The 72089-nt window shown below is 33.0% G+C and overlaps 2 pseudogenes; one reads left to right on the top strand and one right to left on the bottom strand.

Annotated features, from left to right (window-relative positions):
- Positions 1-32291: 32291 nt before the first annotated feature.
- LOC149561896 (2-succinylbenzoate--CoA ligase, chloroplastic/peroxisomal-like) lies at positions 32292-35907 on the bottom strand (annotated as a pseudogene).
- An 8898-nt stretch (positions 35908-44805) lies between these two features.
- On the top strand, positions 44806-50794 carry LOC149561895 (calcium-transporting ATPase 1, endoplasmic reticulum-type pseudogene; annotated as a pseudogene).
- Positions 50795-72089: the final 21295 nt, after the last annotated feature.

Raw genomic sequence — 72089 nt, 5'->3', positions numbered from 1 at the left:
TGACTCATATAAATGATTATAATATGTCCCTAGGGGTCCTAAGACTCCTAAAGACATATGTTGTAATGAAATGTGTTGAAAGGAATCATAGGTTATAATATTATCCCTTTCAACCAAAGAAATGACTATAATATGTCGCTCGGGGTCCTATGTTTCTTAGAGACATATGTTGTAATAAAATATGTTGAATGGGGTCATACATTATCCTATGACCCCTTTTGACCTATATAAATGATTCTAATATTTCTCAAGGGGTGCTAGGAACCAAAGAGACATATGTTGTCATGATTATAATATAAATGATTATAATGTCCCTAGGGGTCCTAGGCCTTTAGAGACATATTTTATAATGAAATGTGTCGAAAGAGGTCATAAGTCCCTAGGGGTCCTAGGAATCATAAGAAAATGTGCTGAAATGGTTGATATGTTATCCTCTTACTCTTTTTAAGCCATATAAATGATTATAATATGTCCCTGTGGGTCTTAAGACCCTAGATACATATGTTGTAATGAAATGTGTCAGTAAGGGTCATAGGTTATACTATGACCCCTTTCAAAGAATAGAAATGATTATAATATGTCCCTAGGGGTCCTATGACCTCTAGAGACATATGCTATCATGAAATGTGTCGAAAGTCTATGACCCCTTTTGACCCATATAAATGATTATAATATGTCCTTAGCGGTCATGAGATCTTTATAGACATATTTTGTAATAAAATATGTTGAAAGGGGTCATAGCTTTTTTAATGACACCTTTTGACCCATATAAATAATTATAATATGTTACTAAGGGTCGTGGGATCCCTAGAGACATATGTTGTAATGAAATATTTCAAAAGGTGTCATAGGTTATACTATGACCCCTCTTGATCCATATAAATGATTATAATATGTCCCTAGAAGTTCTAGGTCCCCTAGAGACATACAATATCATAAGATGTGTCGAAAGGGGTCATAGGTTATCATATGACTCCTTTCAACCCATACAAATGATTATAATAAGTTCCTAATGTGCCGAGACCCCTAGAGACATATGTTGTCATGAAATGTGTTGAAAGGGTTCATAGGTTATCATATGACCCCTTTTCACCCATATAAATAATTATAATATGTCCATAGAGGTTCTAGAACCCCTAGACACATATGTTGTTATGAAATGTGTTGAAAAATTATGACCCCTTTCTACCGATATAAATGATTATAATATATCCCTAAGGGTCTTGGGACCCCTAGAAATATATGTTGTAATAAAATGTGTCAAAAGGGGTCATAGGTTATCCCATGACCCCTTTCGACCAATATAAATGATTATAATATATTCCTACGAGTCCTAAGACCTCGAGGGACATATGTTGTCATTAAACATGTCGAAAGGAGTCATAAGGTTATTCTATGACTCTTTTCAACTCATATAAATGATTATAATATGTCACCAGGGGTCCGAAGACCCCTAGAGACATATGTTCTAATGAAATGTGTTGATAGGGGTAATAGGTTATACTATTACCCTTTTCAAACAATATAAATGATTATAATATGTCGAAAGGGGTCATAGGTTATCCTGTGACTCTTTTGATACATGTAAATGATTAGAATATGTCCTTAGGCATTCTAGGACCCTTAGAGATATATGTTATAATGAAATGTGTTGGAAGGGTGATAGGTTACCCTATGACCCATTTTGACCCATATAAGTGATTATAATATGTCCCTAGGGGTCCTTGCACCCCTAGAGACATGTTATAATGAAATGTGTCAAAAGAGATTATAGGTTATCATATGAACCCTTTCGACCCATGTAAATGATTATAACGTCCCTAGCATTCTTAAGACCACTAGAGACATATGTTTTCATGAGATGTGTCCAATGGGGTAATAATTTATCTTATGACCTATTTCAACCCTTATAAATGATTATAATATGTGCATAGTATCCTTGGACCAATAGGGATAGATGTTGTCATGAAATGTGTTGAAAGAGGTCAAGTTATTCTATGACCCCTTTTGACCCATGTAAATGATTATAGTATGTTCCAAAGGTCTTAGGACCCCTAGAGACATATGTTATCATGAAATGTGTCGAAAGGGGTTATGAGTTATTCTATAACACCTTTTGACCCATATAAATGATTAAAATATGTCCCTAGGGGTCCTAGGACCCCTAGAGACATATGTTGCAATGAAATATGGGGAAAGGGTATTGAATTTTTTCATGACCCTTTTCAACCCATATAAATGATTATAATATGTACCTATTAGTACTAGGACTCTTAAAGACATGTCGTAATGAAACATGTCGAAAGGGGTCATAAGGTTATTGTATGACTCCATTCAACACATATAAATGATTATAATATGCCCCTAGGGGTCCTAGGATCCCTAAAGAGATATGTTGTAATGAAATGTGTTAAAAGGGCTCATATGTTATCCTATGACTCTTTTTAACTCATATAAATGATTATAATATGTCCCTATGGGTCCTAAGACCCTAGATACATATGTTGTAATAAAATGAGTCGATAGGGGTCATAGGTTATACTATGACCCCTTTCCAACCATATAAATGATTATAATATGTCCCTAGGGGTCCTATGACCTCCAAAGACATATGCTATCACGAAATGTGTCGAAAGGAGTCATAAGGTTATCCTATGACTCCTTTCGCCCAATATAAACATTTATAATATGTCCCTAGGTGCCTTAGGACCATTAAAGACATATGTTATAATGAAATGTGTTAAAAGGGATCATAAGTTATTCTATGACCCCTTTCGACCCATACAAATAATTATAATATGTCCCTAGGGTTCTTTGGACCCCTATAGACATATGTAGTAATGAAATGTGTGAAAATGGGTCATAGGGCATCCTATGGCCGACTACGACCTATATAAATGATTATAATATGTTCCTAGGGGTATTATGACCCCTAGAGACATATATTATAATAAAATGTGTTAAAAGAGGTCATAGGTTATCCTATGACCCCTTTCAACTCATATAAATGATTATAATATGTCCTTAATTGTCTTGGGATCCCTAGAGACATATGTTGTAATGAAATGTGTCGAAAAGGGCCATAGGTTATCCTATGACCCCTTTTGACCCATATAAATGAATGTTATATGTTCCTAGGGGTCTTGATACACCTGGAGACATATGTTATCATGAGAATCCTATGGCTCCTTTCGAGCCATATAAATGAATATAATATTTTCTTAGGGTCCTCGAATCTATAGAGACATATGTTGTCATGAAATGTGTCGAAAAGGGTCATAGGTTATCCTATGAGCACTTTTGACCCATATAAATGATTATAATATGTACCTAAGGGTCCTAAGTCCTCTAGAGACATATGTTGTAATGAAATGTGTCGAAAGGGGTCATAGGTTTTCCTATGACCACTTTCAACCTATATAAATGATTATAATGTCTCTGGGTGTGTTGAGACCCCTAGAAACATATGTTGTAATGAAATGTGTTGAAAGGGGTCATCAGTTATCCCATGACCCCTTTTGACCCATATAAATGATCATAATATGTTCTTAGGAGTGCTAGGACCCCTAGGGACATATGTTGTCATGAAACATGTCGAAAGAGGTCATAAGGTTATCCTATGACTCATTTTAACCAATATAAATGATTATAATATGTTACTAGGGGTCTTAAGACCCCTAGAGACATATGTTGTAATGAAATGTGTCAAAAGGGGTCATAGGTTATACTCTGACCCCTTTCAAACCATAAAAATGATTATAATGTGTCCATGGGGTCATATGACCCTTAGAGGCATATGTTGTAATGAAATATGTCAAACAACATTATACGTTATCCTATGACCCCTTTCAACCCATATAAATGATTCTAATATTTACCTAGGGGTCCTGGGACACAAAGAGACATATGTTGTCATGAAATATGTCAAAAGGGGTCATAAGTTATCCTATGACCCCTTTCAAACCATATAAACAATTGTAATATGTCCTTAAGAGTCCTAAGACCTCTAGCGACATATGTTGTAATAAAATGTATTGAAAGAGGTCATATGTTATCCTATAACTCCTTTTGACACATAAACAATTGTAATATGTCCCTATGGGTCCTAGTACACCTAAAGACATAATTTTTAATAAATTATGTTGAAAGAGGTCATAGGACATCCTATGGCCCATTTTGACCCATATAAATGATTATAATATGTCTCTAAGAGTCCTACAGCCCTTGGAGACATTTGTTTTAATAAAATGTGTCGAAAGGGGTCATAGCTTATCCTATGACTCCTTTTAACCTATATAAACAATATGTTGTAATGAAATGTGTCAAAATAGGTCATAGGTTATCCTATGACTCCTCTCGACTCATATAAATGATTTTAATATGTCCCTAGGGGTCCTAGGATCCCTAGAGAAATAGTTTATCACGAAATGTGTAGAAATAGGTCATAAGTTATCCTATGACCCATTTCTACCCATATTAAAATTATAAAATGTTTATAGGAGTCTTAAGACCCCTAGAGACATACGTTGTGATGAAACATGTTGAAAGGGGTCATAAGGTTATCCTATGACTCCTTTCAACCCATATAAACGATTATGAAATGTGTCAAAAAGAGTCATATGTTATCCTATGACCTCTTTCGACCCATATAAATGATTCTAATATGTCCCTATGGGTTCTAGGACTCCTATAGACATATTTTGTCATGAAATGTGTCAAAAGGGGTCATAGGTTATCCTATGTCTTATTTTGAGCCATATAAAATATTATAATATGTTCTTAAGAGTCCTAATACCCGTAGAGATATATGTTGTCATGAGACATGTCGAAAGTTGTCATAAGGTTATCTTATGACTCCTTTCAACCTATATAAACAATTATAATATGTCCCTAGGGTTCCTAAGACTCCTATAGACATATGTTGTAATGAAATGTTTCGAAAGGGGTCATAGGTTATACTAACCCTTTTCAAACTATAAAAATGAATATAGTATGTCCCTAGGGGTCCTATGACCACTAAAGACATATGTTCTAATAAAATATGTCAAAATTGGTCATTGTTTATCTTATAACCCCTCTTAACCCATATAAATAGTTATAATATGTCCCTAGGGGTCCTATGAACCTTAGAGACATATGCTGCAATAAAATGTGTTGAAAGGGGTCATGGCTTTTCCTATGACCTCTTTTGACCCATATAAATGATTATAATATGTCCCTATGGTTTTTGGGACCCCTAGCGACATATGTTGTCACAAAATGTATTGAAAGGGATCATCGGTTATCTTGTGTCCCTTTTTGATCCATATAAATGACTATAATATGTCCTTAGGGGTCCTAGGACTCCTAGAGACATATGTTGTAATGAAATGTGTCGAAAGAGGTCATAAGTTATTGTATGACCCCTTTCAACCCACATAAATAATTATAATATGTCCCTAGGGGTCTTAGGACACCTAGAGACATATGTTATCATAAGATGTGTCAAAAGGGGTCATTGATTATCCTATGACCCCTTTCAACCCATTTAATTAATTATAATATGTTTGTAAGGTCCTAGGACCCCTAGAGACATGTTGTGATGAAATGTGTCGAAAGGGGTCATAGGTTATTCTATGAGCCCTTTTGACTCATATAAATGATTATAATATGTCCTTAGGGGTCCTAGGACCCCTAGAGACATATGTTATAATAAAATGTATCAAAAAGGGTCATAGGTTTTCTTATAACCCCTTTCAACCCATATAAATAATTATAATATGTTCTTAGGATCCCTAGGACCCTTAGGGACATATGTTGTAATTAAAGATGTTGAAAGGGGTCATAAGGTTGTTGTATGACTCTTTTCGACCCATATAAATGATTATAATATGTCCCTATAGGACCTTGAATCCCTAGAGAGATATGTTCTAATGAAATATGTCAAAAGGGCTCATATGTTATCCTATGACTCCTTTCAACCCATATAAACAATTATAATATGTCCCTATGGGTCCTAAGATCTTAGAGACATGTTTTAATGAAATGTGTTGATAGGGGTCATAGCTTATACTATGACCCATTTTGAACCATATAAATGATTATTGTTAACATCATAATGTTTTTGACACTTGAGTGCCAACACACTTAATCATATTCCACATTGGATGTCGAGTGAAGTTCAGATGCTGAGTGAAGTTCAGATGCCAAGTGAAGTTCAGGTGCCGAGCACCAGTAACTCAATAATGTCGAGTTGCTGCATTATTTAGGAAATCAAAGATTCGCCAGATCTAAGCCAACAAAGTTGTTATCTAGAAATCTGTGAATTAAAAGGAAGATAAGAATGATGAGTTGGTGGCACAGAACACCATGTAGAATGTTTTTAATATACAACTAGCGAAGTTTCAAGAAGAAAACAAGATATGGGGTAGATACATTGTATCTTACCTAATCAATTTTGAAACCCTAAAATTGAAGAGGGAGAATTGAGTGGTAAAGGAAAATCAGACTTCTATATAGGAAGACAAAACTTCATTGTAAAATGTAAGAGAGATAAGAGGTATGAGAAGATATACAAGGGTTCGCAAGGAATTCTATTTTTAGAAGTAAGGATTATCAGATCACAAAAGGATCCAGATCAGAGAAAGTAGAACAAGTGCCTGCAATCAGCAATCAAGGATTGTAATCAGTTATGTTTATTGTACCTAATACTTTCTAACAATTGTATTAGAATAAAAATCCTATGGTGATAGGTTACCTTTACAGCTATTTTGTAAGAACCTTTTGATTAGGTGATTAAAATCCTTTAACAGGGTAACACTTCATGTTAAGTGTTTAAAAGCCTCTAACCAGGTCACTATTGACACAGTGTAAAGCCTTTAACAGGGTAGGCCTTCAACAGGGCAAACCATCAAAAGTGGTTGAACAATATTGCTACAGTAATTTTTTTAGGTATCATCCCCACCCTAGTTTTACCTTCTTATTCTTGGAGGGTTTCTGGGTTACCAAATTCCAGTGTTAAGTGTTATTGATGCATGTGTCTGGTTTCATGATTATTTGATATACTTACATGCATGCAATTTACTTTCAGTTAAAAGTTTTATTGACTAAAGTATGGTACTTATGATTCACCCCCCCTCTCATAAGTACTCTTTCCATATTTGAATATTCCAACAGATTATAATATGTCCTTAGGGGTCCTATGACCCCTAGAGACATATGCTATCATGAAATGTGTCAAAAGTGGTCATAAGTTTTCCTATAATCCCTTTTGACTCATATAAACGATTATAATATGTCACTAGGGGTCTTGGAACACCTAGAGACATATGTTGTAATAAAATGTGTCAAATGGGGTCATAACTTTTTCGATGACCTCTTTTGACCCATATAAATGATTATAATTTGTCACTGGGGGTTTTTGGACACCTAGAGACATATTTTGTTATGAAATGTGTCAAAAAGCTATCATAGGTTATCCTATGATCCCTCTTGACCCATATAAATAATTATAATCTGTCCCTAGGGGTCCTAGATACCTTAGAGATATATGTTGTCATGAGATGTGTCGAAAGGTGTCATAGGTTATCCTATGACTTCTTGCAATCCATATAAATTATTATAATATGTTCCTAGTGTCTTGGGACCCTTAGAGACATATTTTGTCATGAAATGTGTTGAAAGGGTTCATAGGTTATCATATGACCCCTTTTGACTGATATAAATGATTATGTCCCTAGGGGTCCTAGGACTCCTATAGACATATGTTTTTATGAAATGTGTTGAAAACTTATGACCCCTTTCTACCCATATAAATGATTATAAAATGTCCCTAGGGGTCTTCGGACCCCTAGAAACATATGTTGTAATGAAATGTGTCAAAAAGGGTCATAGGTTATCCCATGACCCCTATCGACCCATATAAATGATTATAATATTTTCGTAGGAGTCCTAACACCCCTAGGGACATATGTTTTTATGAAACATATCAAAAGTGGTCATAAGGTTATCCTATGACTTCTTTCAACCCATATAAATGATTATAATATGTAACTAGGGGTCCTAAGATCCCTACAGACATATGTTGTAATGAAATGTGTTGATAGGGGTCATAGGTTATACTATGATCTCTTTCAAACCATATAAATCATTGTAATATGTCCTTATGGGTCCTATGACCCCTAGAGACATATGTTGAAAAGGATCATAAGTTATCTTATGACCCCTCTCAACCCATATAAATTATTTTAATATGTCCTTAGGGGTCATGGGACCCCTAAAGACATATGTTGTCATGAAATATGTCGAAAGGACCTTTAAACCCATATAAATGATTGTAATATGACCCTAGGGTCTTATGAACCCTAGTGACATATGTTGTAATGAAATGTGTAAAAAGGAGTCATAAGTCATCTTATGGCCCCTTTCGACTCATATAAATGATTATAATATGTTCCTAGGGTCCTAGGAGCCTTAAAGACATATGTTGTCATGAAATGTGTTGAAAGGGGTCATATGTTATTCTATGACCCCTTTTGACCCATATAAATGATTATAATATGTCCCTAGGGGTCTTGGCACCTCTAAAGACATATGTTGCAATGAAATATGTCAAAAGGGGTCATAGGTTTTTTGATGACCCCTTTTGACCCATATAAATGATTATAATATGTCCCTAGCAGTCCTAGAACCCCTATAGACATATCTTTTCATGAAATGTGTTGAAACAAGTTATAAGTTATCCTATGTTCCTTTATGACCCATATAAATGATTATAATATGTCCTTAGGGGTCTTGGGAACCCTAAAGACATATGTTATAATGGAATGTGTCGAAACGGGTTATAGATTATTCCATGACCCCTTTCAACCCATATAAATGATTATAATATCTCCATAGGGGTCCTAAGACCCCTAGAGACATATGTTGTCATGAGATGTGTTGAAAGGTCTCATAGGTTATCTTATGATTACTTTTGACCCATAAAAAAATTATAATATGTTTGTATGGTCCTAGGACCCCTGGAAACAAATGTTGTCATGAAATGTGTCAAAAGGGGTCATAAGTTATCCTATGACCCCTTTTGACCTATATAATTATTATAGTATGTCCTTAGGGTTCCTAGGACCCCTAGAGACATATGTTGTAATGAACATGTCAAAAGGGGTCACATGTTATCCTATGACCCCTTTCGACTGATATAAACGATTATAATATGTCCCTAGGGGTCTTGAGACCCTTAAAGACATATATTGTAATGAAATGTGTTGACAGGGGTCATAGGTTATATAATGACCCCCTTCAAACCATAGAAATGATTTTAATATGTCCCTAGGGGTTGTATGACCCCTAATGACATATGTTGTAATAAAATATTTTCAAGGGGTCATAGGTTATCTTATGACTCCTTTTGACCCATATAAATGATTATAATATGCCCCTAGGAGTCTTAGGACCCCTAGAGACATATGTTGTAATGAAATGTGTCGAAAGGGGTTATAGGTTATCCTATGACCCATTTCGACCCATTTAAATGATTATAATATGTCCCTAAGGGTTCTAGTACCCCTAGAGACATATGTTGTCATTTAATAGGTCAAAATAGGTCATAGGTTGCCCTATGATCCCTTTCAACCCATTTAAACAGATTATTTATGTCCCTAGGGGTTCTAGGACCTCTAAGAACATATATTGTCATTTAATGTATTGGAAGGGGTCGTGGGGCACTCAATGACCACTTTTGACTCATTTGAACACATGATATATTTTCCTGGGAGTTATAGGACCTCTATCAACATATGTTATCATTTAATGGGTCAAAAGGGGTCATAAGAAGCCCTATGACCCCTTTCAGCCCATTCAAATACATGATGTATGTTCCTAGGGGATCTAGTACCCCTAAGGACATACATGATGTGTTATAATGGGTAAAAAGGGGTCATAGGGCATGCCATAACATGTTTTGACCTATTACATGACAAATATGTTCATAGGGTTTGTAGGAGCCCTAGGGACATTTATGTTGTGTTCTAATAAGTTGAATTGGGTTAAATGATATCCTATGACCCATTTCAACCCTTTACATGAAAAAATATGTTCTTGTGAGTCCTAAGACCTCTAGGGACAAGCATGTTGTATTGAAATGGGTTGAAAGGGGTCATAGGATAACCTATGACCCATTTCAACCAAATACATGACAACTTATGTTCCTAAAGATCCTAGGGCACCTAGGGACATATATTTTGTTCCAGTTTATAGAAAAGTGTAATAGGGTATCCTATGACCCCTAGGGACATACCTCTTATATTCCAATGGGTAGAAAGGTGTTATAGGGTATTCTATGACCTTTTTTGACACAAAATACGAGAACACCTATGACCCATTTCAACCAAATACATGACAACTTATGTTTGTAGGGATCTTAGGGCCCCTAGGACATATATATTTTGTTTCAATTTATAGAAAGGGGTAATAGGGTATCCTATGACCCCTAGGGGCATACCTCTTATATTCCAATGGGTAGAAAGGTGTTATAGGGTATTCTATGACCTTTTTTGACACATTACACAAGAACATATGTTGCTAGGGTTCCTAGGACCCTTATCATCATGTGTATTGAGCTCCAATGGGTCAAATTTTGACCCATTACATGATAACATATGTTCCTAGGGGTCCTAATACCCTAGGGCCATACATGTTGTGTTCTAATGGGTCAAAAGGGGTCATCATATACCCTCTGACCCCTTTTGGCCCATTACATAACAACATATGTTCCTAGGGGTTATAGAGCCCCTAGGAATGTATGTTGTCATGTAATGGCTTGAAAGGGTCAGAGAATACTCTATAAATCTTTTCGACTCATTGGAACACAACATATGACCCATAGGAACATATTTTGTTATGTAATGGCTTAAAAGGATCATATGATACGCTATAAACTCTTTTGACACTTTGGAACACAACATATATATCTATAAGGGTCCTAGGACCCTTAGAAACATATGTTATCATGTATTAGGTCGAAAGGGGTCATAAGATACTCCGTAGCCCCTTTCTACCCATTAAAACACAAAATATATGTCCCTAGGCATCCTTTGACCCTTAGGAAGATATGTTGTCATATAATGGGTCAAAATGGGTCATAGGGTATCTCGTGACCCATTTGGATTCAGTGGAACACATGCATGTCCCTAGTGAGACCTGCAGGAACACATATCATCATATAGTTTATTAACTTAGGTTATATATATATATATATATATAGGGTATCCTGTAACCCATTTGGACTCATTGGAACACATGTATGTCCCTAGGGGGATCCCTAGGAACATACATCATCATGTAGTTTATTAACTTAGGTTAGTAATATATAATATATAATAATAACATATATGATATATAATTATATAATAATATATAATAAGTAATAGCTATATATAAAATAATAATTATTATTTAATACTATATAATAAATTTTAGTAACTATATATAATAATTGGTCCCCACTCCCTTTACATTTGAATTTGGCACCATAATTTGGGAACATAAATCAAATACTTGTTCACAAATCATATACCCATTTAGATACCCGTACTCAAATTGGATACCCAATCAGGCAAGGTATTATATTTTTGATTTGGTACTAGGATGGGTGGGAAAAAAGTCAAAGTGCATTTTGAAATACTTCTAGGCATTTCAAAACCACATTTTTTTCACATTGCCACTTTTTGGTACACCATGATCCTGCACATATCAATATACATATACATATACATATACATATGCATACATACATATATGTGTGTTTGTGTGTTTGAAGTGTTAGATAATGAAGAACATGTTGGTAATTTGGCTAGGTTAGAATATTTGATGTTTTCATTTATGGAAACATATCATCTATGTGAAGAGAGAAGATCATGGAAAGTAAAGTTGTGGCAGTTATACTTAGAAAATTGGCTAATATCAATTAGTTTATCTAGAAGAATAGATAGGGTTTTGATTAGTGTGATTTATACAGGAAACATTGACATGTGAAAAGTTAGGTATGAATACTTGACATAGTCATAATGGCATGTTCAAGTTCATAGGTTAGTACAGATTATACAGAAAGAGTTAAGGACAAATTACTAGTTATAGCAGTACACAAACATAGCATAACAAGACCAAGAAATGGGTATTTTGGGTTAAGGATTTTTTTATTTTTTTTTACAAAATAATTACTTAACTAATTAGGGATGACATCCTAGATGTTAACCCTAAGTCATTAAAAATTTAATTTTATATTTTGTAAAATGTATAAAGACATGAAGGCCAAATGGGTAGTTAACTTGTAATTAGCAAGGTATAAAGGAAAGATTGTAAATGTGAAGTTAGGTGCAAGTGATTATGAAATAATGTGATATTGATGTAATGATATATGATGAAAATTATAATGTATGATAAGAGGAATGCAAATTATGTGAGAAACAAAGACAATATTAGATATTTGAAGATATTAGCAAGAAGTGTAAAGAGGTTTTCTTTTCACCCATCTCTTTGTATTAAAGGAACTATATTGTATATTGCATGTTTAGGCAATGGGACCATATTGCATACATTTTATACTTGTAAATAAAAACTCATAATAGAGTTGAGGCTTCTAACAAGGCCTAGTCCTCTAACAAGGATTGAGGCACAATACAAATGTAATGGACTCTTAAACAAGTACATGTCTTTCACAAGATACTTTTCATTAGTGGATCATTTTGTGGGTACCATCCGCATTGGAGTTTTCCTTTGGCTAGGGTTTCCATAATTAAAAAAATATGGTGTTACGAGTTTCTCTATTTCATGGTTGTGTTTACTATTTAACATAGTTAGTTTTCTTTCATATACAAATTATAAGATTGTTAACAATATCCAATTTTGGGCTAAAGTTTGTGAAATACTAATTCAACCCCCCCACACGCCTCTCCCCCCCCCATCCCCACTCAAATTGTTTCCTATTTATAATAATTAGTATATTAGAGAAAAGTTACTCAAAAGTAGCTTAACAACTTGAGTAATATCCCTATGGATATGGAACACTTATAGAAGAACCTAGAAGAAGCTCTTGAGAAGATTGATATTCTTACTAAAGAAAGAGATGCTTTGAAAGAAATATATAAAGATGCTAAAGACTACATTGGAAATTTGAAAGATAAGATAGATTATCTCAAATCCAAGGAAGAGCCTAAAGATAAAAACAAGGACAATGGTGAAGTTTTAAGATTGAAGAAAGAAGACGAGATCCTTAATCATGAACTCAATGTTATTAATCCAAAATTGAGCCTAAAGAAAAATGATAGCAAAATTGAGTCAGATTTGAAATATGAGAATGCAATTCTAAGATCTGATCTCACAAAAGTTACATAAGATCTTGAATCTCCTAAGTTGTAATATGCAAAACTTGAGAAGTACAATATCGTTGTGCAAGAAGAGATAAGCTAGACTAAGAAACTTCTTGAGAAGCTATATTCTAGCAATGAGAAGATTAATGGAAAAAAAATATTTTTAAAGACCTTCTTATGATAATATTGGTCTTGAATATTTCATTGGAGAAAAATAAACTAAGAAATCTAAATCTAGAAAAGAGCCTAATCATGAAACTCATTAGCCTATACAAGATAAATAAGGTCTAAATCAGATCTAGTCCAATCAATATGTTAATGCAGCTAAAGAGAATGATCAAGTCAAGCAACCTAAACAAGTTAATGAACCTATGCAACATGAGAAAGTTGAATCACCTCAAGGAGTGAGATATGAATTCAAAGGTAGATGTTATGTATGTAATGAGGTTTTTCTTATGAAAAAGCACTACACAAGTAAATAATTTAAACCTATTACTGATTTTTATTATTATAATTGTCATGGTTTTGGTCATAGAGCAACTAATTGTAAGAAACCTAAGCTTGATAATAGTTCTAGAAACAATAGAATTTTTAGAAGTACTAACTATGTAAGAAGAAGATATAATGAAGGAAATAATACAACAAGGAACAACATTATTTGTTACAAGTGTAACAACTTTGGGCATTTAGCCAAAAATTGTAGAGCACCTAATAATTAACCTAAACCTAGATTCAGAAACAATGCACTGATGTGCTAGAAACAATGCACTAATGTGCTAGAACAATGCACTAGTGTGCTAGTTGTGTAAAAAATTTTGTCATATAGAAAAGTTTTATAGAATGGATTAGAGGAACAACACAAGGAATCCAAATTTTAGAAGTAATATGTAATGCCCCACCTAGAGATTCTTGGAACAAGGATAAAATACAAGTCAAGATTTAAAAATAAAATTGAAACAAATATGAGTGCACATGACAACATCATACACAGATCACATAGATCACAATGGAAGTCTTAAGCACCATCCCAACAAAAAACAAATCTCCAAATGCCACTACCCAAACTAACACACACACAACAAGAAATGGAAAACCAAAATGATAACCACACAAACAATATAAGACCTATCAAGGCATGGGAAATTATGTAAACCCAAAGGGTACTAGAATCACCAAAAATTGATCATTGAAAACTAGTGAAGATGCCCCCTATTTTTTGTGTAAGGACCAAAGACTAACAGATTCTTGCATGAGGATGTGTAGTATGCCACACAAGGAAATACCTTCTATATGAGGATGTGCACCAAATGACATGAGAAGGTGCTTGGCCAAATAGTGGACACACCCAAAATTGGTGTTGGGTTTCACGTGAGAAAGTGCCAAAGCCCACAAGAGGAAACACAACACACCATGTGAGATCTTGCATTCTCATGTAAGAAAGTATGATTTCATGCAAGATCCCAAGACAACAAGCCAAACAATAAAAAGGTAAAAAGTTAAGGAATAAATTTCCTCCACACTAGGGAGTAATAGATCCATATCTCAAGGCAAGGACATTTGAACAATAACTAAAAGATAGAAGGTCAGAATCTAAATCTAGTGACTAAACATAGTAGTGAAGGGAAGTAAAGAAGGTAATATCACAGTGTACTAAAACAACACCAAAATAAACAAAAATAACATCATAAAGAATAGTACTATAAAACCAAGTACATGGTTCCTCCCAAACATAATAGTATCATAAGACCATTGTGGGCCCTAGCCATCCCCTGCATGTAACATCCCAAGCTACCAATTAGATCATTAGTACTATCATATAAGGACATCACTACTAAAATGTGCTACAGCATAATCATAAGGAAATCTAACATGCTAGAAGTAAAGCATAAGATACTCCTATAAAATATAATATGCTAATCATCATAATAAGGAAATGTGTCAATTACTAACATCATCTAAACATGATATAAAAGCATTCCAATGAAAGCATAAATCATAAGATAGCATACTCCAGAGAAGTGCCAAGTGAAAACATGTAGCAATGATCACACTAAGATAGTAGACCATCTCTTTACACCGGTCCCCAAGAGTAGTATAGGTAGCTATGCCTTCCAACCACATGGAACTCATAGGCCCACTCCCACCGTGCTAATGGAGATAATGATCTAGCAAAAAAAACACATAAAGGACAATGTCCACAACTAACACTCATGCTAAACAATATGATGACTGAAACTAGAACATAGAAAATGTCTTCATTAGACATTCAATGGGCTACTAGGTAGGGGTTGACATCATGGAGAGTAACTTGACATCAACAAGCCCAAGCCAGTTTGGAAGTTGCACTCCCCAATAGAAGGTGCACAATCTAGGTGGTAATTGTTCCCAATGGAAGGTACACTTTCCAAAATTTTAATTATCTTATATTTTTTACCACCTAGTATGTTAATTTAGTTATCGCTAATATAAAACTTCTTTTTCCATCCAATAGGAAACAACCACTAGGTTGTAGGATAGAAGCCCCTCCATGTGCTACCCTAACCTACCCATGCTTATCCAATGATAAGTGCTCATAGGAATGCATATTCCCAACCCAACCCTAATGATCATAACTTATAAAAGTACCATGGAAGTTTGGGACTTGCAAGTCACCCAAAAAATGTATGTGCACGTGCTCATGTATGGTACACCACCATCACGAAGATCATAACACAAAGATTGGATGAGAACACAATGCAGAAATACACTCAACTAAAAATAAAACTTGGGAGAATGGATGTAGCATGCATCCCAATGCAACATAAAAGTGAAACAGTGGTTTGATTGATGTCAAAATAGATCATCTAGGTCCACAATCAACATCACATCAAGAAAACACAAGAAAATAGAGTGACATGAAAAATAAGGTAAAAATTCCCAAAATTGGAAAACTTTAAAATTAAAGCCCATTTGGTCATTAGGTACAAAAAAAATTGTTTCCTATTTCTAACAAATGGTATAAGAGAAAAGTTACTCAAAAGTAGCTTAACAAATTGAGTAATATCCCTATGGATATAGAACACATATAGAAAAACCTAGAAGAAGCTCTTGAGAAGATTGATATTCTTACTAAAGAAAGAGATGCTCTAAAAGAAAGATATAAAGATGCTAAAGACTACATTGGAAATTTGAAAGATAAGATTGATTATCTCAAATCAAAGGAAGAGCCTAAAGATCAAAACAATGTAGAGATTGAAGAAAGAAAATGAGATCCTTAAGCATGAACTAAAGGTTATTAATCTAAAATTGAGCCTAAAGAAAGATGATAGCAAAATTGAGTTAGATTTGAAATATGAGAATGTAGTTCTAAGATCCAACCTCACAAATGTTACATCAGATCTTCAATCTCCTAAGATACAATATGAAAAACTTGAGAAGTACAATATCATTGTGCAAGGAGAGTTAACCTAGACTAACAAACATCTTGAGAAGCTATATTCTAGCAATAAGAAGATTAATCAACAAATATATTTTTAAAGACCTTCTTCTAATAAGATTGGTCTTGAATATTTCATTGGAAAAAAATAAACTAAGAAATCTAAATCTAGAAAAGAGCCTAATTATGAAATTCATTAGCCTATACAAGATAAATAAGATTTCAATAAGATCTAGTCAAATCAATATGATAATGTAGCTAAAGAGGTTGATCGAGTCAAGCAACCTAAACATGTTAATAAACCTATGCAACATGAGCATGTTGAATCACCTAAAGGAGTGATATATGAATTCAAAGGTAGATGTTATGCATGTAATGAAGTTGTTCTTATGAAAAAAGACTACACAAGTAAATCATTTAAACCTATTACTAATTTTTAGTGTTATAATTTTCATGGTTTTGGTCATAGAGCAACTAACTGTAAGAAACCCAAGTTTGATAATAGTGGTAGAAACAATAAAATGTTTAGAGGTTCTAATCCTATAGGAAGAAGATCTAATGAAGGAAATAATACAACAAGGAACAACATTATTTGTTACAAGTGTAACAACTTTGGGCATATAGCCAAAATTTGTAGAGCACCTATTATTCCCAACCCGACCCCAATGATCATAACTTCTAAAAGTACCATGAAAGATCGGGACTCAAAAGTCACCCAATAAATGTATGTGCACATGTTTATGTGTGGTGCACCACCATCACAAAGATCATAACACAAAGACTAGATGAGAACACAATGCAGAAATACACTCAACTAAAAAAAAGCCTCAGGAGAACGGATGTAGCATGCATCCCAATGCAACATAAAATGCAATAGTGGTTTGACTGGCATCCAAATAGATCTTTCAGGTCCACAAGCAACATCACATCAAGAAAACACAAGAAAATAGAGTGACATAAAAAATAAGGTAAAAATTCCCAAAATTGGAAAACTTTAAAATTAAAGCCCATTTGGTCATTAGGTACAAAAAAAAATTGTTTCCTATTTCTAACAAATGGTATAAGAGAAAAGTTACTCAAAAGTAGCTTAACAACTTGAGTAATATCCCTATGGATATAGAACACATATAGAAAAACCTAGAAGAAGCTCTTGAGAAGATTGATATTCTTACTAAAGAAAGAGATGCTCTAAAAGAAAGATATAAAGATGCTAAAGATTACATTAGAAATTTGAAAGATAAGATTGATTATCTAAAATCCAAGGAAGAGCCTAAAGATCAAAACAAGGAAAATGGTGAAGTTTTAAGATTGAAGAAAGAGAATGAGATCCTTAAGCATGAACTAAAGGTTATTAATCTAAAATTGAGCCTAAAGAAAGATGATAGAAAAATTGAGTCAGATTAAAATATGAGAATGTAGTTTTAAGATCCAACCTCACAAAAGTTACATCAAATCTTGAATCTCCTAAGTTTGCAATATGCTGAACTTGAGAAGTACAATATCATTGCACAAGGAGAGTTAATCTAGACTAAGAAACATCTTAAGAAGCTATATTGTTGCAATTAGAATATTAATGAACAAATATCTTTTTAAAGACCTTCTTATGATAAGATTGGTCTTGATATTTCAATGGAGGAAAATAAGCTAAGAAATCTAAATATAGAAAAGAGCCTAATCATGAAACTCATTAGCGTATACAAGATAAATAAGGTCTGAATAAGATCTAGTCCAATCAATATGTTAATGCAGCTAAAGAGAATGATCAAGTCAAGCAACCTAAACAAGTTAATGAACCTATGCAACATTAGAAAGTTGAATCACCTAAAGGAGTGAGATATGAATTCAAAGGTAGATGTTATACATGTAATGAAGTTGTTCTTATTAAAAAGGACTACACAAGTAAATCATTTAAACCTATTACTGATTTTTATTGCTATGATTGTCATGGTTTTTGTCATAGAGCAACTAATTGTAAGAAACCTAAGTTTGATAATAGTGGTAGAAACAATAGAACTTTTAGAGGTACTAACCTTGTAGGAAGAAGATCTAATGAAGGAAATAATACAACAATGAACAACATTATTTGTTAAAAGTGTAACAACTTTGGTCATATATCCAAAAATTGTAGAGCACCTACTAATCATCCTAAACCTAGATTTAGAAACAATGCACTAGTGTGCCAGTTGTGTAAAAAATTTGGTCATATAGTAAGATTTTATAGAATGGATATGAGGAACAACACAAGGAATCCAAAATTTTTAGAAGCAATATGTAATGCCCCACCCAGAGATCCTTGGAACATGGATGAAAAACAAACCAAGATAAACAATTATTTTGAAACAAGTATGAGTGTACATGACAACATCATACACAGATCACATAGATCAAAATGAAAGTCTTAAGAACCATCCCAACAACCAATGAATCTCAAAACACCGCTACCCAAACTGATGCACACACAACACAAAATGGAAAACCAAAATGATAGTTGCACAAAGAATATAAATCTGTCAAGGCATGGAAAATTAAGTAAACTAAAAAGCTACTATAATCACCAAAAATTGATCCCCACAAACTAGTGGAGATGCCCCCTATTTTTCACGTAACAACCACAAACTGACAGATTCTCACATGAGGATGTGTAGTATGCCACACAAGGAAATACCTTATGCATGAGGATGTGCACCAAATGATTTGAGAAGGTACTTGGCCAAATAGCCAAGACACCCAAAACAAGTGTTGGGTTTCATGTGAGAAGTGCCAAAGCCCACTGGAAGAAACCCAACACACCACGTGAGATCTTGCATTCTCATGAAAGAAAGTATGGTTTCATGCAAGATACCAAGACAACAAGCCTAAAAATAGAAAGGTAAAAAGCTAAGGAATAAATTTCCTCCACACTAGGGAGTACTTGATCCATATCTCAAGGCAAGGACACTTGAACAATAACTAAAAGAAAGAAAGTCAGAATCTAAATCTAGTGAGTAAACATATTAGTGAAGAGAAGTAAAGAAAGTAATATCATAGTGTAGTAAAACAACATCATAATAAACAAAAATAGCATCATAATGAATAATACAACCAAACAAAGTACATGGTTCCTCCCAAAAATAATAGTATCATAAGATTGTCGTGGGCCCTAGCCATCCCCCACACGTAACATCCCAAGCTACAAATCAGATTCAGTACTATCATATAAGGACATCACTACTAAAATGTGCTACAAAATAATCATAACAAAATCTAACAAGCTAGAAGTAAAGCATAAGATACTCCTAAAAAATATCATATGCTAATCATCATAATAAGGAAATGTGTCAATTACTAACATCATCTAAACATGATATAAAAGCATTCAAATAAAAGCATAAATCACAAGAAAGAATACTCCAGAGAAGTGCCAAGTGAAAACATCTAGTAGCGATCACACTAGGATAGTAGACCATCTTTGTACACTAGTCCCCAATAGTAGTATAGGTAGCTACGCCTCCCAACCACATGGAACTCGTAGGCCCACTCCCACCATGCTAGTGGAGATAATGATTCAACCACAAAAATACATAAAGCACAACATCCATGGCTAACACTCATGCTAAATAGTATGCTGACTAAAACTAGAACATAGACAATGTCCTAGTCAAACACTCAATGGGTAGCTAAGTAGGGGTTGACATCATGGAGAGTCACTTGGCATCAACAAGCCCAAGCTAGTTTGGCAATTGCACTTCCCAATATAAGGTACACAATTTGGGTTGTAACTCTTCACAATGGAAGGTACACTTTCCAACATTTTAATAATATTATATTTGTTACCACCTAGTATGTTAATTTAGTTATTAGTTATATAAAAATTCTTTTTCCAACTAATAGGAAATAGTCACCAGGTTGTAGGATAGAAGCCCCTCCATGTACTACCCTACCCTACCCATGCTCATCCATTGATAAGTGCCTGTAGGAATGTATATTCTGAACCCAACCCAAATGATCATAACTTCTAAAAGTACAATGGAAGATCAAGACTCGCAAGTCACCCAAAAAATGTATGGGAACTTTCTCATGTGTGGTGCACCACCATCACGAGGATCATAACACAAAGACTGGATGAGAACACAATGCAGACATCCACTCAATTAAAAAAAAAAACTTAGGAGAACGGATGTAGCATGCATCCCAATGCAACATAAAATTGTAATAGTGGTTTGACTAGCATCCAAATAGATCATCTAGGTCTATGACCAACATCATGTCAAGAAAACACAGGAAAGTAGGGTGACATGAAAAACAAGGTAAAGATCCCCAAAATTGGAAAAATTCAAAATTAAAACCCATTTGGTCATTAGTTACAAAAACAATTATTTCCTATCTCTAATTGTTTCCTTTTTCTAACAATTGGCATCAAAGAAAAGTTACTCAAAAGTAGCTTAACAACTTGACTAATATCCCTATGGATATAGAACACTTATAGAAGAATCTAGAAGAAGCTCTTCAGAAGATAGATATTCTAATTGAAGAAAGATGCTTTGAAAGAAAGATATAAAGATGCTAAAGACTAAATTGGAAATTTGAAAGATAAGATTGATTATATCAAATCCAAGGAAGAGCCTAAAGATCAAAACAAGGGAAATGGTAAAGTTTTAAGATTGAAGAAAGAAAATGAATTTCTTAAGCATGAACTAAAGGTTATTAATCTAAAATTGAGCCTAAAGAAAGATGATAGCAAAATTGAGTTGGATTGAAATATGAGAATACAGTTCTAAGATCCAACCTCACAAAAGTTACATCAGATCTTGAATCTCCTAAGTTGCAATATGCAGAACTTGAGAAGTACAATATCATTGTGCAAGGAGAGTTAACCCAGACTAACAAACATCTTGAGAAGATATATTCTAGCAATGAGAAGATTAATGAACAAATATATTTTTAAAGACCTTCTTATGATAAGGTTGGTCTTGTATATTTCATTGGAGAAAAATAAACTAAGAACTCTAAATCTAGAAAAGAGCCTAATCGTGAAATTCATTAGCCTATAAAAGATAATTAATATCTAGTCAAATCAATATGATAATGCTACTAAAGAGGTTAATCAAGTCAAGGAAACTAAACAAGTTGATGAACCTATCCAACATGAGCAAGTTGAATCACCTAAAGGAGTGAGATATGAATTCAAAGGTAGATGTTATGCATGTATTAAAGTTGTTCTTATGCCAAAGTACTACACAAGTAAATCATTTAAACCTATTACTATTTTTTATTGTTATAAAATTCATGGTTTTGGTCATAGAGCAACTAATGGTAAGAAACCCAAGTTTGATAATAGTGGTAGAAACAATAGAATGTTTAGAGGTACTAACCCTATAGGAAGAGTATCTAATGAAGGAAATAATACAACAAGGAAAAAAAATATTTGTTACAAGTGTAACAACTTTGGTCATATATCCAAAAATTGTAGCACACCTATTAATAAGCTTGAACCTAGATTCAAAAACAATGCACTAGTGTGCCAGTTGTGTAAAAACTTTGGTCATATAGCAAGATTTTATAAAATGGATATGAGGAAAAATACAAGGAATCCAAATTTTAGAAACAATATGTAATGCCCAGCCCAAAGATCCTTGGAACAAGGATGGAATACAAGCCAAGATAAAAGAAAATTTTGAAACAAGTATGAGTGCACATGACAACGTCATAGACTGATCACATAGATCACAATGGAAGTCTTAAGTACTATCCCAACAACCAATGAATCTTCAAACTCCACTACCCAAATTGACACACACACAATAGGAAATAGAAAACCAAAATGACAATCGCACAAAGAATATAAGATCTGTCAAGGCATAGAAAATTAGGTAAACCCAAAGGGTACTAGAATCACCAAAAATTGATCCCCAAAAACCAATGGAGATGCCCCCTATTTTTTGTGTAAGGACCACAGACGGATAGATTCTCACACGAGGATGTGTAGTACACCACATGAGTAAATGACTTCTACATGAGGATGTGCACCAAATGATGTGAGAAGGTACTTGGCCAAATAGCCAAGACACCCAAAACTAGTGTTGGGCTTCACATGAGAAAGTGCCAAAGCCCATGGGAGGAAACCCAACACACCACACGAGATCTTACATTCTCATGCAAGAAAGTATGATTTCATGCAAGATCCCAAGACAACAAGCCAAAAAATAGAAAGGTAAAAAGCTAAGGAATAAATTGCCTCCACACTAGGGAGTACATGATCCATATCTCAAGGTCAGAATTTGAATCTGGTGAGTAAACATAGTAGTGAAGGGAAGTAAAGAAGGTAATATCATAATGTACTAAAATAACATCACAATAAACAAAAATAACATCATAATTAACAGTAAAACCAAACCAAGTACATGGTTCCTCCCGAACATAATAGTATCATAAGACCATTATGGGCCCTAGCCATTCCCCACATGTAACATCCCAAGCTACCAATTAGATCATCAGTGCTATCGTATAAGGATGTCACTACCAAAATGTGCTACAACATAATCATAAGGAAATCTAGCATGCTAGAAGTAAAGCATAAGATACTCCTATAAAATATCATATGCTAATCATCATAATAAGGAAATGCATCAATTACTAACATCATCTAAACATGGTTTAAAAGCATTCCAATGAAAGCATACATCAAAGGAAAGCATATTCCAGAGAAGTGCCAAGTGAAAACATCTAGCAACAATCACACTAGGATAGTAGACCATCTTTGTAGACCAGTCCCCAATAGTAGTATAGGTAGCTATGCCTCCCAACCACATGGAACTTGTAGGACCACTCCTACAGTGCTAGTGGAGATAATGATCCAACCACAAACACACATAAAGCACAAATTCCATGGCTAACACTCATGCTAAAAAATATGATGACTAAAACTAGAACATAGACAATATCCTGGTCAGACACTCAATATGCTACTAAGTAGGGGCTAACATCATGGATAGTCACTTGGTATCGACAAGCCCAAGCTAGTTCAGTAGTTGCACACCCTAACAGAAGGTGCAAAATCTGGGTGGTAACTCGTCCCAATGGAAGGTACACTTTCCAACATTTTAATTTTCTTATATTTGTTACCACCCAATATGTTAATTTAGTTATCACTTATATAAAACTTCTTTTTCCAACTAATAGGAAATAGTCACTAGGTTGTAAGATAGAAGCCCCTCCATGTGATACCCTACCCTACCCATGCTCATCCAATGATAAGTGCTCGTAGGAATGCATATTCCCAACACAACCCCAATGATCATAACTTCTAAAAGTACCATGGAAGATCAAAAATCACAAGTCACCCAAGAAATGTATGTGCACATGCTTATGTGTGGTGCACCACTATCACAAAGATCATAACACAAAGACTAGATGAGAACACAATGCAGACATACACTCAACTAAAAAAAAGCCTCAGGAGAATGGATGTAGCATTCATCCCAATGAAACATAAAATGCAATAGTGGTTTGACTAGCATCCAAATAGATCTTTCAGGTCCATGACCAACATCACATCAAGAAAACACAACAAAAATAGAGTGACATGCAAAACAAGGTAAAAATTACCAAAATTGGAAAACTTTAAAATTAAAACCCATTTGGTCATTAGGTACAAAAAAAATTGTTTCCTATTTCTAATTGTTTCCTATTTCCAACAATTGGTATCAGAGAAAAGTTACTCAAAAGTAGCTTAACAACTTGAGTAATATCCCTATGGATATAAAACACATATAGAAGAACCTAGAAGAAGCTCTTGAGAAGATTGGTATTCGTACTAAAGAAAGAGATGCTTTGAAAGAAATATATAAAGATGCTAAAGACTACATTAGAAATTTGAAAGATAAGATTGATTATCTAAAACCAATGGAAGAGCCTAAAGATCAAAATAAGGACAATGGTGAAGTTTTAAGGTTGAAGAAAGAAAATGAGATCGTTAAGCATGAACTAAAGGTTATTAATCTAAAATTGAGCCTAAAGAAAGATGATAGTAAAATTGAGTCAGATTAAAATACGAGAATATAGTTTTAAGATCCAACCTCACAAAAGTTACATCAAATCTTGAATCTCCTAAGTTTGCAATATGTAGAACTTGAGAAGTACAATATCATTGTGCAAGGAGAGTTAATCCAGACTAAGAAACATCTTAAGAAGCTATATTCTTGCAATGAGAAGATTAATGAACAAATATCTTTTTAAAGACCTTCTTATGATAAGATTGGTCTTGTATATTTCAATGGAGGAAAATAAGCTAAGAAATCTAAATATAGAAAAGAGCCTAATCATGAAATTCATTGGCCTATACAAGATAAATACGATCTGAATAAGATCTAGTCAAATCAATATGATAATGCAGCTAAAGAGGTTGATCAATTCAAGCAACCTAAACAAGTTAATGAACCTATGCAACATGAGAAATTTTAATCACCTAAAGGAGTGAGATATGAATTCAAAGGTAGATGTTATACATGTAATAAAGTTGTTCTTATTAAAAAGGACTACACAAGTAAATCATTTAAACCTATTACTAATTTTTATTGCTATGATTGTCATGGTTTTTGTCATAGAGCAACTAATTGTAAGAAACCTAAGTTTGATAATAGTGGTAGAAACAATAGAATGTTTAGAGGTACTAACCTTGTAGGAAGAAGATCTAATGAAGGAAATAATACAACAATGAACAACATTATTTGTTACAAGTGTAAAAACTTTGGTCATATATCCAAAAATTGTAGAGAACTTATTAATCAACTTGAACCTAGATTCAAAAACAATGCACTAGTGTGCCAGTTGTGTAAAAACTTTGGTCATATAAAAAGATTTTATAGAATGGATATGAGGAACAACACAGGGAATCCAAATTTTAGAAGCAATAAGTAATGCCCCGCCCAGAGATCCTTGGATCAAGGATGAAATACAAGCCAAGATGAAAAAAAAATTTGAAACAAGTATGAGTGCACATGACAACATCATACATGGATCATATAGATCACAACAGAAGTTTAAGCACCATCACAACAACCAACAAATCTCAAAATGCCACTACCCAAACACACACAAACACAAAAAGAAATGGAAAACCAAAATGACAATCGCACAAAGAATATAAGATTTGTTAAGGCATGGAAAATTAAGTAAACCCAAAGGTACTATAATCACCAGAAATCGATCCCCAAAAACTAATGGAGATGCCCCCTATTTTTCATGTAACAACCATAGACTAATAGATTCTCACACGAGGAAGTATAGTACGCCACACAAGGAAATACCTTCTGCATCAGGATATGTACCAAACAATGTGTGCAGGTACTTGGCCAAATAGCCAAGACACCCAAAGCTGGTGTTGGGTTTCACATGAGAAAGTGTGAAAGCTCACAGGAGGAAACCCAACACACCATGTGAGATCTTGCATTCTCATGTAAGAAAGTATGATTTCACACAAGATCCCAAGACAACAAGCAAGAAAATAGAAAGGTAAAATGCTAAGGAATAAATTTCCTCCAAACCAAGGAGTACTGGATTGATATCTCAAGGCAAGGACACTTGAACAATAACTAAAAGATAGAAAGTCAGAATCTGAATCTAATGAGTAAACATAGTAGTGAAGGGAAGTAAAGAAGTTAATATCCCAGTGTACTAAAACAACATCAGAATAAACAAAAATAACATCATAATGAATAGTACAACCAAACCAAGTATATGGTACCTCCTAAACATAATCATATCATAAGACCATCATGGGGCCTAGCCATCCCCTGCATGTAACATCCCAAGCTACCAATCATATCATCAATACTATCATATAAGGACATCACTACTAAAATGTGCTACAACATAATCGTAAGGAAATCTAACATGCTAGAAGTAAAGCATAAGATACTACTACAAAATATCATATGCTAATCATCGTAATAAGGAAATGCATCAATTACTAACATCATATAAACATGATATAAAAGCATTCCAATGAAAGCATAAATCACAAGGAAACATACTCCAAAGAAGTTGCAAGTGAAAACATCTAACAACGATCACACTAAGATAGTAGACCATCTCTATACACTAGTCCCCAATAGTAGTATAGGTAGCTACACTTCCCAACGACATGGAACTCATAGGCCAACTCCTGCTATGCTAATGGAGATAATGATCCAACCAAAAAAACACTTAAAGCACAACATCCATGGCTAACACTCACACTAAACAATATGATGACTAAACTAGAACATAGATAATGTCCTAGTTAGACACTCAATGGGCTACTAAGTAGGGGCTAACATCATGGAGAGTCACTTTCCATCGACAAGCCCAAGCTTGTTTAGCTGTTGCACTCCACATTAAAAGGTGCACAATCCAAGTGGTAACTCTTCCCTACAAAAGGTACACTTTTCAACATTTTAATTATCTTATATTTATTACCACCTAGTATGTTAATTTAGTTATCAATTATATAAAACTTATTTTGGCAACCAATAGGAAATAGTCACCAGGTTGTAGGACAGAAGCCCCTCCATGTGCTACCCTACCCTACCCATGCTCATCCAATGATAAGTGCTTGTAGGAATGTATATTCTGAACCCAACCCCAATGATCATAACTTCTAAAAGTACCATGGAAGATCAGGACTTGCAAGTCACCCAAAAAATGTATGTGCACTCTCTCATGTGTGGTGCACCACCATCATGAGGATCATAACACAAAGACTAGATGAGAACACAATGGAAAAATACACTCAACTGAAAACAAAACTTAGGAGAATGGATGTAGCATGCATCCCAATGTAACATAAAAGTGCAACAATGGTTTGATTGACATCCAAATAGATCATCCAGGTCCATGACCAACATCATGTCAAGAAAACACAATAAAATAGGATGACATGTAAAACAAGGTGAAAATCCCCAAAATTGGAAAACTTGAAAATTAAAACCCTTTTGGTCATCAAGTACAAAAACCCTAAAAATCCAATAATATTTGAGTTCAAATACCATATGCAAGTATGGCTATCATAATGGTGTGAAACTCCAAAGCCCCATCCCAAAAATGGGAAAAATGTTCATACCCGACCTACCTAGCAACACTAGCAAATTAAAATTGAAGGGAACACTAGTTCTTAGCCTCTAGACAAACAACTACCAAAAATAGAACCTAAGATGGAACTAAAAAAAGAAAATAGGAAATCGCTACCTAACAACAAAAGGGGTTGAAACTAAAAACAACAAAATAAAATAAATCACCCACTGAAACTGCCAAAAATCATGGCAAAGCAAGGTCTACCCAAGTCGGATCCAATGAGACTAACCTCACAAAGATCCCGCACTCACAACTCCTACAACGAACAAAAATGTGATCCTCCAAAAGAGGATTCTTTAAAAAGCTCTCAAATTTATATTTTCAAAAACTAAGAAGTGAGAAAACAAATCTTTTTTCAATACTTATTCACTTTTTGAATTAATAGTTGATTAGGTGAAATAGCAAGTTAGACTAGCACTAGCACATTTGACCCCATTTGTAGACCAAAATTTTCCACCATCTATTAAAATGGGGTCAAATTAATCAAAACATGCAAGGAAGAACATCTTTTTTATTAAATCCATGCCTGTGTTGGTCAAAATTTTGACCAACATGAGCTTAACATGTTAATGAATAAGGGTTTTGGCCTATTTCATTGTTATTTTAAACACATAGCATGCATAGGAGCTGCACAAGCACAATAATTGGTGAATGGTCAAAACATAGAGTGCACGTAGGATGCAAAGGGCATCTAGGTTCTCATCAACATAGAGCATCTAACTATAGATTAGGCAATTTTCAAGAGCTTTAGTGCCTTTTGAATTTTCTTTTTCCTAAAGTGTTTGATAATCTAAAAGCTTTTCATGACTAGTTTTCTAAACCCTTTCTAAAGGATACGCCATCTTAGTCTTCTGAAGATGATTGGCTTGAAACTGAGAAAAAGGTTATTATAATACATAGGTTGCATCAAATACTAGAGCCTTTCATGCTTCAGTGTCGGGTCGAAGATGTAGAAGGGTCTCTTCCACCTAAGGTAATGTTGTTTAATCTTGTTTTTGTTACTCACTGTGACTTTTTAATGCTATAAATAGGTGGTCCCTTGTTCAAATTTGGGTGTGGTTTTGGTGCCTCCAGTGAATCTAATATTGACAATAAGCTCAAGGGATGAGTTTGCCAAGATGCTAATACTGGTCCCTGAGTAAGTGGAGTTTGTCGAACTTATATGTGTTATACTTTACTAGAGTTGGGTATATGGTAGTTACATCTCTTATGACTTGATCCCAGAGATAGATTTATGCTATGTGGCATGGTAGACGACTTCAATTTTGTGGTTGAGTGAAACAAGAGAATAATGTCTGTATGGCTAAAATGTGGGCACACTTCTATGAGTCATTATATTCAAGATTTCTCAAAAATGAGGTCTCGAATGGTGACTCATAGCTCCCTATTCATGGGGTGCAGGGGTTTGTAATGGAGGCCCTCAGTTTGACCTAGTTTGTGCCCATGCAAGTACACCACGAAACAAGAGATTCAATGATTTAATATGCATGCAAATGGAAATGAAAAACTAATTTAAATGATAACAATGCAAAATAATGCAAGAAATGAAATCTAATCTATGAAAAGAAATAATAATGCAGATCTAATCTATGAAAGCAAGATCTAATCTATCAATGCAAGATCTAAGCTAACATGAAAATCAAAGTATGGATCATGATGATGGAAGCCATGCATGCAAGAGAGAATGAGACAAGAAGATAGAAGTTCTCCACAAAAGCTTTAATATTCAAAAATCTTTCTTCAAAAATCACTCTCCAAACCTACAACATAACAATAGCATAATAATGGGTGTCTCCAAAGTGAGGAGAGGGCTCTCCCTTATAAAGAAAATTGGACGATCTAGATTGAGAGGAAACAGATTTAATCAAGGGTGGAGAAATAATGATCCATGTGAACTAAAGATCCACCAATGAGAAAAGTGGAGTGGTTGAGAAGAAAGTGGAGAAAGGATGAAGATAAGTCCCATATTAAGTGTAGATAAAAGATTTATTTAATTTTTTATTTGTTTTAACTCTTTTTTCATCAAAAAGAGTTTTAAGTGGGATATTTTATTTAATTAAAAGGGAGCAAGTTCTTTTAATTAAATAGGAAATATTTAATCAAATTAAAAGAGGGGTTTTTCTCCTAATTAATTAAATGTAGATGAATTATATAATTAAAAGAAAGGTTTTCTTTTAATTAAATGAAGACTTATTTTATTTAATTAAAAAAGAGCAAGTTCTTATAATTAAATAGGAAATATTTAATTAAATTAAAAGAGAGGTTTTCTTTTAATTAAATAGGGACTTATTTTATTTAATTAAAAGAGAGCAAGTTCTTTTTAATTAAATAAGAAATATTTAATTAAATTAAAAGAGAGGTTTTTCTCTTAATTAATTAAATGTGGATGAACTATTTAATTAAAAGAGAGGTTTTCTTTTAATTAAACGGGGACTTATTTTATTTAATTAAAAGAGAGCAAGTTGTTTTAATTAAATAGGAAATATTTAATTAAATTAAAAGAGAAGTTTTTCTCTTAATTAATTAAATGTGAATGAACTATTTAATTAAAAGAGAGGTTTTTTAAAATTATACGGGGACTTATTTAATTTAATTAAAAGAGAGCAAGTTCTTTTAATTAAATAAGCCTTAGGATAAAATGATCAACCTTAGAAATAAAACAAATTGAATTTGATCAAGGAAATTGATTTGAATTGATTTAATAAAATATTACACACCATTGATTCAGGAAATTTGATAAATTGATAAATTGAATAATGGGGGCCCATAGTCTATGCGACCATTTTAGGGTGCATACATTTGCCCCTCTTTGGCTAATGTGTGATCGATTTGGGAACACATGTAGTCAAAGAAAGAAATTAAAGTGTGAGGTCAATTTGGGATCACAAAACAACCCAGATGTGTGGTTGAATCGAGAACACAACAGGACAAAGAATACAAATAAATTTTGACTTGAAAAAGTCAAGGATAAAATTGATAAAATTGAATCAAAGATTGAATTTGATGATTCAAAGATTGAATTTGATAATTACAGAAATAATGATCCATGTGAACTAAAGATCCACCAATGAGAAAAGTGGAATGGTTGAGAAGAAAGTGGAGAAAGGATGAAGATAAGTCTCATATTAAGTGTAGATAAAAGATTTATTTAATTTTTTATTTGTTTTAACTCCTTTTTCATCAAAAAGAGATTTAAGTGGGATATTTTATTTAATTAAAAGGGAGCAAGTTCTTTTAATTAAATAGGAAATATTTAATCAAATTAAAAGAGGGGTTTTTCTCTTAATTAATTAAATGTAGATGAATTATTTAATTAAAAGAGAGGTTTTCTTTTAATTAAATGGAGACTTATTTTATTTAATTAAAAGAGAGCAAGTTCTTTTAATCAAATATGAAATATTTAATTAAATTAAAAGAGAGGTTTTTCTCTTAATTAATTAAATGTGGATGAACTATTTAATTAAAAGAGAGGTTTTATTTTAATTAAACGGGGACTTATTTTATTTAATAAAAAAAGAGCAAGTTCTTTTAATTAAATAGGAAATATTTAATTAAATTAAAAGAGAGGTTTTTTTCTTAATTAATTAAATGTGGACGAACTATTCAATTAAAAGAGAGGTTTTCTTTTAATTAAACGAGAACTTATTTTATTTAATTAAAAGAGAGCAAGTTATTTTAATTAAATAGGAAATATTTAATTAAATTAAAAGAGAGGTTTTTCTCTTAATTAATTAAATGTGAATGAACTATTTAATTAAAAGAGAGGTTTTCTTTTAATTATATGGGGACTTATTTTATTTAATTAAAAGAGAGCAAGTTCTTTTAATTAAATAAGACTTAGGATAAAATGATCAACCTTAGAAATAAAACAAATTGAATTTGATCAAGGAAATTGATTATATTACACACCATTGATTTAGAAAATTTGATAAATTGATAAAAATTGAATAATGGGTGACCATAGTCTAGGCGACCATTTTAGGGTGCATACAATGTCTATGATCATTGGATGATGTGGGCAAGCTTCAGGGAGATGTAACCCATGCCATGAGTTTCATGATGAATATATGCTTTGTTCCAGTGATCCTGTGACTGACTTCAACAAAAAATGATAATACTTATTCTGTGTGCTTTTGCAGCCTATATCGTATTATTCTCTTGCTCAAGCATACTAAGCTTTTAACCCAAAAAAATTGACCTACTATTCCCTATTCTCTGTATTTAGTCAAATCAACCATATCCAACTTGAAACACTCCAATTAGGATGATTTTCTAAAAACATATATTATACAAGCTTCCCTGGTTCAAATCCATGTGGCCCCTAAATCATCTCACACTTAGCTATTCAATTGGCAAAGTTGACAATCTAATTTATTTGGGAATTTTGTCTTCTATTTTATTCATAACACACAAAAATGAATAGAAGAGAGTTCGTCAAAAATTCAGAGCAATATTCTATTGTACGAGATGCTTCTAGCTGCTATCAATTCTGAACAGGGTTGAACTCTCAAAATAATTTCTCTCTTCAGTGCATCTCTCTTCACTTTTCCTGTTGTGGTTCTTGGAAATGGCTCTTTCTATGGGAAGAACATCCTTGGTGACTTAAACCTATTTATACAAAGCACAAACCATTTCTTTCCATTTTAAGGTGTGGGAAGAAAATCAAATAATTAATTACAAAACATACACAGTTGATTCTAGATACAATCTTGTCCATTGTGTCTCCATTGAAAATTTCCCAACATATAAGGCTATGTTATAAAGAATATAGCCACATAATCTACAATTTTTAAATAGTCTAATAGGAGAGGCGTACCTAGAAAGTCCTTGCTATTTACAAAACAATTGTAGTAGCATTGGGGACAATTTTTTTGCTCATTCATAGGTACATTGTTCAACATTACAAAATTTTGATGTTCCCAATGCAAACTGTCCCTTAGTTGGATGCATGCAGTAACAATTTCAATAAACCTTGGATCTGGGATTTCGATAATGATAGCTGCCAAAATCCTTAGATCCTATAATAGGATCTTCTCCACCTATTATGGTAGAAAATTATTTACTGCCATATATGAAATAGATGAGTATCATCTTGACCATCAATGAAAATTATGCTCAACAACTAAAGTTAAAGTGCTTTTGTTTGAAACAACTTAAGTTTTTGTAGATGGGAGACTTTAAAAAGAACCAAAAAGTGCCAAAAGTAATTGAGAAAAGGTGAACATATCTAGATCAATAACAAAACAAACTGCCACAATATAACAAGATGATTTTATGGGTGCAATTTTACAATAGATGATGTTATTATAAGTTGGCATTGAGCTAGAAGAGAAACACTCACGTCAAAAGGATAAAAATTTTCTCCACCACTTTTAATCAGGTCTTTAGATCGGCCAAGAAGCCATAATTTTCCCTCTTCATCAATCCATCTGAGATCCCTTGTATTTAGCCATCCATTTTCACTCAATGCTGCTACGATTGAATCATTTTAGCCCCAATACTTCAGTCTCACATGTGAGTCTCTTGTCATTATAGTCCCCACATCGTATAATTTATTAGTTTCAAGAGATTCATCACTATGTTCTATCTATATTTCCACATCAGGAGCAGGGTTTCCCACAAAAACTCCTATTCGATGATCTTGAAAATTGTTCTAATTAGCTAGATCCATGGAATAATCTTGTATTTTGGTAAAACTAACTTTTTGAATGATTGGATCATGGGAAAGAGTGAAATTCATTGAAGAATAGGCCTCTATCATACCTTTTTTAAAATAATAACAAACAAGAGTTTAGAAAAAGAAGTAGAATTAGTCTCCTTAGGAAGTAATATGAAATAGGTAAACGAATGCAACTACATGAAAGAAAATAACATGACATAAAGGTTAATATAAATCATTAAATGGGAGAGTTTTCAATGATTCTATCATCTCCCTTTCCTATTATTATAGTAGACTATAAACTATCCATAAGCCAAAAAGATCTGAGCTCTTAGAAAAAATTTAGTGACTTTCTTGATAAGTTGTGGTGATAGGCTTCTAGCTCCATTAAGTATCTTCTCAAGACTTGAAAAGCATAGTGTTGATTCTCCTTTCTTTCTTCTATTGCAAAAGCATGATGGATAGACAATTAGCAGTGTCCAAATTAGATTTATTCCCACAAGTTCATTTTTAGCCTTTACAAACATTATAGTTTTACAAAAGCAACAAACATACAAAGAAATTTTTCAAGTACAAACATTATAGTGATATATGTGGTTAGTATTTGATCTTACTGTTGACAATATAGCTGAGATTTTTGTTCCATGGAAAATATTTTCTCGACAAATGTTCCTTTTGCTCAACACTTGGATTTGGTTCTAACTTGTGTGCAACCACATTTTCCAAAAGATTAACGTGACTATATCTCTTCTTACTATGACTTTACTACATATTGATAAAACCTCTTATTTCTACTAGGTTTTGACAAACAAAAGAAACCATGTTTTTCCAAGAGAGTTTGAACTTTGGAATGGTCTAAATAAAACATTTTAATTTTTATGTTTTTAGTAAGAGAATTTAGTTACGCAAGTAAAAGTAATTATTAGTGTACCTTGAATTGATGCAATATGTAACTATATCAGCAAGCATAGTTGGTACAATGATCATTGCTGATATAGAGTATCTTTGTATTGCAAATAGAGAAAAAGCTACTTCAAACTTGGGTATAGAGATATGGCATCCTCCTGCTAGTACAATGGCCGATGCCAAAGAGATTCCACCAATGTGACATAGTGGAGAAGTGTGAAGATAAACCTATCAAACATGATATGAGGATGAACAAATGAGAATTTTCTAGATTCTATAATTTGGAGCCATCTTGAAAATAATTCTTACATTATTTTTTGTAGTTGACGGCTTAAACATCACACATTAAGGCTTGATTCCTAGGCTAAAGTGTTAAATAGTCAAAGTTGACTTACTTTTTCCAAGCCTAATGCTTCTTTAGTATCTGAAGTTTAAGGGTGCTTGTACTCTTCATACTATTTTTAAATTGATTTTTTTTGATTTGCTAAACAAGGACATGTGTTGTGAGAAGCATAATAATTGCAAAGTGCAAAGCTCTAACATAGAATTCATAAGTTAACCATACAATAATCAAAAACTACACAATTAAATCCTGATAGCAATATCACAACACAAATTATAAGTTAATTATAAATATTTGAGAGATTGATTACTTCATTATGATTGTAGCCTATAATGGCAATCTTTTCTTTTGACTGAACAATGAGTGCATCATGGCTGATTGCTACTCCCTTTGGGTTGGCTGTTGTACCTACAAAATAAAAATTATAGAGCATTAACATTCTAAGAACATGGAGGAAAGCATCTTTGAAAGAGTGTAGAACACCTGATGTAAGGAAGATGGGAGCTACTGAATCTGGTACCCAGCAAAAGTTGAGGTCGTAGAACCCTCCTACATATACTCCAATAGACTGTACTAATCACTATCAAAACTCTAGTTGAGTTCAGTATTTCTATTTAAACAAAATCAATCAAAAGTTAGAAGAATTCAGCATGCATAGACTAGTAGCACTAACAAGTAGGGTCTATTTAGTCATCTACTAAAGAAATTGATTAAAAAACTATTAGCACTAACAAGATGTCTGAATTGAACATTGTCTTTGTGTTGCTAAGATTTAGAGTTCAAACACATTCCTCTGCATTTAATGCTCTCTTTTTTGTGCTCTTTGATTGTTATCTCTTTTGAGTTTGAATAAGCTTTATCCCTCTTTTAATAAAAAATAAATGTTCAAGTTGTTTTGCATGGAAAGCTACATACTATAGCTCGAATTGGTAGAAGTTCTTGCAACACTATTTTGATGGACAATCAAAGCCTACCAATGCTCAAATGGTACACAACTAAGTCACTCATATTGATATTGCATTTGCGTTTAACATGAGTAAGACAATCATTATGTTATTCTGCTCAACAATTGTATGGCTACCGAAGTAACAACATCATGAATGCAAAAGTAGGTCTCAACACCTCCATTTATTGGCTGCCTCTTGTTCATAGAGATCACATCCTAGATTTGTATTAATCTAGCTTTAATTTGGAGTAAATGCACTAGTTTTCTAAAATTTTGGTGGTAAGAAATTTTGATTCCACTTGAATTGGTGATGTTATGTATGGGGGATCTCACCCTAACTTGAATACTTAGTAATAGCATTCTAATATGAATTTGAATGACAATTCTACAATTTAATCATCAAATTATTGCCAAATATGTGCAGAAAAAATGCTAGATAGAAAAAAGTTCAAAGCAGTAGATTTCATTATGTGTTACAATTCTATGAGAACATATTTATAGGTTCTTGTGCATTGGATTCCCTTTTCTTATTAGCAAGATATGGGAGGGAAAAAAATAGCAGAGTGGTAGTATACAAGAACTAAAGCCTTTCTCTTGCTATACCCAATTACAGTAGTTTTATTTGCATTAATTCCATTATGAAATCTCTTCAACTGATTTGCATTAATTTCATTATGAATTGCATTAATTCCATAAAATTACTATTTTTCTTGAGTTATGATTGCCCTGAAATCTCTTCAATTGGAAGCATGCTCGAACCATTTCTCGGATAGCTTTCCTCGATCACATAAACTTCTAGATAGTTGTCTTCCCTCTCTAGGAAGTTGAGGTCCCTGATTAGATGTTGGGCCCCCTAATATTCTATGGCTCAATATCTAATGCCATAGAATTTTAGGGCCACCAGATGGCATCCCCACATTCCATATGAGATCATTTGAACATAGGGAGATCTCCAAAAAATAAATGATTTTAGAGATAACTAAAATAATTGTGAGTACTTCAAACTTATCATAAGAAGGAAATCACTTATTATTTTCTTTTTTATGTTATAGATAATTTCAACTTTCAACTTCACCAAAAGACCAAGGATCCATTGAAACATTTCACTATTTTGAATGCAACTGGAGTTAGTATATTCTAGGTTTAAATGTGTTAGATTATAGCAATAAGATTTTTGTAGATACACTGCTAGATATTTTTGGTGTAGATATTTTTTATTCAATAGTTTGATTTTGTTGATAAGTTATCCTTCTCTAATTTATTTGGGCAGAATTATGTGTTTTTCATTCAATTTGCATTTGCATTGAAGGTATATTAGAATTATAGAGCACAGTCTAAATATCTAATCTACTATTCTGTAGGCTTCAAACCCCTATATTTTATAGTTGTACATCCCTAAACTTTTGAAGCACATTGTATTCTATCTCAAAACTTCAATATTGCTACATCTATAGTAAATAGTGAATTCCAATCTTGAAAATAAAACTTCAATTGAAGTCCAAAATATAAAGCTAATGCCAAATTTGGCTATGCAACTAGTTATTAGAATAATCATTATTTACCATAGATTTTTTATCTAGATATTTTTATTTTAGCGTGTCTCTGTATATCAGGTAATATTAGTGGCAGAGGAATCATAACAAATCAAGTGCTTAGTAATTAACATACATCTTTATATGAAAGTTGAGAAGGATTTATGCTTAGGTCAAAAAAATTTTAGTAAGCTAAATTTCATCCATTATATAGATTTCTTATCAAATATTTGGAAATCATAGAGCACATCTTGTTAAAATCGCATTTGATGAATCCAAACAAAAAATTCCCTTTAGAATCTACGTTCTCTATTTTATTTTGAGATGAGGAATGTTGATCATTGCCTTAACATGAGGAGCCTGACTATGAATAATTTTACATACCAACGGCTTATTTTCTTTGGGGCTCCTTTTATCTCTATCATAGGTTTACACCTTTGATCCCTGCTTCACTAGATTGAAATTGCAAGCAACACATTCTAGGGTCACTGTATGGAAGCTAATATAATGCAATAAACTCAATTTCCAAGACTGCTAGCCATTAATGGGGAGCCTAATTTCTCCTCACTTCTAAGATCAGAATAACAACAAATTTAGTATTGAGCATAGCACTTTACATGTTACAGATTCTTTTTTATGCATTGATACTTGTAACTAGTCTCCTTAGGGGAAGTGGCTATATACACATCATTTAAAACAAATAAACTGTTGGCATGATAACCATCTGCAATTAGTTTGTATTTAAAAGCTATTTAGTTTTAATAAACCAGGGAAATGCATTAGTAATGAGTAAGAGTTTTGATAGTTACCTTCATTTTACACCATAGGTTTAGTGTTCAAGCATGTAGCAATTCATAGTTTTTATACTATTTTAATTTTTTTAAACTACTATTAATAGAAATAAAATTGATTTGTTTATTCATAAATCTGTATTCTACAATTCTTTAAAATAGTTTATTTTTATTCAGAGGGTTCCCAAGCTACTATGCAATATCATATTTGTAAGTTGCAATAAAGATTTATTTGTCTATAGAACTAGAGTATACTTTTTCATTCTACAATAAAGATTTATTTGTCAATATTTTTTGAGGTATTTGTCAATAACAACCAATTGGTTAGCTCAATATCATTCTTGAGTTGAAAGCCACATTCCATAGTATAAACAATAATTTGGATGCATGTTTACCTTTTTCCTCTCTTATAGATCATGAATGATTTGGGCTTTTACTTTTTTTGTTCCTTGGATGGGAATTTATTCTTTCTTTTTCTGCCACAAATAATGAAGAGGATGAGTATTTTACTCCTTTTTCTTCCTTGCAAATAATGACTATGAATACTAGTTTACTCAACTTTGGAAACCTCTCTAAAACAAAACTATTGGAAGATAGATCGAGAGCAAAGCCTAATTTGGCTGATACACGTTGAACAAGGATTTTGGAGTAAGGGACTATAAAATATTACTTGCTTAAAGGTGTGGTTTTAGAAATTGTGGTTTGAAATGTATTTCTTTCGATTCCCTTAAAATGTCTAATAATTTTTCATTATAGAAACAAGAATCCCATACAAAGAGTTCCAAAGTACTTGAATTATTTTCTCCTATTAGGAATATTGTTACTTGAGGTTTGAGGTCACTAACATGAGCTTAACCTTAAAGACTTGCATGTTTAGTAAAAATTTGATGGGGATTCCTAGCTCAAACCTTGAAATACCAAGAAGCTTTGCTACTTAGGTTTAAGAGGGTTTGGGAACATGGGTTTTTTTGATAAAATTTTAAAATTCTCCTTTTTTCCATGTTGAAAGTTGGCTACTATAGGGGACTTTAGGACATCTTTGAGATAGCATGGGGATGTTGGGGATGGGCTTGCATCCCCTTGGGATTTCCTAATGAGGAGGATTCCTAGGAGACATCCCCCAGGGGCAAGAAGGAGGATGTCCTGTCCCTATCCCTAAAACATCCCCTTTCACTAGACATAGTATAAAACATTAGAAGGATCAACCTTAAAAAATATTTCAAAACAGTTCATGGGATACTCAAAGCAAAGTGTATCAAAAGATTCCTAACAATATGGCAACAACATAAAGTGGTTAAAGATTGCTTTCAATATTCAGGTCCAATTTGTCTCTTCACCAATGATTTAGATTAAATCATTCTACAACTTTGCACCAGAGTCCAGAAAACTTGCCTATAGTTATGAGTATATGAATACACCATATCTCCATTGCTCTAGTTAAGGATTAACATCTTGATTCAGCTAGCATATTGAATGTGCCAGAATTATGAACATGGTAGTCAACCAATCAGAACTATTAGCCTAGGGCTATTAGAAGAAGTCAAAATTAAAAAACTCTAACTATTGCCACAATACATAATTAGGAATCAGTAATGAATGATACCAAACATATTCCATGAAGTTTCAATAAAGTTGCAACATACTTATCACCTAGCTGATTTGATAGTAGTGTGTGCTAAATGCTTCAATGGTGTTTCAAACTTCCTATTTGTACATGCAGCTAGAAGCATGACAGTCTTACATCTCCAAAGGATATATAAATAACAGTCTCGACTGATGACAATATTAACAAGACACTAGACAATATATAAATGTACCAAATTACTTCTTGTGAATTGTCCATCAAGATAAACTTCCAAATTTATGATACTCTTATTATCCAACATACACATTTTGCTTAGAATCAGAACAAATACTATTACAAAAGTCTTAGAACTAGGGTCTAAAAAGCCAAAAAAATCACTTAATTAGAGGATATAGAAACTTATTGACTGTAAACAATAGGCATGTTCTGGACAACCTGGATTTTCAATTGGGGACCTAGGTCCCTACATAATAGCTAGTATGATTAGGTTCCCATCACAAGATATTGGCTATATCGACTGGGCTGCAGACTCTTGTTTAGTAGCAATATTGACCAGGTTACTTTGTAGGCACTCTAGCCTTGTATAGGTTTTTTGAGTTCGGATTCTATTCTTCTATTATCTTGGCTTTCTTTATGTATGTTTTACAGTTGTAGTCACACCATACATGCACACAAATATCACAAACATGGTTTTTACCACAAAGATAAACAATCGTGTTGATGACAATATGTCATTGGGATCACTTGGACTCATACTACATGACACATTTAGGCATACCACTGTTATCGATGAACCATATTCATGGGTTCCTTGAGAGGGGTATTGTCCATGTGGGCTAACTTGTAGTCTCCATATCTATAAGAAAAAGGTGAAAACATATGGCCCCAACTAGTTGGGCTGAATTTCCTTCTTTGACTAGGTGACACATTTACATTCATTTGGATTTGTAAAAAATGAGATTACCTACCTTAAAGTTATGAGAGTGCTTTTTAATAAGCTCAAAGGCATAGAGTATGTTCATCCAACATTTTTAGCTCATGAAAATAATTCAAACTATTAGTGTCATCACCGATCACTCCTTTAAGGGAGACACATAATTATGGTATCTCTAGTTTAGAGGCATGATAGTATTGGCTCTGTATACTAGGCTATAAGGAGTAGATCATGCATCTATAGAGACACTAGTGCAATAAGCCCAAAAAAAATAGGTTAATTGGGTATACCAATCTCTCCCATTCTTAGTTACAAATGTTTGCAATATTTTCTCAATGGTCTTGTAAGAGGCTTTTGCCTAACTATTGGATTGAAAATAATAAGGTATAGAGAAGTGATGCAGGACACAAAATATTTTTGTAACTATTTTACCTCATTTTAAAAATATGTCCCATTATTTGAGACAATAGTGGAAGATAAACCAAAATGAAATTAGATATTGTCTAGTACGAGTTGATAGATAATTTCAATGATGGTAGACCTTAATGGGCCCCCTTCCAACCACTTACTAAAATACTATGAGGTTGTGATGATAAAAATATGGCCTTCAAATAGTGGTAGATATATTTTTCTAGTTATATCTAAACCCCATGTCTAGAAGGGCCATAGAGAATTTTGAGCTTAGTGAGCCTGTCCAAGAGCTTAAATCAAATTTCTATGTTGTTGGCATTGTGAGTACTCTTGATAAATGAAAAGGAGTCTTTCTCCATCATTTTCTAATAGTATTGCACATGAATTACCTTTTGAACTAGGGCCTTACCACCTATATGTCCTCTACTGCGGCCTGAATGAGCCTCTCAAAAAATGAGTGGTATCTCACCCTTGGTTAAGTATCATTGGAGGAGACCATTATAGGATCTCCAGTACAAGACATTTGACAAGAAAAGATAGAAAAAAAAGAGTTTTCTTATCCTAATATAAGTATTTTCATCAACTCTATCAGGGAATTTTTTTTCTTATCAAATACCCATAGATGCCAACAAACTATTCTTATGAGTCTACATGTACACAAATGGGATCACCAAGGCTTGAATATTCTAATAATACATGAGATCTCCACACTTGTAGCACAAATTGACAAAACATTATTGTGTTGTAATGGTAAAAATCAAGCAAAAAATCTTCTCCTTCATGCTCAAAGTTTATGCTCATCTATATTTTAGTCTTGATTGACCCAGAACTAGTGAATCTTGGATAATCATTATTTGATTGTAGGAACATGTATTCATTTTCTTATATGTTTCAGCTTAATTTACTTAATGTTCTTAAGATTATTTTGTGTTAAATATTATTGATACACAATTATTTGGATTGGAATGCGTATGACTCTGGCTACAATTCTAAAGAGGAATTATTGGAGCTTTCTTTCCTGCCTTGAAATCATTCCACCTTTAGCTCTTGAGATCTTTAAACTACAAGACAACACCACTTGTCAAACATTTGGGTTTCATATTTAATCTGAAATCAAAATGCAAAGAAGCAAAATCCAATGAAGACATCCTACTTAGATGATTTCTATGAGTATATTATCTATTCTTTAAATACAATTTGCATTCTGTGGTTTCTAGACAAAATGAGAATTTCAATTAGAACACTTAATCACAAAATTCATCCAGTCTGTGTTCTCCTTAAAGAAGATATCTAATAGCTCCTTTCTCATTTATGGATTCCCAAAAAATATTTATCAACACTTATCTTGTTGCTTGTAACAAAATGTTGCATTTCTAAACTCAGATCTACAAGCATTTGAACCCTCCAAATATAATATTCCTTTATAAACTCTAAGTTTAACACTAAATCCATTTGAGTTTAGATATCTTGATCTCCAATTTCTTTTCCAAAATTATCCTCCAAGGTGAAACTCACCAATCTGCTCTTCTTATATGCTTATGGAATTGTTTTAGATGTTCCAAAGAATTTCAACATCCAACCTTTATAGACATTTGAGTCCTAAATTCGCGTCCCTTGATGTTAGGCCCAAATGGTCTAAGGATTAAGTTTTTAAAAATTGTACAACCACCATGAGGCCAAACTTGCATAAGATAATTAATTTGTAATTAAGTGAAATATAAATTTTTCTTTTGACCCTTAGGCCAACCCACTTAAGCTTATTTTTCAACAAATTTCAATTGCAATTATTTCATGGCTGAAATTCTAATGATCTTAGGCTCACAAGTTTTTGAAATTTACCCATCTTTTGAGCTCACATGTTCTTGATTGAAGATTGCATTAATATGTTCTGATCTTTTAGTCATCTTCATTAGTTGATGCATTAATCAAATTAGTTATTGCTATTAGGATTAGTCATGGCATGCAACTATTAGCACCAAAGTAACTTTCACCTTGTGACCTTTCTTTGAGGCATTTTGCAAATAACTAAGATACGTTGTCTATAAATCCACATTTTGCAAACATCTAGGCCTTCCAGATTTTATAGGATCATTTTAGTCACATTTGAAAATATTAGTCAACAATTTCCATATGTGCAAATATAAACATTAACTACAATATGTCCAATTTATTTGCAAGTATATTTTCCTATGAAGAAAGACCACGCCTGACAATATGAACCCAAAACAAAATAATGAGAGAATCGCTACATTGTAGGCTCAGTTCTAAAGAAAAGCTAATAAATGTTATTGTCCTTGCAAAAAGTGTAAGGGCTTAAAGAATCAAAGAATTCTAATCACAAAAACCCAGAGTCATTGTAGGCAACATGGTCATGTTGAAGTGGGCCACGATTTTTTTCCATTGTTGAATGTGGATTCCCTACTGGAGGAACATGGAGGTGTGAATATCCAAGCTAAGGATAAAAATCCCATGGAAGAAGATGATAATGTGCCAGAGGACATGATTGAAGAAGATGGTATTGAGGTAGGTGATGAAGAGGCTCACAATGATGGTACTAGCAAATCTAATAATGATGATGATGATCGTCTTGATATACCTTTACTTGAGAAGGCACACGAGCCCTTATATGAAGGCTCCCAAACAAATATACTCTCAGCTATAATGTTGTTGGTGAACTTAAAGGTTATGAATGGTATATCCAATGTAGGAATGTCACATATGCTAAGGTATGCCATTTTTGTCATCTTCAATCTTAACATACAATTACTATTCATTATATTAACAATGTATATTTTTTGTTGTAGGTTGATTAGTGAGTTTTTCTTACCACCATCAAACATTTTGCCTTGTTCTTACCAAGAATTATCTAACATTATGGATCAATTTGGAATGAAGTATCAAACAATACATGCATGTCCCAATGATCACATTCTATATCATAAATAAACATGAATTTACAATAGAATGGCTTGATTGTCATGTTAGTAGATATTGGTCAGATTAAATAACAAAAAAAGTGCCTCACAAGGTTCTTTGGTACATTCCCATTATTCCATGTCTTTAATGGTTATTCAGGTGCACTAGCTTGGCATAATTTATTGATTACCATGCATGCAATAGAATTCAAGATGACATTATGTGAATACTTGCTGATGGTTCTATATTTAAAGAGATAGAAGAAACATGGTCACACTTTAAAGAAGAACCTTGTAATCTAAGCTTTTATTGGCGACAGACGATGTCAATCCATATGGAGATACGAGATCTATTTACTCAATGTGGCCTATTTTTGTTATTAACAATAACGTTCCTCCTTGGATGTCCATAAAGAGGGAGCACATAATGTTGTCAATGATTGTGCCAGGTATTTTTTCATTTTATAGTTATCTAAATTAATTTATAAATAGTGCATTAAAATGGTCATAATAATTACGTAATGTTTATGTTCATTAAATTGCTAGGTAAATACCAAGTTAAAGATATGAATGTGTATATTGAGCCCCTAATTGATGAGTTGTCAAAGTTATGGAATGACATGACTATGTATGACATCTCTAGACCAATAGGACATCGACAATTTCAATTCCATGCAATGTTTGTATGGACAATACATGATACCCTTGGGCTAACTCATTTTTATGGTATGTTATATTGTTAAGATCACATATTTTTGGTCTATTATAGTGCTTATACATTACTATCAAATGCTTAAGTTGAGCATGATAATTGTACATGATCCAATTATACATGATCTTTTAGGTCTTCAGACAAAGGGAAAATTTGCATGTCTAGTTTGTGGTCTAAAGATGAAATCTCATCATTCAAGAAGTTTAGGAAAGTAGGTGTTTGATGAGTTTAGATAATTTCTCCACAATAATCATAGGTATCAAATTGCCTAGAAACATCTTTTCAATGGGAAAGAAGAGACATCATTAAGGTCACAAAGAATGACACCTCATTTATGAAAGTTGGAATATGATCGATTAAATCGTCGAGGCAATGTCCAATTTATCATCTGAAGTTTAAAATTTGTATTTTGATATTGTCTTTATATTTACTAATGCTATAACTGATGCTCATGAAGGTTGTCAAGGCATCAATGACCAACTTCCTAAAGGAATGAAAAGTTATCCTACTCAATTTAGTAGTTTACCATACTACAAGGATCTCCCAATCGCACATTTATTTGATGCTATGCATATTGGAAAGAATGTAATAGAGACACTATGGAAAAGGTTGGATGGAAGGCATGATAGAGAATAAATTGCCAAAATTTGTACTGACATTCATGAATCCAATCATCCACTAAAAGCTTTCATTGAATCAAATAGCAATGGAGACCACATAAATACAAGTGCCCTTCCTTGGTTATTAATGGAGCAACAAAGTGATGTATTAAAAGAAATCATAAAAAAAGAAAAATTTCCAATAGGATTTGCTACAAATATAAGCACTCTTCTATCAAAGAAAGGTGATTTTGGGCCACATTGGAAAACACATGATTGGCATACCTTTGTCAAAGTAAGTCATGTTCTCTATTTATAGTATATTTGTAAGATTGAATGTACTACCAATTGCATTATTTAATAATATATTGAAATGATCATTTTTTAATGATTGTAGTTCGTCCTACCTCTATCCCTTCCACAATAGTTTATTAAACAAGTTATATATGATCTTGGAAAATACATGAGGATAGAAGTGTTTTTTCTTAGATTTGTAGCTTTTTATCTGAAATCTATTGTATGACTTTATTTGAAATCTCGTTTATGTGTTTTTGCATGTTGAATCTCTTTAGGTGGTTATCATATAAAGAAATTGATAAAAAAGATATAAAATATTGGAAGAGAAAAATTCCACTGCTTATGTGTGAAATGCAAAAGTGTTTACCTCCAACATTTTTCAATGCTCAAGAACACTACCTCATACCTCATGCATATATTTTTTTAGTGTCAGTAGGGATATTTTTCCAAATGAATGGAAGGTATTCAATATATTTTACTCTCTTTTTAACATTTCTCTTTTTTTCTCCTCTTTTAATAGAGGCTACTTCTTTTTTAGTGGAACTGATTCCTATTAACCAAGACAAGAATAATTCTCTTTTTGCCTTATCCAGTCCTTCGATTAATGTCTTTGGTATTATTTATTGTGTAATAAAATGAATTGGTAGGCAAGTGTTTAAAGTCATTTCAATAGTAGAAAATCTTCATGGCAACTGAGAGTGAACATCCTAACCAAGGGATTGATGGAGGGGAATACAATGTTGCAATACATCTTGGAAGAAAGTTTGAGATTTCGCAACTTAAAAAAGCTCTCAATAGTATTACACATGGAAGTACAAATACTCTTCTCCATTTGGCTGCTTCTATAGGAAATCTACCATTCATTCAAAAATTCCTCCAACTCAAAACTCTTCTTGTTAAGGCTACAAATGCTCAAGGAAATACTACATTGCACTTGGCTACTCAGGGAGGTTTCTCCAAAGTTGTGGAGATTCTACTCAAAACACAAAAATACCATGTAGAAATTAGCAACAAGTACAATGAGATTTCTCTCTTCAAAGCTTGAGAAAGTGGTGATTTACCCACAGTAAAGCAACTACTAAAAGCACATTTTCCAAGTCTATACCAAATAACAGTAGATGGCCTAACCTATTTATATGTTGCAATAATTAAAGGGAACTCGGGTCAGTTATTATTTTCCTCTTTGAAAGATAAGAATTTTAATATGGCAGCTTGCTTTAGCTCTAACTGGTATGTTACATAGCTTCTAGCTAGTCAGAGATAGATCTACAAAACTTTGAGGTAAATTTTCTAATTGGTTTAGATTGGAATAATATAAAATCCTTGACATTTATTTATATGCAAAGAAATTTTCTTCTTTATGTGAATGATTACTCAAATATGTCTCTACCTATTTGATCTAACTTTAATAACATGTAGGTCTAATGAGGAGCTTCTATGGCAAGTCAATATTGATGAGATGGATTTTTTCTTCAAAAGTCTTGTCGAGTACCTTGAACTCAATGATGCCTATAATATATTTGTTCTTAACCCCAACCGTATGCCTAGTCAATGTACATATGGCTATAGGTAAGATCTTTGGCTTGATACAAAGAAGTAAATTATCTCTAATATTTTAGTAAGAGTGGTATGTGAAATTTCACTATAATGATGTCTATCAAATTGTTTATTTGATGATTTGTTTTGTTCTGTTGTAGGAGAGGCTTGTCAGAAACAAAAATCAAATTTCTTAAGTAGGTGCTTCATATTTTCTAGGGTTTATGCTACCAATACAGTATAATTTATCTAAATATTACATACAGTGATACAACGAGACTTTTTTATGTTTACCTAATTGTTTTGGAAACTATTAGTCTCTCTATGTATCAAAACCCATTTAGCAACTATTTGATATATGAATGTCTAACATGTCTTTTGATTGAAATTAGATCATGAGATGTATTTCTTCTTGGTTGATGTCATTAGATCAACTCTGTAATGTCCCTTTCAAATTACATTTATACCTCCTTGGCCGGCATAGACTTCATGGTGGCCCCATTTTATTAAAAGAGACTATTAAATTATAAAAATGTAATTTTATAAATAGAGTACTTCAATTTTATTTAATTAAAATAATAAAGTAAATAATTTAATATTTTAATTTTTTTTGAAACCATCACCTGACCTCTCCAATTGAAAATTGATGATGCACCTTGTCTCTTGGTGAGGTGAAGAATACTAGGTCAACTCCCAGTCTCCTAAAAAATAGTTAATTGTCTCCAATCTTTCAGAATGACTCATATAGATAGTAGACCATGCTTCTTCATGTAACTACTCTTCTTCCAAATATAAACAATGTTGTTTATGTGTTTGGAGCTTGTATAGATGCTCTAAAGCATTTACTTAATCTATAAAATATTAATAATGGTTAGTGAGAGACTGAATAGGATGTTTACAATGTTTATGCTTTCAAGGGATACAATGGTTAATGGAATGGTTAGGGGATATAGAGGAAGATATAATGGATGCAATTTCCATATTCATTGCAAATTGTATTCTCTCTTATTCACATGGAAAGGTTTGGATCAAGTTTAGCATACATAGAGCCTAGAATAGTGCCTTTTATCTCTAGCAGGTTCTTCTCTAAGTTCATAAATACTAAACAATTGAGTTTTCTATAAGCTCATAAATACTAAACAATTGAGTTTTCTTATAGTTTTCTCTAAACAATATAAACTGTGTTTGGAGAAATTACCTGTTCCCCCACTTCCCATGGAGTTCCAAGATGAGAAGTTGTTCTTCAACTATTATGTTGCCCCTCTTAACAATAGGGCTCAGATAGTTGAGCCACCTCAATTTGTAGCTCTTTCTAGTTCTTCTTAGTCCTTAAACAGAGTCAGTGAAACACAATTGAGTAAGATGTCCATGTTAACAACACTGAATCAAAGTAATGAATAATGATAAAAATCACAATTTTAATAGTCTACCAATAGTATTTTATCATCAAGTTTCTCTCAAAAATTGTTATCTATGATCATGAGGACAAGATAGTCAAAGTGAGTGAAACAGAGTCGAGTAGAATCTTCATGTTAAAGTGGACAAGGACCAATTCAAAAGGTAGAATGATGATTAATAACAAGTATCTGGGATCCCATAATGTTAGCATGTCACAAATTCTTGGATTTGACTCTATCAATCTTTTACTATCAACATTTATTTTCAAGCTTCATGATCCATCTGAAATAGCTAAAAAGGGAATTTAAAATGGGTGTGCATGAATTTCAGAGGAAATTAAATGAAACTAGAGAAAATCTTTCATTGTTTCATAGATATTGTCATATTTAAAAATCTTGTATACAATTATACTCCCAAGGATTCTGGATTCAATTGTGCTTATCTTTCTAAAATAATGCTTTAGATCATTCTTTATGATCAGTCATAAAGGTAATGAATTAGAAACCTTGAGGCACATTAACATAGAAAGTGAAAACTTAATTTTTATCATCATATAATTGTTTCACTATGAGCTTTACCTTCGAGCTCATAGAAAGGGGAGTTGAATGAAACTGAGGGTAGCTACTTGTTTTGTCCCACTTCTCACTATTTTAATCTTCCTAACACACTCATTTTTAGCCAAGCATAACCAGACATCATATTTTTATTTATCTCTTATAGCACTAGTTTCTATTCAAGCTTTTCATCTAAGAAAGGAAGAAGGAGAAAATGAATTCAAAGGATTTGATGAGGGAAGAGGATTCAAAGAAGAAGCTCTCATCTTTATCATTTAATGATGTGGCACTTGGATTCTTCTCCTCGTGTAAACATCAATCTCAGTTTGAAGTTGAAGAAGCCCTTGACCTTCATTGCAAAAGAAGAGAATAATCAGAGGAGTCACTAAGACATGTTATGTATCTCAGTTGTTGGGGTTTTAATTAATTATTTTCTTTCTCTACAATATGAGAAATAAAAAGCTTTGCAACAGATGTATATGTGGAATATATTAAATTTCCATGGCTCCAACTATAGAGCCAATTGAATTGTAAAATAGATCCTAATTTGGGTCATCTTTTAACTTTCTTATAATTGTGTAAAACATTAATCTATTAAAGAGCCTGCTACATCCTATTTATTAATGCTCATAATTTTAATAAAATGGAGTTTTATAATGAAAATTCAAGTGTTCTAAAAATCACTTAATTACTTTTATGATAGTTGGTCGAGTAATTCTTTTTCTCTTAGTTAAATTCATTCTGCTATACTATTTCTCCATCATTGGCAGGTGAAACTTGCTAGTTTCCTTCTTCTTCATCCTTTTCTAACAAAATGCCTTCCACACATGTATTTTTAGGCATCATCATCATGGGTTGGTTCTGTGATCAAATCATTTTGTCCTACATTTTCAAATTTTGAGTTTCCACAAGCAATAGATTGATCACCATTATTTAGTTATCAGACATAATTGTCTTTTTAATTGTGGAAACCAAATTCCTTTTTTAAGATTATTATTTGTTGCAATGACATCTGTATCTAAAAGAAGCAAAAATATCAATTCACTTTACTAACAGATTAATTTTTTTAAGAAAGAGTTAATTTTAGATTGTCTAGGAATTTACTTCTAATTTTTGGTTTTGGATAAATGGATTTCAGGTACATGATATCCTCACATATTGGTGAAGTTGTCTCAATATTATTAATTGTAAAATTATGTATGCCAAAGGGCTTGATACCTGTCAAGATTTTGTGGATAAACTTGGTGACTGATGGGCCATCTGCAACAGCTTTGGGTTTCAATCCACTAGATGTGGACATAATGAAGAAACCCCCTCAAAGTAGTGACGATTCTCTAATTAATGCATGGGTGTTGTTCTAGTACTTGGTATTTTCTTCTCTCAATACTCTGTCAATCAAATTATTTTTATTGTTAAACCAAAGGTGGCATAATATAATAGTAAAAACTAATTTTGATTGCACATCTTTATTTTGTAGGTTATTGGTCTTTATGTTGGTGTAGCTATAGTTGGTATTTTTTCTATATGGTATACCCATGGAATATTTTTGGGCATAGGTTTATTGGAGGATGGTCATACTCTTGTGAGCTGGACTAGTGCTCTTCTTGGGAAGGTTTTGCTATGTCTCCCTTCAAGGCAGGAACACAAGTTTTTTCCTTTGATAGCAATCCATGTGATTACTTCTCAACTGGAAAAGTTAAAGCTATGACACTTTCCTTGACTATGCTGGTTGGAATTGAGATGTTCAATTCGTTAAATGCATTATCGGAAGATGGAAGCCTTCTTGCCATGCTGATGTACTATATTTTTTTAATAGGTGAGACATGATTCTATAGTCACATATTCATTCGAAGCATGTAATGAGGAATATACACAAGCTCCTAGTGATAGAGATACAACATCTTCCTCAACATCTTACTATGGTAGCTTGCTTTAGCTCTGACTAGTCTGTTACATAGCTTCCAACTGGTCAAAGATAGATCTGCAAAACTTTGAGGTAAACTTTATAATCAGTTTAGATTGGAATAATATAAAATCATTGACATTTATTTATATGGCACCTATTGGTAGAATAGAAATTGTTCTCCAAATTACATCTTTTTCCACATAGAATAGTTAAAATAAAACTTGATGGTGCAAAGAACAATGGGAAAAATAGTAAAGAGTTTTTCTTGCTAAACAGATGATTTTAGCTGTAAGATGGCCCATTTTAACATTAATCTTATGCAATTTTAATCTTATGTAATTTTAATGTGATCGATATCCTTCTATAAGATGATTATTGTTCTCATCATTGGCTTTGAGTCAATGTGTTGCACCATATAACAAACTTTTTCTTGATGTTGCATATAAACTTTGCCAATAAGTAAATGTGTTCAACATTTTTCAAGATCTTGGCACTTGAGCTGCAGTATCTAGTCTAAGTGTTTCAAGTTCTTGTACCATAATTTTTTATCCATTCAATTACATGTCATGTGTTTTTGCAAGGATCCAGACTAGTTTAAGCCTTCATTAGGAGAACATGTTCATTTCAAAGGATCAAATGCGTACAAGGTTCACATTTCAGGTATCAGTTATGATTTCATTCTACTCTCTTTTACATTTATTAATGATATAAATCATTTTTAGGATTGATATGGTTTCCATTTTTGTTTTCTAATTGATATGGTTTACATTTTTGTTTTAGGAAGACTTTTGTATCAATATTTTAGATGATATTTCATAATCTATCTTCTACATTAACCAAGATCACATATCAATTGAGCCTCTACAATTTATTTTCATCTAGAGACAATTCTAACACTTTGTGAACATTATGTTATGGTAGAAGAAAACAACAAGGACACTCTTGGAATCATCTGAAAGGAGCCATGGGGACAATTCAAAGCAATATGCTTCTCTAAGTAAAAATAAAGAAGCCGGTAAAAGGGATGAAGCTTCCTTCTAAGGGGCAAAAACACCTTCCACTCCACGTAAATCACACAACTTCTCAACATCAAGGTCTTCCATATTTCAGTTAAATGAAATTGATCTCTCTAACCTTGTTGATATGGACTATGGTAAAGTGTTTGATATGTAATTGTATGATGGAATAGAGAAAATCTAGAGCACCACTATAACTTATAATATAGAGGGATGGTGATAGTAGTTAGTTGGAGGTCGGTTTCGACATTCCATCCATCCATTTTTGGGTACATGTTGATAATGTCATTTGGTTGTTGTTATTGATCAACATAATAGTTCTATTCACATTATATATCAAGTAAATAAATGGCTTGACATTACTTAAACTTTTCATGCTATCCATTTCTTTATATAATCAAAAGGCTTGAAATGTGGCAAAATGTTCACAATTAAATGAGGACAATCCCTGTGGAAATTAACTAAACTTAGTTGAATTGTACAGTAATAAGTCATGTTATGTGTACCTCGTATGTTCAAAACATGAAAATGAGTCTTTTTATCAGATGTTTATCTTTTAGTGGGCCCTATCAACCATGGACTACCTTCACACAATGTACATGGTTTGTCTCAATCATATAACTAATTATATATTCTTCATATTAGTTATTGTCGATGTTTTTCAGGCATTCTATAAAATAGTTCACATGCCTTATGTATGAATGACATTCTGCATGCATCCTTTACTCTCTCTCATCTGGATGATGATGGATTATGTAGAGTAATCTGAAACCATGATGCTAAAAAACATACACAAGAAAATCCAAAATGAACTTGCACTACAAATGGATTGTGCAAATCTGATATTGGTAATTTTGCATGCATGTCTACCAGGACAATCACAACTTAAACATATATTTGTCCTAGTAGACATGCATGCAAAATTAACAATATCATATTTCCACAATCCATTTGTAATGCAAGTTCATTTTGGATTTGATTGTGTGTGTTTTTTAGCATCATGGTTTCAAATCACTCTGCATAATCCATCATCAGTCAGATTAGAGAGTGCAGGATGCATGCAAAATGTCATCTCATACACAAGGCATGTGAACTATTTTATACAATGCCTAAAAAAAAATTTACACCTAGGTGTTGGTCGAAATTTCCACCTTCATTGGTCAAAATTTCCACCAACACCTAAATTTTTTTCTACCTTTTTTGGTCAAAATTTCTACCTTCATTGGTCGAAACTTTCTACCTTCATTGGTCAAAATTTTTTCCTACCTTTGTTGGTCGAAACTTTCGACCTTCATTGGTCAAAATTTCCATCAACACCTGAATTTTTTCTACCTTTGTTTGTCAAAATTTCTACCTTCATTGGTCAAAACTTTCTACCTTCATTGGTCAAAATTTCCACCAACGCCTAAATTTTTTCCTACCTTTGTTGGTCAAAATTTCTACCTTCATTGGTCAAAAATTTCTACCTTCATTGGTCAAAATTTCCGCCAATGCCTAAATTTTTTCTTACCTTTGTTGGTCAAAATTTCTACCTTCATTGGTTGAAACTTTCTATCTTCATTGGTCAAAATTTTGACCAATTCCTGATTGAACTTGGACAATGGATTTGGAAGGTTTTCAACCAATAGATTTGTCAAAATTTTGACCAACGAGTATGTTGGTCAAAATTTTGATGAGAAAAATTTTGACCAATGGGTTGGTCGAATTTGGTCAAAAGTTGGTAAAAAATTGGGTCAAAATTTTGACCAATAAAGGTTAAGAAATGAACCCAGATGTACTAGTGTAGCTAGACTCTAAGTCGACCCAAATGAAAATAGGTTATTCCTCATAATGGGAATTGACCTAAGGAAAAGCTACTAGAAATTAAATTCAATAAGGTTTAAAGCTCAAAAACCCAAAATCACAGAAAATCACTTAACAACTTTTGTGAAAATGTGAAGCTCTAAATGCACAGACACACTCACTAGTCTAATCACATAATGCAGATGAATTTGGATTTAATAATCACTAAAAGGTTTAATTTAAACACTTAAAATAAGGATACATCGACCATTTAAGGATGACATTGGTAAAATATGAATAACTGAATCACTAACTCCATGTGTCACTGCTAGGGATATAAATCCTGCACACTAAGACACATGATCAAGTGTAATTACATATAATAACACAATCAAAGAAATAAATACATTAAATAAATAATTTAACCATTTATTCAATTATATCTAAATAATCCATTTACATCACTCAAATTCACATAAAGCATAGAGATACAAGAATGAAGTAAATAACTATAGCATAAAATCCATCACATAACAAAATTAGAGATATGTCCAAATACTAGATAACTAGATATCATCATAGACCTATTGTCATCTCAAAATGACATCAACATGAAAATATGATAAATTAAATAGTATTGTAGTATGGCATTTGTGGCACTGAAATCAAAGTATAACATCTGACCCTTAGGTAATCTCTAGGTACATATAATAAGAGTATCAAGTATCTCTCAAATCAAAATGGGTAAGATATAGACTACAAATGTGAGAGGTACTACACAATATGAACAAGAATTCTATAAGAAACGATAACAATAGTGACAATTAGAAAGACAACATAAAAGAACAATTAGAAGAACTCAAACAAGCATTTTTCAAAGCTAAAGATCCATCAAGTTCACATGTAGTGTTGGAAGAATAGTCAAATCAAGCACTTGAAGGAAAATTAAAATTAGTTGTAGTGATTCATTCATCTTATTTGAATTAAGTACTTTTATAAGTGGTCGAGCATCAGAAGTGTAGACAAGATGTTAGAGAGAAATTTAAGATATGCGTTATTAATATAAGGTAGAATATAATTTGTAGAAGTTGTGATTAAGTGCACAAGTATTTTGGAACTTGTATGTAAGTGAGTGAAGGAAATAAAGTTTCTTGATAATAAAAAATAACATTTTGGTGATTGTGTACTTGTACAATTAATGTAGTGATGAATTGAAAGTGATTTAAGGGTCAAAATTGAGTCATTGAGTACCATTCAATCATGCAAGAAATAAAGGAGAGATTTTTGAGCTAATTTTAAGGAAATTTTGAAAAAACAAATTGAAGTACAAACTAAAGAAAATCCTATTTCTATGAAAACAAGGTATTTATCATGTGTGTACCCAATGTTTAAAGTATTAATTCAAAAAATGATAAATCCCATAGTATGTGATGTGAGTGAGAGGCCTAGAAACAAGTTTAAGAAACACCCACATATATCTTTGGAAGATGATCACCTAGGAGACTTTTCACAAGTTCCACACAATGTATTACACATTCAGGACATCAAAACATACATTCATTGCAAATTTGAGAGCATTGGTGGCAACAACGATCATAAGGATTTAGACCTATTTTATATTAGTGATTTGTTTTTGAAACAAGGGTTTGACCATTTGAATGATTTGAACTTAGTCAAGCATATGTTTTACATAGACTTTGATAATCATGAGTGGAGTAGAACATTTTAAGAAGAATTTGTGAGGACATGTTTTGGGTTGGTGAAATCCCTATTGTGATTAATAATAAGTTTATCCACAAGCTTATTGGTTTGAGAAATGAAGGTTGTAACCTAATGAATGAGAAGAATGTAATGAAACTAGTTGAGACTAACCTCAACACTAAATTTGATGGTATAAACATGAGATTGGACCTAATAATCAAGACAAAAGTAAGGCTTATTAGAAAAATCATTGGATACAAGATAAACTATAGCTCTAGAATAAACTTAGTTCATGCTAGATTCATCCATGCAGCTTACTTGATGGTTGTGAAGAGAGAATAAGTAAATATGTGTGAAATTTTAAGGCAATAACTATTCGACAACATTGACAGATTGAAGAAGATAAATAATGTGGTATTTACATTTGAATCATTGTTGATATGTCTATTCTTCCAAGTGATCAAAATTTTCCCTGCCATGCTTGACCATGAATGAGATAGTGATGAGTGCACTATGAGCATGGTAACCCATTACTATAGGAGGAAAATAGAAGATAGAATGACTAGTGATATTATAAGAATGATGAAAATTTTTCAATCAGACATGAAGCACAAATTCATAATCCTACCATCATTTTTTGAGCAATACAAGAATGGAATTTTCTTTATGGTAGAAATTGATATTACTTATATGGAAGTAGTTGAACCTAGAGTCAAATTTCTTGATCCTATGGGATATGAAATGACTAAGGAACTAATAGAAGGATATACAAAGATAATCTTGGATTTTGAAAGAGACAAGGAGTGTACTAGATAGGGCACCTATGAGGAGAAAGTTAAGGAAGTTCACCATGAACTTCATAGAAAGAAAATCAAGAAGAAAGTTGAGAAAAATATTGATGCAGTTTTCAAATAATTTGGAATGACAAGAGAGAAATACAGAGAAGAAATGGGAATTTCTATGGAGATGCAAGAAAGTGGTCAAACTGAGGTATTATGGAAAAATCATTAGCAATTGATGTTGGATTGTCACAAGGTGTCATGATAGTTGGACCATTGGCAAGTGCACTATATCCAACAATATCACAAGTGAAACCAAAGGTTGCACCATTAGCACAAAAAAAGAATGATGAAGAAGAAGTTAGTATCATAAAAGTTCAAACAGTTACCCTACCTAATGCTAGGAGGTCTATGAGGTTAACTTAGGTCAAGAAAGAGAAAGTAGAGTCTCCTTCAAAGAAAAGGACAAAACAAATGTCAAGTGGACCAAGTCAAAGGAGGAAACCCCTACAAGTAGTTGAGTTTGGTGTTCATTAGAAGAAGAAGAACCTAAGGTAAGACAAGTAGAGAAGGAAATAGAAGAGACAAAGACACCATCAAGTAAAAGGCCTTGGAAACGAAAGGTTGAAACTTTAAATGTTGCAATTATAGATAATAGTAACTTTGTATAGCTAAATAAGTTTTATGACTTGTATAAAAACATAGATAGATTACAATTGGAGAAAGCAATTGTGAGACACATAATTTTGATAACTAAAAGATTTAAGGATATTCAGAAGTGGATACCAAAATATTTGTATAATAGTCTGGCCAATAGAAAGAGAAGGGTTGTTGAAAAGGATAAGGGAATTAGAGAGAATCAAATAAGAAAGTTGTGTGAAGTAAATAGTGATGAACACCTTGATAAAATAATGAATGGTATTGAGCCCATGTTAAGGAATAAGAGAAGAGTGGTATTATTGATAGGTGGAAACTATGAAGAAGTAAACAAGGAAACTAAACAAGCAATTGTCAAGATCATAACCTCCATGCCTAGTTTGAACAAATAAGTAAGACTATAGGGGGAGCACTCCCTATAGTGGTAGAAAAGAAATCACTGCATGAGTCTGCAGAATCAATAGCAAGCTTATGCTTACTAGATACATCTTTAGTACTAGTACTAGTAGTAATAATAGTGGTAGAGGTTGGGAAGGATATAATAATGAAAAAATCAACACCATTGGTAACCATTATTATTTATACCATGTAAGTGGATAGTACAAGGATTACACTTGATAAAGAAGAAGAGGATCCTTTTAAGGATTATGGGAAATTTGTTATTGGTAATTTTCTCAGCCACACCACCCCTAAAGATGAAAAAGAGATAAAGAGAAAGGAAGAGGAGGAAGGAAAAAGGAAAGAAGAAAGAAAGAAAAGGAAAGAAGAAGACAAGCTAAAAGATGAAAGAAAGTTAGAAGAAGAGAGAAATAATAAATTGGAAGAAGAAAAGAAAAAGAGAAAGGAAGAAGAAGAAGGTAGAGACATAACATAAGTGAAAAGAAAGAAGGAAGAAGAAAAAAAGAAAAATTAGGAAGATAACAAGGCAAGTGTACCTAGTTCTTCTAGGACACCCCTTCCATTAGCAGTTCTTACTAGATCAGATGATGATGATCAAACTGAATTGATCTCATTACTTAGCAAGATAATTGAGAAGATCAAGATAGTAAAGACTTTGCAGAGTTCACTGATCAAAGTAATAGATAGATTACAAAACACAATATTAGTGAGAATGATAGAACCAAACTCATATGAAAATGCACAAATTGTTATTCAAGCTTTTGGTACAAAATTTATAATTTTTTAAAGATATAGCAACAATCAAGGCACAAACCTTGCATGATGTAGAGTTATTAAGGAAAGTCTATAACAACATCAGAAATGATTTACAAATGCAGGATGCTTGCATCAAGGAATTGAGAATATGTTTGGAAGAAGGAAGGAAATTTTATGGATAGTGCATCCTAGCATAAAATCACATCATGGATATAAATTATGAACTAAATGCAAAAATGACCGAGTTGCAAGTTTTGGCAAGTAAGTTATAACAACCATATACAAGGATTGAAGATCTTGAGGTAGCTATAGCACAAATTCATTATGGAATCAAGATCATTGAATTATGGAAGGAAAGAGAGATAAAGATGTTCTCTTTTTTAAGAGAACATCTAACTTTGAAGATTAGCAATGTTTAAAAGTGTCTTGATGAATTCCTTGTAGTAGAGACATCTTATGAGAGGTTTGTATATTCTAATATAAATGCACTAGAAGTGGCATCCTATAGTTTATGTGCACTAATAAGAATATGAAAGGCATTCAAGGACACTTGGAAGAGAGATTTTGAAAGTCTAAAGTCCAAATTTATAGACTATGTTTCCATAATATTTAACTCTACATAAAGGGAATGTAATACAATTTTGACTTTGTATATAAATTTTGGCACCTTTTTCATTGATGTCAAAGGGGAAGTGATAAGGAAAATTGTATATGTGTGTGTGTGTATAGATATATATACATATATGTCTATATATAAACATAAATATAATATGTTTATATATAGACATATATCTATACACACACACACACACACACACACACACACACACACACACACATATACATACGTATGTATACATATATATACATATATGTGTGTGCGTGTACATGTATATCTATATATGTATATTTATATCTATATATTTATATGTATATGTATATGTGTGTGTGTGTGTGTGTGTGTGTATAAGGAAGAGATTAGGTAAGGGGAAGTACATGTATAAGTTAGTATTATAACCAAAGGGGGAGTTATAGTGTAATTAGGAGATATAAGGAAAGATGGTAAATTTTTAATAATCCACAGTTTTGAAATTTTGCGAAGGCCAATTTCAAAAAGTTCTGTTTTAGCATGTTGCCTATTTTTCCATAAATTGTCATCAATGCCAAAGGGGGCTATTGTTGAAAACATGGATAGGTTAGAATATTTTATGTTTTCATTTATGGAAGCATATCATCTATGTGAAGAGAGAATCTAAGTATCAATTAGTTTATCTAGAAGAATAGATAGACTTTTGATCAGTGTAGTTTACAGAGACAAAATTGACATGTGTGAAGTTAGGTATGGATACCTGAGATATTCATGGTAGCATGTTCAAATCCACATGTCAGTATAGATAGTATAGAAAGAGTTATGAATAAATTTCTTGACATATCATTCATGTTTGCTATTAGTGACACACACTTATTCAGATTGTATGTAGTTATCAAGCTCATTATATAGTGAATAGTGTTTGCCAAGCATTTTATTTATCACCAAGCTTTGCACTTGCTACCAAGTCCTTTGGATAAATCCCAGTGGTTACCAAGCAGTTGCAGTTATAGTGAAGATCAGTAGTGTAAACCTTGCATCTCAGTGTATACCAAGTTTACTAGTGCAAACCAAGCTATGGAGTGTTCACTAAGTTCATAGTTTACATGATGAGAGTCCACAAAGTGACCCAATTTATATTGAACTCGAGGTGATATCGTTTACTGATCTATCCAATGGTAAATAAGTGATTCAATTTATATGACGAGTTTCATAGTATCTACCAAGTCACCAATGTAGATTGAGTTCAAGACTACTTGGAAATGATCAGTATGGACTGAGCTTCTACATCTATCGAGTGCATGACAATGCCAAGCATTGATAGTGGATGTCAAGCATCATAAATTCACTGAGTCAGTCTTCAAAACCTGAGTGTCTTCATGTGGGTTGACTTTGTAATATTTGTGTAAACTTGTATTGTGGCCAACTTTGTAATTTGTATAATTGGATTGGTATATATGTAATGACTTGTATTATATCCAAGTGTGTAAGGAATGTGAATGTGAATGCAATGTAATAAAATATAATAAGAGAAGAGAAGAAAGAGAAAATTACAAAGACTACAATAGTATAAGGAGAAACAAAAAGATATCTATCATAGCAAGGTGATTAGTACATAAAAGAATCTCATTTAGTAAACCATGTTGCAAATTAGAGATCAGCTATTGCTTCATCCTAACAGGTGGGTCAATCAAATCCTTTAGTGAGATAGACCTAACAATCTTTTTTAAATCTCTTTACCAAGTGCATACTTCATTGTATGTTTGTAAATCCTTTCACAAGGTGGACCTAGCTGTCCTTATTACTTCTAACAGGGAAGATCATCAGAAGTGATCAATGTAAGCCTTAGTAGGCCAACTTTATACTGCAATACTAAAGCTTGTGGGTATCATCCCCACCCTAGTTTTACTTTCTATTTCAAAGATTTTTGGGTCACTAAATCTTTGTGTCACAGTGTTATGAATGCTTTCATGTTTTTAGTTTCTTATTCATGTAATTATATCATATTATATGTGAAGAATTAAATGCTAATTGGACTATTGGATAAAGAGTTAAATTGTTGAAGTTTTAGAAGTTACCAATTCACCCCTCCCTTCTCAGTAACTTAGTATATTCTAGAATATTTTCAACAATTGGTATTAGAGCTTTGTGGTTCTTAAGAGAAAGTTTAACAGCTTGAGCAAAGATCAAGGCCATGGAGATGTTCAGACTTGGCAAAGCTATTGATTATGAGAAGCTAGATTTGGAAATGGCTAGAGCACAACTCAAGAAAGCGAAGGATCAACTCTCTCAATCCCTAAAAAGAAGAAAAGAACTTGCAATTCAAATGAATGATCATCTCTACATTGAAGAAAGAATTGAAAACCTTGATTCAAGAAATTCAGATGAAGCAAATGAAGCAATCAAAGAGCTCCTAGAAAATAATGGTTCCCTACAAGAAGAAGTAAGAAAACTTAGAAGAGAACAATGAATTTAGTCAGTAAGGCTATGTGAAATCATGGAGCAGAAAAACAAGATAAAAGAAGAGATAAATGGAAGGAACAATATAATCCATAACCAATCTCTTCAACAAGAAGACCTTATTGATCAACTCTCCAATGTTAATGAGGAAATCACAAGCCTAAGATTTGAAAATGAAATATTATGAAATGATCTAAATTCTGAAAGGAAAATCAATGAAAGATTATGAAATGATTTAAACTCTGAAAGACAAATCAATGAAAGAATGATGAAATCCCAAGTAGACATGACTCAATTGAATGAGAAAAATATCTATATACAAAAAAGAAAAGTAGGAATTGGATATATAGAAGAAGGAGAATCATCCAAGAAATGAGCTCAAAAGAATCAAAGACCTACTTGCAATCACTATGGTAAGATAGGTCATACATCAAACAAATATGGGAGCAATGGAAAAGAAAAATTCAATAGATAGTACTAAAATTTAATCAGCATGGTCATAAGGCTAATGAATGCAAAGAGAAACCAAGATTTGAAAGAAAATGTCATAAACATAAGAAATATGGACACAAGTCATTAGAATGCAAAACCAAGATGTTAAATCCAACAGAGCAGATTGTGAAAGAAATATTTGGTTGGTAGATGTCATTATTGTGAAAAATTTGGACACATTGGTATGAATTGTGTAAAGAATCATTTGAGGAAAAGAGATTGTCATGTCCCCTTTTCAAATAATTAAAAATAATAATCTTTTCTAAGGCAGGCAAGCCCAAAAAGGTGAAGTTTCAAAAAAAAGGGGATAATCTTTGGAAGCTAATGGATTAATAAATGAAAATTATTATTAAAATATGTTTTATTAACCCCTCTTGGATGTGATTTAGGGTTATGCCCTCTTTTAAGGAGTTTGGAGGCATTTTGGGCTCATTCCAAAACACGATTTTTGTGCATTGCTTTGTTGTTCTTCGGAGGCTACCAAACCTGTGAAGAAGGAGACCCAAGAATGGGAGTTTGTAGGTTTTTAGAAAGGCTAAGTATGGGAGTTTGAAGCCATTCCATGTACATGCTCATGCAGAGTTTTTCTTTGTGCTGAACAGTGCAGATTTGTGGGTTTTCGGGTATATTTTTTGTAAGAGTTTGGTGTTTCCGGTTGAGTATTTCATATCAGTTTGGGTTGATGCTGTATATCAAACTTTTAAATGTTAAAATAGAGCTGAATATATTTATTTGGATATGATTATACTTCTATGATAGATTATTATGTTTTTGTGGTGATTTCGGGCTATTTTGTGCTATTTTTGAGAGCCCGATGAGCATTGTTTTTGTCCTCCGTTTGGGAGCTATTGTGTGCATGTCATACAGATCTAGAAATATCATTTTATAGGCTGTTATGCTGCTCAAATTTTTATAAAAATTTCCACTTTCAGATTTATTAATAATAGGTGAAGCTGTGAAGCTTTTGGCACTATTTCTGGCATACCCGATTTGGGGTTTATTGAGAAATTGGTGGATCTTTGAAATATTGGTTGTTTGATTTTAAAGATCTGATTTGAGGCTTGAAATATCATATTAAATTAGAGAAAGGGATATTTAAGTGGTATCAGAGCTATGATCTTGCCAACCTGAGGGTTTGTAGAAGTTTGCATGTCAGTTTTGACAACTACCCAAATCTTGCATGTCATAATTTATGGTTGCATGTTGCTTCTAATCAGCTGCATGTCAAAATCTATGGTTGCATGCTACTTCTAATCATTTTCATGTTAGTCCATGGTGAATTTAGTGGTTGCATGTTGCTTCTAATTAGCTACATGTCAAAATCTATGGTTGCATGCTACTTCTAATCAATTGCATGTTAGTTCTTGGTGTTTGAAGAAGTTATAACCTATTAGGGTTACACTCTACTTTATCCAGAATGGATAGGTATAGTACAAAGTCTCAGAGGAAATGATCTTGGACAATTGATATCCAAAGTCAGAATAGTAGAAAGGATGGTTATTTATACATTCGAGATAAACTTAGGAAAATAAGCCACGACATGTCTGAACAGTTGGTTGAGCACCACCATATGATGAAGGACATGTTGTCCGACCCAATTAAGGTGGATAAGTTGACTAGATTTCTTTTTGGAAAATTTTCTCATAGGGTAGGTGACACAATTACTAAGAACTTGCATGAGGATTTTGAGAAACTAGCTTATAGCCAGGCAGAGGTCTCAGATTCTACTCCGCCACAGGAGGTAGTTAGAAAGGATATTACGTAGATTGATAGTAATGGTCAACTTGATACTCAAATTGAGATAATTGTATACAGATCATTAAAGGGTGATATCACAGGTATTCAGGATGGTATAGTTACAATAGGTAGTGACTACAGCATAGTGGTTTTAGATGATGATTATGAGGATGTTGTTGTGCATGATGGTGAGATACCTTGTAGAGATGAGCAAACATTGAGCATTCATGACTTTGCTAAGAAAGAGTACCAGGCATAGTTAGATGCTTCGTCACATGAGGTTGAGGCTGGTAGTACTTCACATGATTTCTCCAACTAGCTGAAAGTGAACAAAGACAATATTGTGACTTCATTATCTCATCATGACAGGTATGTGGAGTTAGTTGGTATTGGTCATATTACTCAAGTGAGGATTTTTCTTGAGTTACCAGCTAATTCTAGTTTACAGATATGGACTCGAGATTGTTATATTGGCATTTTTGATTTAGTTGACTGGAGATCTTTAACACTTTTTGGTAGCAGTGTTTGTTTGGGTGCTATCATGGATTTGATTAGCAGATTGCACGGTGTTGTCTTTTCTTGTGCTAGCAGCTTGTCCGATGTTGGTATTAGTTTTTATACACTGGTGTTGGGCTTTGTTCATATATCCAGTTGACCATACTTGCTGGAATGTGTTGATGATCTTTCATATTGGACAGTGTGTATAGATGAGTCCCAAGATCATATTGGCATTGATGATATCTAGGAGGATGCAGTGGGTAGTTTTGAAGACTTAGTTTCTTTGAGTACAAAGGAGTTGGATAGTAGTGCTACAATTTTTGATACTCCATTTGTTGATATGAGCTTTAGAGTTGATTCACAGGATATGGATGGTAATAATCTAGAGACTAGTAACTTTGAGGATACTTCTTTAGACAGTGCATTAGAGGAGGTTTGTAGGAGACAGTCAAGCCAGTGCCATCATGTGTCTAATTAGTTGAGAGTTAGTGAGCGAGACATTGCTATCGCTTACCAACATTTTGATGCTGCTCATCAATTGTTAGCAATTTATGGATGGGGTTCTCCTACTAGTGATGAGCAGGGAGGCAGTTATCTTTCCTTGACAGAGTTCCACTCTTTATGGGAGGCTATCCAGATTCTAAGATAGGATTATATGCAGTTGGTAACCGACAAAGATTATCTTATGGAGTGGGGCAGTACAACATATGATGCATTGTTGGCCAAGGAAGATGAGGTGAGTGAGCTTACTGAGCAGCTTGAGGTGACTTCTAAGATTCTTGAGAGTACACAGTTGGCTTTCAAGGAGTCACAGTTTCATTTGGCTAAGGTGACCATGGAGTTAGAGCAATTATAGTCTTTACTAGATTCTGTACAGTCACAAGCTGTGGTGTCTGATGATCCGAGGATGTCCATGGTCAAGATTGTCAAAGATAGTGGAGATGGGGATGCATCCATCCTTGATACTAACATTGGCATATCAGGTTCATCCCCACTAGAGTTAGGTTCAGTTGAGTTGGGTGCTACAGCAAATTGTTGTGGTATGCCTGACATGGTGGTGACCTCTAGCACTAATGGCACGAAGACTAGAGATGCTATATCAAAGACCATGTGTGATGTTGGTGAGCTGATAGTTGGCATGGTTCCTGCTAGTAATACTACTCCCTTGGCGATGTTTTTAGAGGTAGTAGTCAGTTCCAACTTGGTTAATGATCGATTGCAATTAGTTACATCTGGATTGCAGTCTGAGCCACTAACTAAGATTGGCACATTCTATCAGTATTACATTGTGAGGTATGCTCATCAATTTACCTTTGATGACCATTTTGATGAGATGATGATATAGAGACGTACTTTGGTTCCTAGTGCTTATCATCAGTTATGGGATAGTTTAAGGCCTTGGGATGAGAGTTGTGATGGGCATGACATGGTGATAGGTTCTACAGTTGATAGCTTGATAATACATGACTTAGAGCAGGAGTTTCGGAGTGATGCTTCAGTGGGTGTTGTTATTGATTCTACTCCTTTGGCTATGACATCTCCTGACTTAGTTGGTGATCAGTCACAATGGGTTGTATCACTTGTTCATGCTGAGCTATTGACTGAGGTTGGTTTTTTATCAACATTATATTGCAATGTATGTACATTAGTTAGCATTTGATCCTTGTGTTGAGGAGTTGATGGCAGGAAAATTTGGTTTGGGTTCCAATTCTTGTTGTTTATCTTGTGATAGTTTTTCACCATCAGAGGTGCATGGGAGTTATGGTTATGAGATAGTGGTTGGTGATCTACAGAGTTGTGTTGACTGTAAGAGTTGTATAGTATGTGGATTCTCCATACTTGGCACAGTTTCATTCAGGAGCATTCACCATTGTTGCAAAGTTGGATTGTACATTCCGTATAGGCCAGTGGAATGCATTGATGGTATTTACTGTGTTGGTAGTTTGATTTTCCCACTTTACTTGGGTTTTGATGTTCTAAGATTTTGTGTCTCGTGGGTTTCTGACTATGGAAGTTGTGACTTTGGAGTTTGGTTGAGCAGTAATTGTCAGTTTGATTATGGATTCCTCTTGGTTATATTACAGAGGATATTGCAGGAGCCTGTGTTAATTGACAATAGTATAGTTCATGACTACATTTGGGATCCTGGTGGATTGATTGGTTTATTGTTTAGCCATTGCTAGAGGACAAGCAATATTTGGAAGGGGAGGACTTGTCATGTCCCCTTTTCAAATAATTAAAAATAATAATCTTTTCTAAGGCAGGCAGGCCCAAAAAGGTGAAGCTTCAAAAAAAGGGGATAATCTTTGAAATCTAATGGACTAATAAATGAAAATTATTATTAAAATATGTTTTATTAATCCCTCTTCAACATGAGTTAGGGTTATTCCATCTTTTAAGGAGTTTGGAGGCATTTTGGGCTCATTCCAGAACTTGATTTTTGCGCATTGCTTTGTTGTTCTTCAGAGGCTGCCAAACCTGTGAAGAAGGAGACCCAATAATGGGAGTTTTTAGGTTTCTAAGAAGGCTAAGGATGGGAATTTGAAGCTATTCCATGTGCATGCTCATGCAGAGTTTGCCTTTGTGCTGAACAGTGCAGATTTGTGGGTTTTCGGGTATATTTTTTGTAAGAGTTTGGTGTTTCCGGTTGAGTATTTCATATCAGTTTGGGTTACTACTGTATATCAAAATTTTAAATGTTAAAATAGAGCTGAATATATTTATTTTTATATGATTATACTTCTGTGATAGATTATTAAGTTTTTGTGGTGATTCTGGGCTATTTTGTGCTATTTTCAGGAGCCCGATGAGCATTGTTTTTGTCCTCCGTTTGGGAGCTATTGTGTGGATGTCATACAGATCTGGAAATATCATTTTATAGGATGTTATTCTGCTAAAATTTCTATTAAAATTTCCACTTTCAAATTTATTAATAATAGGTGAAGCTGTGAAGCTTTTGGCACTATTTCTGGCATACCCGATTTGGGGTTTATTGAGAAATTGGTGGATCATTGAAATATTGGTTGTTTGATTTTAAAGATCTGATTTGAGGCTTGAAATATCATATTAAATTAGATAAAGGTACATTTCAGAGATACTATTAAATATTTTTCATTTATACTCAACTCGGTCATCTTTCTGAGAACTACATGAATACTGGTAGAATTGAAGAAGAGAAGAAGGCAAAAGTTGATAACATCTAAAAATAGATGAGACAATAATGGGTTCCAAAGTCTATCGAGGATACAAGTCCAAGAAACGGTGATCAAGTTACTCAAGGATTGGGTGACTCTACCATTTCCACTTAAGTTCTCAAGGAATAACTTGAACTAGGCTATCGAAGAAGACATCCAAAACAGTTCTAGATTGAAGGATCAAATGATTGAAATCTATATTCAAGATATAAAGGGATCACTGAGTACAAGTGTCTACAGAGTTACCTTTTCTACCAAGTGAAGTTGGCTCATAGACTTTACTGAGTGAGGTCATGAGTAATGAAGATGCATATGGCTACCTAGTCATGAAGAACTCACTAAGTGGTCAATGCAAAGTAGTGGATGACAGTCTATCGACATGGTGTCAATCAACCTACCTTTTTTATTGAGCATTTATAGAAATTTTTTAACAAAATGTATGAAATCAAAGTCATTTCTTACCATGAAATTCTTGAGCTATTGCGAAGTGAAATCTTCAAAGCATTCAAGCAATTTGCACAAATTATCAATGAAAGATTTTGAATTCTCTCAAAACCTTACTAAGCAAAGATGACATCTAGCAGTAGCAAGGCAAAGTGAGGATCTAACATGTTGTTTCATGGAGTGGTATGGAAGGAACTAGATTTCAAACTCACTCCTACATTCGTGAAAATCCTAGATCCAAGTGTAGTGCAATCTCAAATCCCTCCAAAAATACTATTGATCAATGATATTCACACTCATTTGAAATGTGTTATACAAGAGATTGGTACTTTGGAAATGGATGATGCCCTAGATAAGTTATGTGTGAATGGAGTTTTGAAACCTGAGCACCAATACCTATTTGAGGCTTCACCCTAACCCATCATAGCATGGATATTTTATTTACATTATGATATTTGAGACCTTAATATTTTGATAGTTATTCAAGACTTAGATGGATAGTGGATTGCTTTATCTATTGATTTTTGATATTCTAGTGGTGTTTTACATTGTTATATGCACTAAGAACCTATTATTATGTAATAAATGTTCAAACATATATGGATGCAACTTTATGACATGATATTATAAAATTTTAATGCAAAGTGAAATATTAATTTGATTACAATGATTTCTAATTTATAGATAAATGTTAATTTGATTATGATGCTTAATGACATGCAAATGAATGGTTAGGATATGTAGATAGATGTTAATTTGATAATGATGACTTATGACATGCAGATCCTAATATTTTAACATTTCGAATGGAATAATTGAAAAGTCTAGGAAAGGAAATCTAATTTGAATTATGTTAATATGGATATTATTATTATATACACTTATGTTGTATATGTTTATTCGACTCCTTGGACTACTGATGCTCGAGTTTGATGTATAGGAAGAGGAACCATGGAATTTAAAAGGGAAACAAGGTATAGACACATGTTTATATGACTCTACCAAGGTGAATCTTTATAAGATTCATAAACTTTATTGTGATGTGTTTATTCTTTAATTGTGAGATGTATGTGTGTTGCATGTATTTCATGTGTAGATCCTAAATGTGTCATGTGTGATGTGTAGTGTATCTTGTGTGTCACTTGACACTTGTACTCATTATGTGATGAAATGTTCTTTGATGATGGATCATGTGGCCACCTTATTTCAAGTTAAATGCCTTAATTGAGAAATTTGATTTATTGCCCTAAATTAGCAAAGGGAACAAGGTTATCACCATGGGAAAATTTGGAATTTGACCTTACCTAGTATTTGGAGGGCCATAAATTAACTCTAAGATGAGTTTGTGACAAAAATAAACCCTACCCATGTTAGTACTTTAAGTCAGGAGGATAATAATGAACTCTAGGGTGCCTAGTAGACCTAGGAGACACCAAAAAAATTATATTCTTTATTGAATACGAAAATGAGAGGGATATATAGGGGCATGGTTAAATTGGAAACTCACTTGGCCACTCTCTGTCTTTAGAGACAACTAGGGTTTGGAGGGAGAGGATAAGGAGCTCTACTACAACTATTTATTTCCATTGCTTGGAGTGAGGTTGGTACCCATGATCCAAGGTGTTCTTCATTGTTGAATGTAGAATAGATATGGTGTTCTTCATTACATGATGAATTTGGTGTATTGTAGATGTGGTTTGTGGGAAAAGATCTTTCATTTCAGTGTTGCATGTCAGAATTTTTGTGCGAATCCTTCATTGAATCTTGCTTTGTTTTCATGTTGTGTGTTTTGTGTAATGGGTGTGAAGAATCACTCACCCTTGGGAGGGAATATATGCTTGGGTGAAGGGGTTATTTGGGCTCACACATGTAGTTGAGGAACTTTCCCATATGTGGAGATAATTTTTATATGCTCAATGGAATGTGTTCTTTTTGCTTACTTGCATTTTGGGAGGTATAAGCAGGTGTGTGGAAGGGAAGATATTGTAAGAAACAAAAGGGAATGTTCATAATGAGAAGATGTGTATATTTTGAATCATAGCTTTGAAAATCCTCCTCTTGGAGAGAGCACATCTCCGCCCTATACTTGATTCAATTGTTGAATCTTTGTGCAAGACTTTGAATGGGTTGTCTTGCAATGCATTGTGTTGAGTTGCTATATTGTTGTGTTCATGCATGATATGATAAAGTGGAGTATGCTTCCATTTATGCCTTATTTCCCCAAGCTCATTGGGTGGCCTCCTTGAGGCCTAGGTTGGGAGGTGAGCCTCCATGGTTCCCCAATTATTTTTGTCTTTTTTTTTGCAGGTTTTCACTTGATGAGCTTGGAATCTTGAAGTTCATGTAGTCTATTCTTGCATAGGAGAAGAAGAATATTTATTATTGTATTGGAAATGGATTAATAATCTCCACTTGTTATGTGAAGTAGTTTGTATTGTGGGAGTGTTTTTATTTCTCTCATTCATAAATCCATAGAGAGAGCGAGAGAGATTTGCATACTTTATGTATGAAATGGTCCTTATATTGTGTATAGCTTGATATGGACATTCCATCACCCTTGTTCATGCTTGATATTGTGTTGAAAGTAAATTTTGAAAGGAATGTGGAGAAGAGATTTTGTTGTGTTGATGTTGCCTTAGCAATACATAAATTTAGAATGTGATGAAGGGAAGCATTTGTATTATGATATACCGTAGAAGAAGAATAGAACATTATCATCTTGATATTCTTATCTCCTTAGATTTCATAAGAATAATTTAGTTACATTGATGTTCAATATTTTTTTCAATCAGTTGTAGAATATAAAATAGATAGTTAATGGATATGTAGATGTTTAAATTATGCAATATGGATGTCACTGATGTGTATTGAAAATTTGATGTTCATGGAAATTGATAACAAGAAATTCACATAAGTTCCAAGTAGATTTTTGTTTGAAAATTGCAATAGTTGTTTTGCATTAAGCTTGCATATTAGAATAGAAATCATAATGCATGATGCAATGTTAAACTATTTGCAACTTGAATCTAGACAATCCTAAAGATTACATGAAAAGGATCTAGGCAAATAAGTTAAGTTCAAAAAAAGAAGACTTGTAGATGCATAAACATTCTCTGGAAAATGTATGGACAACAAAAAAAAATCCCCTTCCAAGATACAGTCAATTAAATATTAATAAAAAAATAGAATGATTTTTTTATTGCAAATAATAAATCTAAGTCACTGTGATGAATCCCAAGTTGTAACAAAAAGAAAAGAAAAGAAAAGAAGAAAAAAAAATTTAAAAAAAAAATATATATATATATATATATATATATAAAGTACCCCTTCCTTAAAAGGTGACCAGGGGCATTTATGGGTTGACAGGTTTATAAGTTTTTTTAAAAGATGCATTAAAATCTAAGTAGGAGATGGGTCATTCCCCCACCCACCCCTACCTATCAACTTGTAAAGCGATATATGATTTGTAAAAAGTCAAACTTAATCATTCATATTTTTTCCCTAAATAGGACTTTCCCTAGGCACCTCAAGGTAGGAAAATTTATGAAATGTGGGGGGGGGGGGGGGGGAGCGATGTCTTGTCAACTACTCCCCATTTCCCTTGCTGCACATGTTACCCAAGAAAGGTGGCGTAAAAAGGCATGGGCAACCATGCTTGTAATGGAGTGCAAACTTTTTTTATTTTAAATGCAAGACCTGACAATACTATCTTCTATCCTAGATGCCTATCATGAGAAAGCATAATTTGAAATATTTTACCCACATACACCTAGTTAAGGAGAGGTACACATGGGGTGAAGGGGCTGATCTAGTATAAAAACATATAGTGCATTAATGTAAACATTTGGATTATTATGTAATCACATAGACTAGGATGTATGCATATGTTAGATTTGACAATGGTTGGATTATAGGTAGTATTAAGATAGTATGGTAGGATAGTGTAGATTTATTAAATGTTAAGTGAATTATGCTTGGATAGTAGGTAAATGTATATCTAGATTTTAGTTTATTTGAGCACATTTTAAAAATAGTTTAATAATAATATTATGAGTAATAGTTATATCATGGTTCGTTTGTAGATGTTATAAATATAGTATATTGTAATTATAATTTTTTTAAAATAATTGTTAAAAGTTGAAGGTGTCTCCTTGTTTTTGTTGTTAAATGAAATATATGCATAATAAAGCAATGGTATATTGATTTTTTTTTAAATTTGATTAAATTGATTTAGGGGTTGCAAGTTATGGTTAGAATGTATTTGATTATAGTTGTTAGATAATCTTAAGGGAAATATATATGTATAATATCTAACTAATAAAATATTCATAGAATGATGATAATGATTAAAGGATGTATAATTAGAATAATGTAGATAGTAAAATTATAACATAATAATAATAAAAAAAATTAATAAATAAGTTTAAGTTGATATGGGACATAGAATTAAAAAATGTAAGTTTTCATTTTCAATAAAGAACAATAATATAAGAGTTTGACTTTAGGGAATACTATGTTAATATATATATATATATATATATATATATATATATACACACATGGTCAGCTTCATTTATTTTATTGATACTGCAAGCATGGGTAGATATAGGTCAATTGAGGATTAAGAAGGATGTAGATATATGGTACTAAAAATTCTTTTGACTAACTAATTACATATGGAACTAGTGGAAATGCTTCTATTAAATTAAGAT

Source organism: Cupressus sempervirens, chromosome 4 (assembly GCF_028749045.1).
Source record: "Cupressus sempervirens isolate cs-2001-9-10 chromosome 4, ASM2874904v1, whole genome shotgun sequence".
Classification (NCBI taxonomy): Eukaryota; Viridiplantae; Streptophyta; class Pinopsida; order Cupressales; family Cupressaceae; genus Cupressus; species Cupressus sempervirens.
The sequence above is the reverse complement of the archived record's forward strand: the minus strand, read 5'-3'. Positions and strand labels throughout refer to the sequence as shown.